A 65,232-nucleotide genomic window follows, 5' to 3' on the forward strand; every position below is an offset into this window, starting at 1 on the left:
TTTGAAAACTAACGCTCTTTTTTATTTCTTTGCTTTGTATATATGTTATACTATACAATGAAAAAAGTTTTATTTAAAAAAAAAAAGGGTGGTCTTTTCTTCATTCCACCTCTGAGATAAGATAAATTGAAGGGCCACAGAAAGTTGTTTGCTTCTGTGAAGGATTTCCAAACAGTATATATCTCATGAGTCAGGTCCTCCATGCAGATGATGCCATATTTACCAAGAGATCATGCAATTAGTTCAGGTTCAGGTACCCCCATGCAATAAATGGTTCCATAATTCTTAGCATGATAATTGAGGCCTTTAGCTTAACAAAGGTACCAATAAAGATTTGGCAAAGGCAAAGAAGCTGCAACACTTTCAGAACTTTGAGCTCACACCATTGATACCTCTGATTCTTATGACAAACACCAGTTTGGGTTCTGCAGGTATACAGAAGTTGCCAGCTATTCTAGCCATTCGAGCCATTCTAATCTCGGTTCTGTACATCTGCCTATATTCCTTGTGATAGTATTTAGCTTTTTCAAAAATAAGCTTCTTTCTTACCTGTTTTACTTTGTAAGCTGCTGGAATGAAATATAGCAGAACTGGAATGGCTTTTAAAAATGGAATTTATTAAGTTGAAAGTTTACAGTTCTAAGGCCCTGAAACTATTCAGTTTTGGCATCAACATAAGGATACCTTCACTTAAGAAAGGCTGATGGGTCCAAAACACCTCTGTCAGCTGGAAAGGAAAATGTCAACATCTGCCAGCTTTTTCTCTTGGTTTCTCATTTCATAAGGATTCCCTGGGGGTGTTCTTCTTCCCCATCTCCAAAGATCTCTGGTTGTGCGGCTCTCTCAGCTCTATTGATTCTAAAATTCATTTCGAAATAGTTTCCTCTTAAAGGGCTCCAGTAAGCAACCCCACCTTGAATGGGTGGAGACATCTTCATGATAACCATTTAATAAAAAATTGTCACCAACAATTGGATGGGTCACATCTCCATGGAAACAATAAAAAAGATCTCACCCAGAAATATTGAATGAGGATGAAAGAACTCAGCTTTCCTGGGGTACACAAGAGATTTAAACAGGCACACTGCCACGAATTTACATGTCATCCTTGCATAGGGGCCATGCTGATCTTATATGTGCTGCCAAAGAGGGTGCACCAGCACATTGCCTTTTGAAGCATCTTTTGGGCAAACTTCTTTCTCAAGCACTTGATCTTCAGTTCAGCAAAATTACTTCACTTTTTCTTAAGGGTTTCTAGTACAGCTGTAACCATGTTCTCTTCAACATCCTCCATGATTTCAGCCAGAAAAGAGCTGGATTTTGTTTTCTAACCCAATCTGAGAATTTTTTAAAATGAAATATTTTATCCATTTGAATATCTTGATAAGAAAACTGATTTGTTTGTTCTTGCTTTGCATTTAACAATCTCAGGCTTCAGTGCAGCTTTGTAATTTCTTCACTTTCGTATAGCAGTAATGGGTCTTTCTGAGAAATTTTCCAAGGAAAAAATATACATAATTTTATACAGAATTTCAAAGTGCCATAGTCTGTAAACTCCATCCATGGATTCCGAAGGTTGGAGGATTTCTCAGGCAGAGGCTCACTGTTCTAGATTTTACATTTGAAAAGAAATATTTATCTACTATTTCTGTAATTGCCACTTCAGAAATATAAGAATAGTATAATATAAGGAAACCTATCAATATAAATTTTAGTTTATTTGGGTAAAAGACCTAGCTTATGGCTTTATCTTTTCCTAAGAATTATTTGATATTTTTCATAATACTACAGCAGTTGTTTCATATTCTGTATGTAAAAGGTTTTAATGTTTAGTACAACCACTCTTAGAACAATACTTCACATTCTTACCATCTTCAATTTATTATTTCACTGGCTAGAGTAATATCTCATGGAATTACTTCAAGAAAGGCACTTTCATACCTTTACATACCAAAGAACATATCTGTTACCTTCACACATGAATGACAACTTATAAGTGTTCTGAAAATCTTGATCAGAAACCCTTCTTCAAATTTCTGTAGATATGCTTCACTTTTGCATTGTTTATGACAGTCAATCTTGAGGCTAGCTCAATTCATTAAATAAATTAAAAATGCACAAATTATATGTCATGCAATCTGTCAGATGCTAAGGACAGAACAAAGAAGAAAAAGAAAACAGTCCTTTCCTCAAGGAACTTATATTTTAGTTGAGGAAGATAAAAAATACTAAGGATTGTGATAAATGTTATGAAGGCTGGTACATAAGAACACAATGAAGAACAGAACAATTTTTTACTTTCGTTTGTGCAGCTGCTAACCGAATCCCCCTCTCACATCTTAATCATAAAGGCTAGTTAGTGAATGTAAATCTGCATTGCTAGTTCAGGTATGTGACAGTCTAAAGAAGCAGAAAAGGAGCCAGCAGAAAAATGTCAGCAGTAAATTGACTGCAGTAGAAGCTAGCTTTCTCTATTCATCTAATTTTCTGGATGCCAAATAAAAAATACTATCGGGTATATCCTACCTCATTTGCGGTGTACAAGGTGCCACATCATAGAGAAAGGGATTAAAACTGCTCCTAGAATGTCTATTCAAAGTAGGTGATACTGGCACTTCAACTTGCAGCCAGAGATAGGACATTTCTCAGAAGGGAGGAGTAGAGAGTTGACTCTCCTGTGTAATCTATTCATATCTTCCTCATATATAACAAAATCCTCTGTTCCATGGACATGCCCCATTTTCCTAGATTTCAGATTTGGTACAGATCTTCCCCTATTTTTTTTTTACATTTTTTTATTAATTAAAAAAAATTAACACAACATTTAGAAATCATTCCATTCTACATATGCAATCAGTAATTCTTAATATCATCACATAGATGTATGATCATCATTTCTTAGTACATATGCATCGATTTAGAAAAAGAAATAGCAAGAAACAGAAAAAGAAATGAAATAATATAGAGAAAAAATAAAAAATACAAAAATATATAAGAAAAAAACAACTATGGCTCAGATGCAGCTTCATTCAGTGTTTTAACATAATTACATTACAATTAGGTAGTATTGTGCTGTCCATTTTTTTTTTAAGAAATCATACCATTCTACATATGCAATCAGTAATTCTTAACATCATCACATAGATGCATGATCATCATTTCTTAGTACATTTGCATCGGTTTAGAAGGACTAGCAATGCAAACGAAAAAGATATAGAATGTTAATATAGAGAAAAAAAAATAAAAGTAATAATAGTAAGAACAAAACAAAACAAAACAAAACAAAACAAAAACCTATAGCTCGGATGCAGATTCATTCAGTGTTTTAACATGATTACTTTACAATTAGGTATTATTGTGCTGTTCATTTTTGAGTTTTTGTATCTAGTCCTGTTGCACAGTCTGTATCCCATCAGCTCCAATTACCCATTATCTTACCCTGTTTCTAATTCCTGCTGAACTCTGTTACCAATGACATATTCCAAGTTTATTCTCGAGTGTCGATTCACATCATTGGGACCATACAGTATTTGTCTTTTAGTTTTTGGCTAGACTCACTCAGCATAGTGTTCTCTAGGTCCATCCACGTTATTACATGCTTCATAAGTTTATCCTGTCTTAAAGCTGCATAATATTCCATCGTATGTATATACCACAGTTTGTTTAGCCACTCGTCTGTTGATGGACATTTTGGCTGTTTCCATCTCTTTGCAATTGTAAATAACGCTGCTATAAACATTGGTGTGCAAATGTCCGTTTAAGTTTTTGCCTTTAATTCCTTTGAGTAGATTCCCAGCAATGGTATTGCTGGGTCGTATAGCAATTCTATATTCAGCTTTTTGAGGAACCGCCAAACTGCCTTCCACAGTGGTTGCACCATTTGACATTCCCACCAACAGTGGATAAGTGTGCCTCTTTCTCCGCATCCTCTCCAGCACTTGTCATTTTCTGTTTTGTTGATAATGGCCATTCTGGTGGGTGTGAGATATCTCATTGTGGTTTTGATTTGCATTTCTCTAATGGCCAGGGACATTGAGCATCTCTTCATGTGCCTTTTGGCCATTTGTATTTCCTCCTCTGAGCGGTGTCTGTTCAAGTCTTTTTCCCATTTTGTAATTGGGTTGGTTGTCTTTTTGTTGTTGAGTTGAACAATCTCATTATAAATTCTGGATACTTGACCTTTATCTGACATGTCATTTCCAAATATTGATTCCCATTGTATAGGCTGTCTTTCTACTTTCTTGATGAAGTTCTTTGATGCACAAAAGTGTTTAATTTTGAGGAGTTCCCATTTATTTATTTCCTTCTTCAGTGCTCTTGCTTTAGGTTTAAGGTCCATAAAACTGCCTCCAATTGTAAGATTCATAAGATATCTCCCTACATTTTCCTCTAGCTATTTTATGGTCTTAGACCTAATGTTTACATCTTTGATCCATTTTCAGTTAACTTTTGTGTAGGGTGTGAGAGATGGGTCTTCTTTCATTCTTTTGCATATGGATATTCAGTTCTCTAGGCACCATTTATTGAAGAGACTGTTCTGTCCCAGGTGAGTTGGCTTGACTGCCTTATCAAAGATCAAATGTCCACAGATGAGAGGGTCTATATCTGAGCACTCTATTTGATTCCATTGGTCGATATATCTATCTTTATGCCAATACTATGCTGTTTTGACCACTGTGGCTTCATAATATGCCTTAAAGTCACGAGTGCAAGACCTCCAGCTTCCTTTTTTTTCCTCAAGATGTTTTTAGCAATTCGAGGCACCCTGCCCTTCCAGATAAATTTGCTTATTGGTTTTTCTATTTCTGAAAAATAAGTTGTTGGGATTTTGATTGGTATTGCATTGAATCTGTAAATCAATTTAGGTAGGATTGACATCTTAACTATATTTAGTCTTCCAATCCATGAACACGGTATACCCTTCCATCTATTTAGGTCTTCTGTGATTTCTTTTAGCAGTTTTTTGTAGTTTTCTTTGTATAGGTTTTTTTGTCTCTTTAGTTAAATTTATTCCTAGGTATTTTATTCTTTTAGTTGCAATTGTAAATGGGATTCCTTTCTTGATTTCCCCCTCCGCTTGTTCATTGCTAGTGTATAGAAATGCTACAGATTTTTGAATGTTGATCTTGTAACCTGCTACTTTGCTGTACTCATTTATTAGCTCTAGTAGTTTTGTTGTGGATTATTCCAGGTTTTCGACGTATAGTATCATATTGTCTGCAAACAGTGATAGTTTTACTTCTTCCTTTCCAATTTTGATGCCTTGTATTTCTTTTTCTTGTCTAATTGCTCTGGCTAGAACCTCCAACACAATGTTGAATAATAGTGGTGATAGTGGACATCCTTGTCTTGTTCCTGATCTTAGGGGGAAAGTTTTCAATTTTTCCCCATTGAGGATGATATTAGCTGTGAGTTTTTCATATATTCCCTCTATCATTTTAAGGAAGTTCCCTTGTATTCCTATCCTTTGAAGTGTTTTCAACAGGAAAGGATGTTGAATCTTGTCAAATGCCTTCTCTGCATCAATTGAGATGACCATGTGATTTTTCTGCTTTGATTTGTTGATATGGTGTATTACATTAATTGATTTTCTTATGTTGAACCATCCTTGCATACCTGGGATGAATCCTACTTGGTCGTGATGTATAATTCTTTTAATGTGTTGTTGGATACGATTTGCTAGAATTTTATTGAGGATTTTTGCATCTATATTCATTAGAGAAATTGGCCTGTAGTTTTCTTTTTTTGTAATATGTTTGCCTGGTTTTGGTATGAGGGTGATGTTGGCTTCATAGAATGAATTAGGTAGTTTTCCCTCCGCTTCGATTTTTTTGAAGAGTTTGAGGAGAGTTGGTACTAATTCTTTCTGGAATGTTTGACAGAATTCAGATGTGAAGCCGTCTGGTCCTGGAATTTTCATTTTAGGAAGCTTTTGAATGACTGATTCAATTTCTTTACTTGTGATTGGTTTGTTGAGGTCATCTATGTCTTCTTGAGTTAAAGTTGGTTGTTCATGTCTTTCCAGGAACCCGTCCATTTCCTCTAAATTGTTGTATTTATTAGCGTAAAGTTGTTCATAGTATCCTGTTATTACCTCCTTTACTTCTGTGAGGTCAGTAGTTATGTCTCCTCTTCCATTTCTGATCTTATTTATTTGCATCCTCTTCTTCTTTTTGTCAGTCTTGCTAAGGGCCCATCAATCTTATTGATTTTCTCATAGAACCAACTTCTGGTCTTATTGATTTTCTCTTTGTTTTCATGTTTTCAATTTCATTTATTCCCGCTCTAATCTTTGTTATTTCTTTCCTTTTGCTTGCTTTGGGATTAGTTTGCTGTTCTTTCTCCAGTTCTTCCAAGTGGACACTTAATTCCTGCATTTTTGCCTTTTCTTCTTTTCTGATATAGGCATTTAGGGCAATAAATTTCCCTCTTAGCACTGCCTTTGCTGCGTCCCATAAGTTTTGATATGTTGTGTTTTCATTTTCATTTGCCTCGAGGTATTTACTAATTTCTCTTGCAATTTCTTCCTTGACCCACTCGTTTAAAAGTGTGCTGTTGAGCCTCCACGTATTTGTGAATTTTCTGGCACTCTGCCTATTATTGATTTCCAACTTCATTCCTTTATGATTGGAGAAAGTGTTGTGTATGATTTCAATCCTTTTAAATTTGTTAAGACTTGCTTTGTGACCCAGCCTATGGTCTATCGTTGAGAATGATCCATGAGCACTTGAGAAAAAGGTGTATCCTGCTGTTGTGGGATGTAATGTCCTATAAATGTCTGTTAAGTCTAGCTCATTTATAGTAATATTCAGATTCTCTATTTCTTTATTGATCCTCTGTCTAGATGTTCTGTCCATTGATGAGAGTGGTGAATTGAAGTCTCCAACTATTATGCTATATGAGTCTATTTCCGTTTTCAGTGTTTGCAGTGTATTCCTCACATATTTTGGGGCATTCTGGTTTGGTGCGTAAATATTTATGATTGTTATGTCTTCTTGTTTAACTGTTCCTTTTATTAGTATATAGTGTCTTCTTTGTCTCTTTTAACTGTTTTACATTTGAAGTCTAATTTGTTGGATATTAGTATAGCCACTCCTGCTCTTTTCTGGTTGTTGTTTGCATGAAATATCTTTTCCCAACCTTTCACTTTCAACCTATGTTTATCTTTGGGTCTAAGATGTGTTTCCTGTAGACAGCATATAGAAGGATCCTGTTTTTTAATCCATTCTGCCAATCTATGTCTTTTGATTGGGGAATTCAGTCCATTAACATTTAGTGTTATTACTGTTTGGATAATATTTTCCTCTACCATTTTGCCTTTTGTATTATATATATCATATCTGATTTTACTTCTTTCTACACTCTTCTCCATACCTCTCTCTTCTGTCTTTTCATATCTGACTCTAGTGCTCCCTTTCGTATTTCTTGCAGAGCTGGTCTCTTGGTCACAAATTCTCTCAGTGACTTTTTGTCTGAGAATGTTTTAATTTCTCCCTCATTTTTGAAGGACAATTTTGATGGATATAGAAGTCTTGGTTGGCAGTTTTTCTCTTTTAGTAATTTAAATATATCATCCCACTGTCTTCTAGCTTCCATGGTTTCTGCTGAGAAATGTACACATAGTCTTATTGGGTTTCCCTTGTATGTGATGGATTGTTTTTCTCTTGCTGCTTTCAAGATCCTCTCTTTCTCTTTGACCTCTGACATTCTAACTAGTCAGTGTCTTGGAGAACGCCTATTTGGGTCTATTCTCTTTGGGGTGCGCTGCACTTCTTGGATCTGTAATTTTAGGTCTTTCATAAGAGTTGAGAAATTTTCAGTGATAATTTCTTCCATTAGTTTTTCTCCTCCTTTTCCCTTCTCTTCTCCTTCTGGGACACTCACAACATGTATATTTGTGCGGTTCATATTGTCCTTGAGTTCCCTGATACCCTGTTCAAATTTTTCCATTCTTTTCCCAATTATTTCTGTTTGTTTTTGGAATTCAGATGTTCCATCCTCCAAATCACTAATTCTATCTTCTGTCTCTTTAAATCTATCATTGTAGGTATCCATTGTTTTTTCCATCTTTTCTACTTTGTCCTTCACTTCCATAAGTTCTGTGATTTGTTTTTTCAGTTTTTCTATTTCTTCTTTATGTTCAGCCCATGTCCTCTTCATGTCCTCCCTCAATTTATCGATTTCATTTTTGAGGAGGTTTTCCATTTCTGTTCGTATATTCAGCATTAGTTGTCTTAGCTCTTGTATCTCATTTCAAGTAGTGGTTTGTTCCTTTGACTGGGCCATATTCTCAATCTTCTGAGCGTGGACCGTTACCTTCTGCTGCTGGCATCTGTGCATTTAGTCAGATTTCCCTGGGTCTCGAACACAACAAGGTTGTAAGATTTTTCTGTGAAATCTCTGGGTTCTGTTTTTCTTATCCTGCCCAGTAGGTGGCACTCGTGGCACACTTTTGTCTCACGTGTTTGGAATGGATCCCCCCGGTCACCGATCTCCGCAGCCTGGGGATTTCCGATCCAATTCTCTCCGTTGGTTCAGGGGGCCGCGCGTGGTGGGGGCGTAAGCCGCCGCGGCTTGAGGGGACCCTGTGGCTGGTCGCTGGCCACAGCAGGCCCGGGGAATTCGCCACCGGACCAGGAAGTCGCCCACGGGGGAGGGGCATCGGTCACCAGCTGCCGCGGCCTGGGGAATTCCCCACCGGACCAGGAAGCCGCCTGCGGGGGAGGGTCACCGCAGCTTGGATAGCTCTCTGATCCGAGACTCGTAGCCGTGGACTCGAAGCCGAGACTCGAAGCCGCCCTCAAAAGAGGGGCACCGGCTCCCTCGGCTTGGGAAACTTGCCTCTCCGAGACTCTCAGCCGGCCTGGGAAGGAGCTCTTCCCCTATTTTAAAAGTCTCTTGGGAAGATGGAATTACATCATTGTTTCTACTATCTTAAACATAAGTCTCAGACATAATCTTAGATTCTTAAACCTTCTAAAGCAGGTTTCTAAATAACCCATTTTGATACTTTGTTTTGACTAAACTTTTACTTTTAGAATTAAATATCTTAAAAATAAATCATGACAAGAAAAGAGGTCTTGGAGCCAGGCATACTTGGGTTAGACTTCAGCTTGATGCTTACAAAATATACACCATTGGTGGTTCATGCAAGATTTTATTTACAGGAGCTCCAGGACTCAGTCTTCCTACCAAAACAACTATTAAACTGGCAGCACCTGTCTGAAACAACTATTTTGTTAAACTCCAGAGGCCAGAAGAACAAGTACAGCATCAGGGGAATAAGAAGAGGCTGATGAAATACAGTAAAGAACTACAAATTGCTCTTTCTCTATGCGGTCATGATTGGCATCCCTCTCCCACTCTCACTGCAGGCCACAGCAGGGTCCAGCCCCTGGCTAGCTGATGCTAACAGAAAGGGACATAAAAATCTTCTCCAAGAACAGGGGTGTGTACAGTAGATCACTGATCACAGCTGCCGACTAGTGAATTTGTATCACTAAGTCCTGGTTCTAAGGGCAATGATTGTTTCAACCTGCAATGGGCAAATAACAGAGGCAGTCACTGTTTCAACCCTCCCTGGGCAGGGGTGAAGGTAGGGGAGAGTTAAAGACTCAGGGGCTCCCCTATTGCTGCAGGGAAAGTTAGCTGAAAGGATGAATTTGCTGGGCAGGCCAGGAAAGGTCAGCTTTAAGGAGCCAGCAGAGAAGTTTTGTTGCCCCTCTGGACCCTCTTCTCAGGGCACTTTGGAGCTAGCCTACAACCCCATTGTGGGCCCTTGACACGATTTTGGTTGGGAAAGATCGAATTGGGAAATTGCCCCCTTCCCACCCTCCCCCCCACACACTGGGGGATCCTCCTCCCAGAATTTGCCCTTCTGGCAAAAACATTATGAGACAATGAAATGAGGGTAAAAAACTATAGCAACAGATGGTCTGGGACAAAGGTCTGTGGGCTTCAAATACCTGGGAGAGGGAGGTTTGTTTCTTGGGAAACAGAGGAGACAACCAAACTCCTGTAAACAAGGAAACCCCAAAACAACTAACAAGCAAAACTCAGGATGAGACAGAGGCTGAGAAAGACAGGGAAAACCTCCACACCATTTGCCTTGGGCAGACCTTTCTGATAGGAGACTGATGCTCAAGAAAACTCTGTCTCATCACCAGATAGTTACAAAACCAGAAAATAGACATCCCAGGGAGTAAATCCCAAGTTAATTTTTTTTAAAGGAACCAAACAGAACTGCTGGAGTTGAAAAACACAATAATAGAAATGAAAAATGCCCAGGAGACTTTCAAGAGCATAATGGAGTTGGCAGAAGAAGGAATCTGTGAACTTAAAAGATACTTGAAATGAGTTAGGGTGAGGAGCAAAAAGAAAAATGAAATATTAAAAGTGAAAATATCCTGGACAGTTATGGGACACCATTAATCACATCAATAAGTACATCTGGAGTTCCAGAAGAAGAAAGATAAAAAGAGGCAGAAAGGCTAGTCAAAGGAATAATGACAGAACTTCCCAAGCTTAGCAAAAGATGTAAATATGCATATCTAATAAACTCAGAAAACACCAAACAGGAAAAATATGAAGAAAAATATACTATCATGTATTGGCTACACTATCAAATGCAAAAGACAAAGAGTTCTGAAAGCTGCAAGACAAGCGTAACATGTGAGGTAAGAAAGCAGTGGGTTGAAATATTTAAAGTGCTGAAGGAAAACAACCCTCAGATAAGAATTCTATACCTAGTAAGATGGTTTTTCAAAAATGAGGCAAGATTAAGACATTCTCAGATACATAATTCATCACCACTAGAATGGGGAAACTGCCCTACAAGCAATGCTAAAGGGAGTTCAGACTGAAATGAAAGGACACTGTTGAGTGGTTTATAGCAGCACAGAAAAATAAAGCAGTTTCTCCTCCTTTGGAGAATTCAGGTGCTCAAAAAAAATCATTAATAGTGCATCTTATGATATATATCATTGATAAATGTATTACAAGAATAATAAAACTAATTATAATTACTTGAAAAGTGTTTAAATAACATTTCAAATAATTTATTTTTACATATAAATAAAAGACTTGCAAAGACATGATCAACTGATAAGAAAATATTGCAGAAATTCCATTTATAGCCTAGACTACCTTCTCTTTTCCATTTTACTAGATCTTATCAAATAAATTCCTTTTCCCCACATTAAGTTTAACCTTTTATTTCCTTTTACAACACAATGACAGTATATACAAAAAATGCAAAAGTTAACCCACAATAATGTTATTTTCATTCAAATAACTCATATGCAATTTTTTGTAAGGTGTAAGCCATGTTTTCGATGATTAGGATTTTTTTTTTGTAATTTTTATCAATAAAACCAATCACCACACAACACAAACATTCTTTTTTTTTTAATTTTTTTATTAATCAAAAAAAAGAAATTAACACAACATTTAGAAATCATTCCATTCTACAAATGCACTCAGTAATTCTTAGTATCATCACATAGATGTATGATCATCATTTCTTAGTACATTTGCATCGATTTAGGAAAAGAACTAGCAAAACAGCAGAAAAAGATATAGAATGTTAATATAGGGAAGAGAATTAAAATAATAATACTAATAATATATATATATATATAAAGGAAAAAGAAAAAAAACAAAAACAAAAGATACAAACACACAAACAAACAAACAAAAAACCATATTTCAGGTGCAGCTTCATTCAGTGTTCCAACCTAGTTACATTACACTTAGGTATTATTGTGCTGTCCATTTTTGAGTTTTTGTATCTAGTCCTGTTGCACAGTCTGTATCCCTTCAGCTCCAATTACCCATTATCTTACCCTGTTTCTAACTCCTGCTGGTCTCTGTTACCAATAATATATTCCAAGCTTATTCTCGAATGTCGGTTCACATCAGTGGGACCATACAGTATTTGTCCTTTAGTTTTGGGCTAGACTCACTCAGCATAATGTTCTCTAGGTCCATCCATGTTATTACATGCTTCATAAGTTTAGTCTGTCTTAAAGCTGCATAATATTCCATCGTAGGTATACGCCACAGTTTGTTTAGCCACTCGTCTGTTGATGAACATTTTGGCTGTTTCCATCTCTTTGCAATTGTAGATAATGCTGCTATAAACACTGGTGTGCAAATGTCCGTCTGTGTCTTTGCCCTTAAGTCCCTTGAGTAGATACCTAGCAGTGGTATTGCTGGGTCATAATCCATTCTGCCATTCTATGTCTTTTGATTGGGAAATTCAGTCCATTAACTTTTAGTATTATTACTGTTTGGATAATATTTTCCTCTACCATTTTGGCTTTTGTATTATATATATCATATCTGATTTTCCTTCTTTCTACACTTTACTCCATACCTCTCTCTTCTGTCTTTTCGTATCTGACTCTAGTGCTCCCTTTAGTATTTCTTGCAGAGCTGGTCTCTTGGTCACAAATTCTCTCAGTGACTTTTTGTCTATAAATGTTTTAATTTCTCCTTCATTTTTGAAGGACAATTTTGCTGGATATAGGAGTCTTGGTTGGCAGTTTTTCTCTTTTAGTAATTTAAATATATCATCCCACTGTCTTCTAGCTTCCATGGTTTCTGCTGAGAAATCTACACATAGTCTTATTGGGTTTCCCTTGTATGTGACAGATTGTTTTTCTCTTGCTGCTTTCAAGATCCTCTCTTTCTCTTTGACCTCTGACATTCTAACTAGTAAGTGTCTTGGAGAACGCCTATTTGGGTCTATTCTCTTTGGGGTGCGCTGCACTTCTTGGATCTGCAAATTTAGGTCTTTCATAAGAGTTGGGAAATTTTCAGTGATAATTTCTTCCATTAGTTTTTCTCCTCCTTTTCCCTTCTCTTCTCCTTCTGGGACACCCACAACACGTATATTTGTGCGCTTCATATTGTCATTCAGTTCCCTGATCCCCTGCTCAAGTTTTTCCATTCTTTTCCCTATAGTTTCTGTTTCTTTTTGGAATTCAGATGTTCCATCCTCCAGTTCACTACTTGTAGCTTCTGTCTCTTTAGATCTACCATTGTAGGTATCCATTGTTTTTTCCATTTTTTCTTCTTTGTCCTTCACTCCCACAAGTTCTGTGATTTGTTTTTTCAGATTTTCTATTTGTTCTTTTTATTCAGCCCATGTCTTCTTCATGTCCTCCCTCAATTTATTGATTTGGTTTTTGAAGAGTTTTTCCATTTCTGTTCGTATATTCAGCATTAGTTGTCTCAGCTCCTGTATCTCATTTGAACTATTGGTTTGTTCCTTTGACTGGGCCATATCTTCAATTTTCCGAGCGTCATCCATTATTTTCTGCTGGTGTCTGGGCATTTGATCAGATTTCCCTGGGTGTGGGACCCAGCTGGTTGAAAGCTTTTTCTGTGAAATCTCTGGGCTCTGTTTTTCTTTTCCTGCCCAGTAGGTGGCGCTCGTGGCGCTCGTCTGTCTGCACAGCAGTCGGCCCAGGAAACCGTGTGTGGAGGCGGGGGTCGCTGGCTGCCGCGGCTTGGGAGAGTGCCGGTCCTAATTGCCCAGCTGGCCCGAAACGCCAGGCGTGATGGGAGGGCCCCGCTATCCAACGTTTCCAGTCAGACCGGGGAGCCACGTGCGTGGAGGGGACCCCAGTCGCCAGCCGCCCCGGCCAGGAAAACGTGCGCCCCTCAGGTATCTCACCGCAGCGGATTCTCCCTGCCCGTTCAGCCGTTCCAGAATGGGGTACGCTGTCTTTTTGGTCTCTGTCGTGACTCCGGGAGCTGTTTCGTATTGTTTCTGTTTCTTTAGTTGCTTTTCTGGAGGAGGAACTAAGACCTGCGCGTCTTACTAAGCCGCCGTCTTCTCCGGAAGTCAACACAAACATTCTTAACGTATGAACATTCCATCCTTGGTGTGCCATCAATGGCTCACAGTATCATCACACAGTTGTATATTCATCACCATGATCATTTTTCAGAACATTTACCTCACTCCAGAAAAAGAAATAAAAAGAAAAAAGAAAAAACTCATACATACTGAAAAAAAAACACAACGTTCACTAAAAAGGCACAAATTTAATTTTTAAAAATTACAAATTACAGATAAGCTTTGTAAAAAGCTACAAATATAATTGCCTAAACATTTAATGTAAATACTCTGGAAATTTATATAAACTATCAAAGAATGTTTCCATGGTATACATACATTTATCCACAACTCACATTCACATATATGCAACATATTCAACACTATTTCCCTTAATTATTATACCTCAATTTCTTATATCTAAAGACATATTTATTAATTAAAATATTTGTGAGAGTTTTACCGTGTTCATTAACGCCTTTTTTTTTCTCTAAGGAGTTTTACAAAAGTAAAAAAGTCAAGAGCGCTGCACAATTTCAGGCTAGCTGTTACCATCTGGTCCTATCTTCAGGGGGTAAACTGTAGAGTTGGGCCACAGGGCCAGTTACAGGAATGACTGGCAATTGGAAATGAAAAGAACTTTTAATCATTGGGAGTAGCAGGCGATTTTTAGGGAAACACTTCCTCATTATTAAACTGGAGGTGTTGAAAAGAGGATCAAGGGTCCGGGCTGCCAAGCATTCCTGTTTTTTAAGGAAAAAAGAAAGAAATATGCCTTTGGTGAATTAACTAATCCAATTTTACATTACTGCAGAAAGTAATATATTAATAATTTTCTAAAGACAAGTACTGCAAAAAACAATTTTTAACTGAGTATAACTACGAAAATAATTTTTAAGAAATATCATTTTTTAAATAGAAAACTCATGTGACAAACTTAGTAGTACTTTTCCTTAAATATTTTAACTAAGCAGAAATCAGTACAATCATTGGTACCAAAAGTCATCAAAGTACTATCTATGAGTGACTTAGAGGGACTAAGAAAGCCAAGAGCATAGAAATCTAAGGGTAAAGGAAAAAAAAATAGTCATATGAAATTTAAAAAGATGTAAGAAAAAGAAACAGAGATGCCATGCATTTGGCTGAGCCTTTCTTTAAACTGTATCAGTTAATATATAAAATATCTCTTAAATGAGTTGGCTAACTTATAAAATAATAACCTGAATATTGCCATTTAAAATTTTAAGAGATTGATTTGCTATCCTGATATCTTATCTTGAGAAGGGTTAAGATGAAGAAGGGATCTAAAACTATGTCATGTAACAATATTAAGTTATGAACAATTGATACTTTGATAGTATTTTGATACAATGTAAAGTTTTCAATATATACTTTTATATCTGAGTTTTCACAATAGATGAGAATTTAAGGTTCAGAAATGTCAAGTGGCAAGCTGCAGAAAACCTTAGACGGAGGAAATCTGTAAAAAAAAAAGAAATGTCAAGTGGCATAAACAAGGTCACCTATCAAGGATTTAAACCCAGAGTCTTTGGCTTCACATACCATGCTCTTCCCCATAGATCAACTATCCATCCCTGCCCATACTAAGAATGACAAAAAGAAATACAGGTGCTTAAACTAGACAAAGAAACCAGGGTAACCATGAAATATGTATTCAGACATCTTAACTACTGTCAAAAAGAAAGAGATTATGTATGTCATGTGTTAGACCAAGAGGACACGAAGAGGTTAAATGACCAAAATTCTCAAAAAGACAGATTTCTAATAACTACAGCCTTATAAAAGCAAAAAATGTTCCATCAGAACATCCCCCATTCTGCACAGCTGATAGTCTTCTAAAGACGCTAGAAAAAATCATGCTGAAGATATTGTCAAGAGTGTTCATGCTTAAGATGGCAGAACAAGAATTTTCAACTCCAGGTTTCATGTTTGTACCCTCTCTACTCAAAAACAGGCTCTATCCAGTAAGAAGACATAAAAACACTTACAGATAACAAACTGCCTTATCCATAATATCTTCTGAGGGTACCCCCAAAAACTGAGTACAGCCAACTGCACATCCTAGAAAACATGATGACATGGAACCCCTTCCTGACTGTGGATGGATTTATGCATCTTTCTTTTACTTTGGTGGTGGGAAAATCTCTCCTTGCAGAGTTTGCACTGACTAATTTCTCCAATTCAGCTGAGGTCACATGTGAGAAATCATTGTTTCTTTTAGTTTTAACATTTTAAAAACATATCTAACATACTTTCACTTTTCTGAGAATTATGTACACCAATTCCATTTTCTTAAGAACCAAATTTATATCATTAGTACATAATCACAATAGGAAAAAAATTAAAAAAATCACTTGAGAAGTGTTATATAGAATTTTCATCCCATTAACATCAATAAATGCTTTTCTTCCCAACTTAATGTTTGTAACACTTTTTAAACTCTGTAAAATTCCTTCCCAGATGAGCATGTTTCTATGGTGAGTATCATGGTGGTGCCAATCTACATAAATTGTTAAAAGCACTTGGACATATCCTCTGTCTACAGCTCTCCTGGCATTTGTCTCTTTAACAAAGAATATTGAGAAAGAACATTACAAAAATGACAAGAGAAAATGTTAGAATAGATCAAAGAATATTACCTCAATACTGTGGTAACTTTTTTTTCCTAAGAAAACCATGGCAACCACATATTTAAATAATGTTTATCTAATAAAATAAATATGGCACGTTCCATAGGGCAAATTATAACATTCTCCAGAAAGCTATCCATGCTTTGTTTAGTGGCTTTTAAATCTCATTTAAAAAATTAAGGTTACATCTTTTCAAATGTCTATAACAAAAGTTTCATATATCTTAAAACTTATGATTATACCCATTTTGGTAATAACAATGGAATGTGTATCTTTAACTTACAGATCTGAATATGATTTTAAGTCATTATCATCGTTACTTTTATTACAAACTTTGTTTTTGTTTAAATGAACTCGATTGGATTGTAGTTCTTATTACAAACTTTGTTTCCACTGAAATCAATTGCTCTAAATACCAGGAATTATATACAATTTATGCCATACAATGCTAAGTAAAAATACTTATACAACTTTTTAGTAAATAAAATGTAAGGAGTATTATATAATTAGAACACTGTGCTTTCTGGTCATTGATTTTTTAATGTAATGAAAACTAAAAGTTTTTTTGTAAATGATCAATTTTATTGGTGTGGAATAAAGGAAATGAATCCATAAATTTGAAAAAATTTGATTATTTTTTAAAGTTTTGACATTTCACATGCTTAATCAAAAGAGTGCCTTTTACTAAGATGGCAAGTAATATATATCAACAGCCACCCAACATCACATCAGTGGGCCAGCTATAAAGATGCAAGATAATGCAGAATGCCAATCTATCCTGAGGTTATTTAGCTATAAAGAAAAACTAATCTCTTCCTCTTCTCGAGCTTACCTATAAAACGACCCCTTGGTTCACTGCATGGACACTAAGATAGTGCAACAGCAGGCTCCACTGTTTTAGTTGCCTGAAAGAATTACTGAAGTTTCCAAATGGGTTAATACATACCTAAAACATAATGTAGAGACACTGGGATAATCAAACTTAATAATTCCCTCTCAGAAATTACATTTTGACATCAAAGACCTGGAAGAAACCTGTGAGGGGGAGAAAGCTTTCTTATATGAAAGCTTTAAAATCACTATTATGCCTAGAATAGCCAGTTTCCTAAGACTATACCTATGTACAAAATCAGTTCAACTGATTTTAGGTATTTTAAATGGCTATACATACCTTCTTTACATAATGTGGATAAAATATTGCTAAAAGCTATCATCCTTCTAACTCCTGTTACAAACTTTGTGTGTTTCCACTGGAATTCTCAATAGTTAAAATGGTACTTAATTTTTCTTTAGGAAAGATTAAATCAGGAGCTTGGTCATAATTCAAAACACATGCGCTGAGTAACCCTTAAGGGAAGTGAACACAGCTATCTGCAATTTGCAGCTGAGCACAATTAAAACAGATTGGTAAAGGGATTTTTATACACGTATTCAGGGCACCAAACTACTAACTAGCCTTTATCTCTTCTTTCCTCTCTGATTAAAAGACAACTTAAGTTTACGTTTAGACTGAGACTTCTAGACTATACTCCAACAATGCCAACTGAACTATCTTTCTGGACTGCATGTGTCTACATATTCTTTGCTCTATACTCTCCCATGTTTATTATAATTTATCCTTTTAAAGTAAATGCTCCTCCCACAGAAACAAATTTTTAAAATGAGTAAATGAGAATGCTCCAAACGCCATGCTGCATTTTAAATATGCAATGTACTACTAAATGCTATTTTGCATTGTTAAACTTTTGTCCTATTTAGTATCCATATGAAACCATTTTAAGTATAAACTAGTCATTCTACCTGTCAGTTATATTTTATCCTGACAGAGTAAACAGATATGTTTGCCTACCCCCCTCCTTAAAACAACAAAAGGAGTAAAAGGAAGACTGCTATTTAAAATTGAAGAGAATGGATTTCAATCCTCATAGGTTAATTGATTTCTATAAAATACTTGAAATTGATAAGGGTTTTAGTTTTCATTAATTTAGAATGAATATGTCATCCAGGATCCCTGAAAATTAGTAAACTTTAGTAAAAGTTGTTTTAATCAAAATTAAAAATAGATGTCTGTTAATTTAACAATTGGTCTTCACACAGTTTGAATGACAAAGCCATAGAATATCAAAGTAAGGTTACAGATTAATTCAAATACTCTGACCTTGGCCTAAATTTATTACATCATATATAAAAATAAAGTTAGAGGGCGGGCCACGGTGGCTCAGCAGGTAAGAATGCTTGCCTGCCATGCCCGAGGACCCGGGTTTGATTACCGGTGCCTGCCCATGTAAAAAAAAAAAAGCTAGATTGCTAATCTGAATAGCACGTTTTGTTTCAAGGATAAAACTGTTAACTAAGAAGTTTGTTATATATTACTAATAGCTAAGGTGATTTTTTAAAATATCATAAACCTTTACCAAATTAATCATTTCCTGCTACTTAAAAAAACAATTCTGGTAATTTAAATTTAAGGGTAAGCTGGTCTCAGCCTTGAGACAGTTTTTGATGAACTACTTTTTGGGGAAAAATTTTTAAGCTGTCAACACAAAGCTTTAAGATTAAAGTATTACTGTGGTTAAATAAAATATTAATTTTAATCAAACAATCATCCGTGGGGGTGGTGTCTTTAATTTTAAAGCTACTTACTGATACTGCTCATAAAAATTAATATTTAAAATAGAGATTCTGATTATCTTGGAGAGAAAAAAAGAACATGTAAATGTAAATGATTACTGTTCAAAGACATCATATTAAGGTAAGACATTTTAGTCCAACTTTTCAGCTTGAAAATAAAGAAAATAATGTTTTATTTTGTGAATGAGTTTATTAGACTGAAATTAACATTAATAGTAACTTTTTAAATAGGATAAATTTGAATTTATGGTAGAAACAAAATTTCTAATAAGAAGGATCTAAGTGAAAATCATATGTGGTATGTAACATTTAGCAAGAGGCAGTAGTTGCACAAGATAGTCTTCATAGTAAAAGTTCTCAATACCATATTAGCTTCACTTTGAAGAATTATATTCATATAATATTTACATATTATTTTCTTCTGCCAACAGGGCTTTAAGTTTATAAATATAATTTGAAAATGGGAAGTCAATGTACTTGAATAAATCATATAAGTATACTGAATAAATTATAGCTCAATTAATAACACGACCTTAGTTGTACAGAATATCAATATTCTAGAAGATAAAATCAATTTTTACATTAAAATATTATAAACCAGATTCATATTATTGGAAGTTTGGATGTAGACTAAATCTACATTTCCAGTTTCTTTAATGTATTAGGTATAATACTTGCAGACACAGAATCTAGTATTTCTAGTATTTAAAAACTTACTTGATTTTAGCAATGCAGCAAGAGTGTCTAAAGCAACCCTCTCAACACAACAAGAAAATACAAACAACAAAACTAGTAAAGTTAATCTACAATAGTAAATTCATACAATCTTTTCTGATAATTATCCTTTTATCTATTCCAAAATTTATCTTTGCCATTGTCAATTACTTCTGGTGTTTCTCAATATGCATCTTCCATTCAGCTTCATCAAATAGGAAGTTTGAAATATTAAAAAAGCATGAACTTTTCTTTTTTGAATGGTAAGGATTTGAACATTTATTCAAAAAAGTATGATCTGAGGGGTTTGTGGTGGCTACATCTCCCAATCAGAGGGTACATGGTAGAGTGTTCTAGAAGGTTCTAGGGACACAGTAGCCAAAGGCTCAAGTAGGGAAACTACTTCATTTATATTTAAGCTAGAGAGTTTAGCTTCTGAATGTATTTAAAACCATAGACTCAGTTTAGCTTTAACCTAGACAGAAAGTGAAAGGCATTTTACAAGTGAAGAGGCAGCAAGAAATAGGGCAACAGAGAATACGTCAAAGCTGGGACAAGGGCAGAGGACAGGACACATCTGGCTATTAGCTTTGTCCTTGACAGCTAAAAAAGTCAACCTTTTGTTACTCTGGATCGTCGGCATACCATATTCAGAAGTTATGCAAATAGATTTCCAAATAAGTCCCTATATACATCAGGAGCTGCAGATTGAGGAGCCACAGGGAGTTGTGGTGATGAACTGAAAGAACCTTTAGAGCAAGGGTTCTCAAATGCATTGTCAGCAGATTTGGTAACTGGCAGGGCACTTTGTCTGGGAACTGGCTTTGGTGGTTCATTGATTTTGCTCAACAGTTGATTAGCATCGAAGTCATCATGGTCTGCGTTTTCTTGAGGAATGCCAACTTTGTTGTGAAAATAACTAGAGAAGGCACTGGAAGTGCCAGAGGAAGTCTGCTCTCCCTTCCTCGCAGGTACAACAGGCGGCTGCCGCAGTTGTAAGTCCTTAAACATTTCTTTCACTTCCTTCACTTCTTTATCCCCCAGTGGGTCTAAAGCAGTGAAAGCATCATTGGAGATGTCCTGTGCAGCAGCAATTCTGGGAGGTGGCTGAGGAGGAGCAACCAGAAGAGAGGGGCCCATAGGAGAAGACTGTGCTGACACAGCAGAAGCTGGAAAAACATTGCTCTGAAAAGGATTCCCCAGGGAGGTTGTCGATGGCCATGCATTAGCTACACGGCCCCAAACAGCAGGGGCTGGACAGGAAGCTGAGGCTGCAAAGGATGAAGGCTGGTTCCAACCTGGAACGACCGGACTTGTGCCAAAAATGAGCGACTGGCCAAATCCTGAGGGCTGACCACCCACAATAGCTCCTGGGACCATTGAAGGGGACTGATTGAAGACTAAAGATGGTTGGGGGTTCCATGGTCCTGCCTGAGGGGGTGTAACTGGTACACCAGCTAGACCCGTAAGGGGCCCTACTGGGACAGAAACACTTGTTTTGAAGAGATCCAGAGGGTTGGTCTGTTGGATTGCAGGTTGTCCTGTAGGTGACATCTGGCCTGGAGATTCTGAGATGGGAGGAGCAAAGAGGTCTGATCGAAGCAAGTCACTGGCTGAAGATGTTGGATTATTTAGGTCAGGAGGTGTAGACATGTCCCCAAACAAATCCATCTGGTCAATACCCAATTTTAATTTGTTAGCTTGGTCATCAAGATTCAGGAGGCTTTCACTCCCATTCTCAACAGCTTTGTTGGCTTCTTCAGTCTTTTTCTTTTCTTCTTCCTTTTTCTTTACATTATAGATAACCTGAAAAAGATCTTTAAGATCAATGACCAATGGCTTGGCCTGTTGCCCGGTTTTTATGGCAAAAAGCTGGTGCTGGCCTTCTCCTCCACATACATAACCAAATGCCCAGTTGTCTGTCACATCATGGGCAATGAAAGAAATTTTATTCACAGTATGTTCATGTTCTATTACCCCGTTTTCTCATCGATTAATTTTATCCCAGAAAGCGAAATGTTGACCCAGAGCTTTTGCTTGTGTTGTCCTTGAGACCGAGCAGCTGCCGCCATTCCCTTTAGTTTCATCATGGAATCTTGGCTCATTTTATCCCCTCTTGCATCTGGCACATCATCAATGCCAATTAGCTTGGCCTTGTATTTCACACCGTCACCTTTAAACCTGGCCAAGAGATACTCATCTGTCTTTTCAGAGCCTTTCTTCTTTTTCTTCTTCGATGGTGCTTTTGGTGCAGCCTGTTGGTCAGGCTGGCTGTTGGTTGCACTTATCTCTACTTCATTTGACATGGCAAGAAATCAGGCAGCAACCCCTGGCTCTAGAGGACACTTAGTAATACCACGTGATTTCCAGCAGAGAAGTCTCAAATGAACATAACCTACAGACACATGCTAGCTAGCGCCTCAGTGAAAGGAGCATGACTTCCCCATCCCCGGAGCCTCCAGGCTGCAGAAGGGCGGGCCCGGCTTAAATACCCACCGGGCCGGGAGCCTCGCAGCAGCGTGGCCACTCCCGATGAGAGATATGGTTCTAATCCATGAACTTTTTTTAAAAGAAAATAATTAACAATGCTTATGTCCTTATATCAGTTAGGTGGGAATCAACTATTGTACCTGTATCTGATGCTGACAGAGTTTTAACACAAATTTAGTTCATAATTCCAAAATTCTGCAGATACTTTCTTAGATTTCTCACTTTAGATTAGGTCTATCAAGCAAAAATATTCCTATTTAAGGTTATAAAAAATGTAAAATATTTTAAAAGTTGGAAGTTTGGAGAGAAGTATGAGCTCTTAATACTTTTCAGCCATAAGGCACCAACGAGAATAGTGAGTCTAAACAATGTCTCAAAAATTTTACTGCCATTACAGAACAGAGGAATAGCTCTAAAACTTGAAGACATTATAAAAAAATACACAAAAGACAAAAAAAAAAGTTTAAAAAATAAAAAATAAAAATTGAAGGCACTTATATTTTCTTCAACATAAATATTAAGTTCCCCACAGTGAAACCAAGTTATTACTGAACTTTAATTGTATATAGCTATATTTATCATACCACTGTGAAAACTCATAATTCAAATAGCTGCTTTTAAAAAATGATTTCCTGAAGAAATGGTACTTAATTTCAATAACTTTAGAAATATATAACTATACATTACAGAATCTCTCATAAGATTTCAACTACTAAAATTAACTAATTAAACTGAATTAAAAATAAGTATGTTGTCAAGCTTAAGCATTTCATTCATTATTAAACATTTGCTGAATGCCTACAAGGTACCTATAGTAGCTGGTTCTTTGTGGATATAATATTAGGGGACAGAAAATTAACTTACCTACAAATAATTTCACAATCTAGATAATGTGATAAAATGTAAACACCTATGAAAAAGCTATTCAACAAATGAAAACCAGACATGAGGCAATAAAGTAAAAGTTGCATATATTAGTGGTAAAGAAGAAGTACCTTTTTTGGGAGAGATTATCAGATTACTAAAAATGACAAGAGATCAAGATACAGATGTTTGAACAATGAATGGCTTATTAGTTTTAAAATAAAAGTAAAGTAAAAAACCAGTTTTTCTTTTTAACACAAAAACAGAAAAGACAATGAAGGAATGAGTTAGATAACCAAATTTTTTTCCAGAAATTTCAGACCCACTGATTTCTATGTGGTTTTCAATATTCCAAAATGGTACAATATAAAGTTATTTCTTGAATACTTCTGAAATATTTCATTTCCCCTAGGATCATTTTATATTGGTTTTGGTAATTGGTTACAATAAAGTATTGTGAATATTAAGTATGAGATCATGACCATTAAATGAAAGATAAATTATGAAGAACTTTAGGACTCAAGGAGAGGAATGACATATAAATAGTAAATATACTTTTTGTATCTTCTAGGATTCATTCATTCACACCCACATTACTATACTGCTTGACTATACTAATACATTGCATTAATATAGGTATCGTGCAAGTAATAGGAATCATTTCATTAAATCCTCACAACAAATTCCTGATGTAGGTATTAATATTATTAACATTGTACATACAAGAAACTGGGACACAATAGGTTAAGCAACTTGCCTGGTGGCACAAAAACTGTTAAGTGACAGATCTAACATTCAAATCCAGGTCCGTGAGCCTGAAAAGCACACTTTTTAAACCACTATGCTGCATTGATTCTGTAAGTTTCTTGTGCCAATTGTGATACAATCATTTTCCTTGTCCTGCATTTCACTGGGTGTTAAAGGATTGAGTAAGATTTTTGCTTTAGTAAATATGTTGAGCTACCCCACCAAATAATACTTGATAAATTATAATATGTACAATAAACTCTCATTTTCAAGAAGGGTACAATCTAAAATATTTTGGCCTTTATTAAGAAAGAGTGAAAAAAAACAAATGCTCAGAATCCTATTTTTTTAGTGTAAAATTTAACCAAATAGTGGATGTGGAAGGGTTCTTCTATATAAAAGAATCACAGCTAGTAAGTGTAAAGCAAGATAATTAGAAAACTATTCTGTAACCCTAATTAAAATTATGGATCTAGCAAAGTCATGAATCACTACTAACTCACCAGGTGAAAAGTTGATGGAAAAATTTGTAACACACTGATCACCTTAACTCAATTATGTTAAGTAATCCAAACAAAGTACTAAGTACCCTTTATGAAATATTTTTGACCAAAAAAACAAGGATCTCAAATCTAATCAACCCTCTAGCTCTATGTATCATGACAGATATACCCACATGTTAAATGACCCAAGGATAAAGTCTTCCTAATCCAGGATGTGGGACATTCTACACACTACCCCAGACTTCTCAACAAATAAATAAAACCAAATAGAGAAGACTGTTACTGATTTTAAAAGAACATAAGACATATCAATCAAATGCAAGTGACAGGCCTCATGTGTATCCCAATTTGAATAAATCAACTGTTAAAAGATATTTCTTAGACAGTCAGAAACTATTATGTGACATTAAGGGATCATTAGTAATAATGTTGGGTATACAAATGATATTGTGCTAATATTAAAAAAAGGGGGGAGCTAAATCTTATAATGATCATATTGAAGAATTTACAGAGGGCTGACATTTGATTTTTAAAAACCATGTTATAAATACTCCAGAAAAAAAGGAGGCAGCAATAAATGAAATAAAAATGGCAGAATGTTGATAAAATGGTTGATGGGTACATCAGGAGTCATTATACTAATCTCTTTACATTTTACATATGTTTGGAAATTTCCTACATATAGTGAAGAATAAAGCATGTACTTTGGATTCTGATTCAAACAAGCCAATTGTAAAAGGGCAATTTTGAGACAAATGGGGAAAACTGAATGTAAACTGGATTTTAGATTGTTTTAAAGAATTAATAATTTGGGGGGATATATTATAGAATTATGGTTATTTTAAGTCCTTATTAATTAGAGCTAAATTCTAAATATTTAAGGCAGAATTGATAAAATATCTGGGAATTGCATACAGAAAAAAAATGAGGCAGAGGATTTGTTTTAAAATATCCAAGCAAAAACAAATAAACAGAAATGTGGAAAGAGAACTAATGAGGCAAAAAAATGGGAGAATGTTTGTAATTGTGAATATAACACAAAAACTACAATAATTCAATATAATTATTTCATTTAATAAAATTTTACTCTACTTAATTCTACTATGTTTGAAAAATTCCATTAAAAAATTACCTCCAATATGACAGAAAAAATATTAAAAATAAGCAAATGACCAGAAACTGCCTTATTTTCTAAGATTAACACTTATGAATATGTATCTATACTAAAAGAAAAAAAGAATGACATGGCTTTGAGAAAAGAAATGCATATATTTTAAGAGATATTCAGCTAATCATGAGAATGAAGGAAGGAGCCATTAAAGGATTGCAAAACTGGGTGGGGAGCATAGTAGGCATTCAATAAATGTTTCTAAATGAATGATACTCTATAAATGATCCTTTTCTCTTTTTATTCATAGTATGTAGCAATGTTCAAAATCTAAATTTCTCTGAACACTATATTCAATTTCAAAATTTTCTAATTTTGATATACCTTTGAGTTATAAAAAATTGTATACTAAAGAAAGTTGTTATCACAATAAAATCACAAAAACTAAGAGAGAACACCAGATACAATATAGTTCAACCTGCTTGTTGTACATATCAAGATGAGGTCTATAAGATGAGGCACAGAATAATATAGGCTAAGCCTCTATTTATATTCAAAACATTTACTCACTTCATAAGACCTGAATTCTTCTTACTAAATGATCCAATGATTTTAAACATCAGTTCCACAACTCCATTTTCCCCTAAGGATACTGAATTCACAGCTGGTAGGAAATTATGCAAATGATTAAAAACCTTAATAAGTAAAAATCTGTATACTTGATATGCAATAAATGTCAATCCTAAAGTTTATTTTAGCTAATCAATCAAAGGGAGAAACTGTTATGGGAATTGCAGGAAAATTCTGAAGTAAGTTATAAAAAACAAAAAAATTATAAAAAATAATTAAGTTGCCCCATTTGTTTATTTGATAAATTGAGTAAACTCCACTAACACCAGATCGAGGGAATACAGAGACAAAATAAAGACAGTGTAGAAAAGAATGACAGAAACAATAAAAAGATAATTACTAAATAACTTCCTATGTTTTAGGCTATTTCACCTAAACCATCGGAGTCCTTAATACAGAGTAGCACAGAAAGCATTTCTGGAGAAAATGATGCCTGGGCTCAGTTTGTAAAAGTGAGTAGGAATTGGCTAGAACAGGGGCCGAAGGAGTTAAGGAGTGGATGCGGCTCTGGAATATCCCTGGAGACAGAGATAACTTGGACAACAAAACAGACAGCGGACACCACGAGTATGAGCAGATAAACATTGTTACAGCATGCAGTGTCAGATAAAGGCATGCTGAAGGGGAAGCTGAGGTGGGAAAAGGAGATACAAAACATTTATGAAAGGCCCCAAAACTTTTAATTATTTCAGTTAGAGGGAATCACCCAAAAGGAACAAATCATACGTGCATTTTTAAATAACCAGATCAGAATTCACACCACTCTGGGGAAGATGGATTTGAGAGACACATTAAGAAGTTGAAAAAGAGATAAGGAGGACCTTAACTAAAGCAATTGTCATAGGGAAAAAAAAGAAACAATTTAGCTCATTTTCATAGAATATGTAAAAAGTTACCTAACCAGAAAGTTCTGCCCAACATTTCAAACTCTTAACAAACATTATCAAGAAAATTATAAACCATTTGCTAGACTTCTAGAGGCTAATTAAAAAACCATTACTAAAATGTAGCACCTAAAATTCTAAACATAATTCTAATTTTTACCACTCTGTTATTCCTTTTAATTTTATGCTGTGCTATCTTCCTTAATCCTTAATTGGGGAGGGTAGGAATCAGTGATTTATCTGTTTTATTTTAATCCAACTTGGTTTTATATCTACATACATTTTGGTGGGGAGAGGGGGTAGGGTACATGGTCTGTGAATCGAACCCAGGTCTCCCACATGGAAGGTGATTATTCTACCACTGAAACACTCATATACCCCCCAGTTCTATATTTTTAAATGAACATTTTCTGTTTTCTATCACATGTATTGTCATTTATTCCTTTACTGTATCATTCTTTCTGCTTTGTTTACTGCTGTTTCTGACTTTTTTATTAGATGCCTAATTCATTCATTTCCTTGTGTTCTTTTTAATTATATGTGTTAATTTCTTGTGTTCAAAATGATTTTCTTCTAGATGGGGGCAGAGGGGGGTATGGGTTTTTCTTTTTGGAGTAAAGAGTATGTTATAAAATTGATTCTGGTGAAGAATGCACAACTACAGTGATTACACAGAAAGCCACTGATAGTACACACTTTGAATGGATTATGTAGTGTGAATATATCTCAACAACACTGCTTTAAAAATAAAAAAGAAGCAAAGAAGAAATCACAAAGGATCAATGTAATGGCAAAGGAATTTACAATTTATGTAACTTATGTAGGAATTAGAACATAGGCACTGTGCTGGTTTGAAATGATGTATGTACCCTAGAAAAGCCATGTTTTAATCCTAATCACATTTTGTAAAGGCAGCCATTTCTTCTAATCCCTAATCAATGCTGCATGTTTGAAACTGTAATTAGATGATCTCCCTGGAGATGTGATTTAATCAAGAGTGGTTGTTAAATTGGATTAGGTGACGACATGACCTCCACCACTTGGGTGGGTCTTGATTAGTTTCTGAAGTTTTATAACAGAGGAAACATTTTGGAGAATGAGAGCGATTCAGAGAGAGCAGAGCAGAATAACATGGCCACGAGAAGCAGAGTCCACCAGCCAGTGACCTTTGGAGATGAAGAAGGAAAATGCCTCCTGGAGAGCTTCATGAAACAGGAAGCCAAGAGAAGAAGCTAGCAGATGATGCCATGTTTGCCATGTGCCCTTCCAGATGAGAAAGGAACCCTGACTGTGTTCACCATGTGCCTTTCCAGATGAGAGAGAAACTCTGACTGTTTGCCAAGTGCCCTCCCACTTGAGAAAGAAACCCTGAACTTCATGGGCCGCCTTCAGTCATCTGAAGAAAGTCATCTTTCTTTCCCTAGATGCCCTATATTGGACATTTCTATAGACTTGCTTTAACTGGGACATTTTCTCAGCCTTAGAACAGTGAACTAGCAACCCATTAAATTTCCTTTTTTAAAAGCCATTCCGTTTCTGGTGTATTGTGACTGGCAGCTAGCAAACTAGAACAGGCACTTAACAATAGTTCCTTAAAAAAAAAACTACTCTGTACTTTACAACTTCCTTTTTATATTACCAAAATTGTAAGGCTGATCCAATCATGGAAAACATTTATATTAATATTCTACAAAAGTCAGTAAGAAAAACACTAAGGGCTTATAATAAATGGGCAAGGGGTTAAAAAAAAGGCCTTTCTCAAATGAGAAAACACAAGTGTGGGAGATATATTCAACCTAGAAATAAAAATATCGACAACATAAAAAAAGATTTTCTTTTGAGTATACTTTTAGCCTATTATTAAGGGGGATTTATGTGTCTGTGCACATATACACATACATACGTACACACATTTATACATACACATAGACATCTAGCACTTTCATTATTATTTTATAATAATATTCTGCACTATGATATTTGGCAACTCAATTCTGGATTAATTTCTTATTTCATCATCCAATTCTGCAACCACAGAATAGAAATGAAAATCCATATGGGTCTGAGACCTAATACCGTGAAATGAGAGTCTGCACATGCTCTGGGGGACACGTCATCTGCAGTTGAGTCTCTGTGATCCAGCTTACTCAGTGGTGCCCTTATTACCCATGCTCTGCTCTACCACTTCCCTACTGACTGCTGAAAACAATTAGCTCCAAGGGACTCTGCTGACTGATGCCTTCCTTCTCAGCTTCCCTCTCATCCTGGAAAATCTAAAGAGGCACTGGCAATCTTTCAAGCTGCCAATACCCTCAGATACTTCCACAAATTTTCCACAGGCTGCCAATTCATCCACCTTCACAACAGTCCTTTATAAATTAGCAAAATTAGTAAGAACAAATTAGGAGAATTTATAACAACTCTAAAGATATTATCAATTCACCTTCATACCTGACATCAGTTTTGTTATAGTTGAGATTAGGAGCTACAATAAGCCATATTAAATCTTTCACTGTCCACAAATTTTGGAGATTTATGGACCTAAGCTATTTTAAAACTTTTATTTTGTGTAACTTCACAACATTAAGGTAACTAAAAGCTGCTCTGAAATACTCACAGTTGGCAGAATACACACATAAAAGCTGAAGACAAGGCAGAACTAAGTGATGATTCTGCAAATTCTGTTTGACCAAATTCAGGGTTATATTCAAAGCTCCATTAATTCTAGCTTTCACTCCAAATTTCTTATCTGCTCAAAGAAAAAAAAGATAAATCACAATTTATTCATGTGTAAGTATTAAATGAAATAAAGATGTCACAAAGCAATGATATTTTAAATTTACATTAGGAATTCAAATGATCATATAGAAAGTTGTACGGAAACAATTAAAATCATAACCATTTCTGTATGATTTTAAAAAATAGTTCTTCTATTTTTGAAACATAGTTGACTGGCTTGAAAGATGGTCCTAAGAGGAAGATGGGAGTGAGGGCAAGGGGGTTGCAGTAGCCTGGCACTGAGGTTGTCACGAAAGGAAAACCTTAGCTGGCCCACCACAGGTATAAGACTATCCAGTTCAATATTTTTTCTCAGGAACACCATCCCACAGTTCAGGGTAATAATAAAGAATCTAAATCCCCATTATCAATCATATTTATTTAACATGAACTCTATATTTTCAGACTTATAAAAGAATAAATAATTTTTTAACAGCTTCTATAGAAAATAATTTGAAAAATATTATCAAATAAATCCCTACAAGGATAAATTTCTTAACAAAGAAAGATGAGAAAAACAAGCAGCTCTTGATTTTTCTTTTCAGAAAGAGATTAAAAGAGCAAAAGAAAACCTAGATAACAATTTAGACTGCTAAGATTTTAAGCAAGGAAAGTAAGCAGAACCAGCAGAGATATTTCATAAACAGGAATTTTAAGGAAAAAGCACCGAACATTCCTGAAGGAAAATTATTCTCACTTTACAAGAAAAAAAAAGGATAGAAAAATCACTCAAGAAATTACTGCATAATGTCCTCGAATGACATAAATATGGAAAAGCTGGGCAAACAGCAAAATAAAAGCATGAATTTAAAAGACTGTGTGGGAGAAAATAAAATTAACTACAACTTAAAAGGGGCTTTAAGGATATATAAAAGGGAAATTAACAATATCAATATGCTAATTTAATTCAATGAAAATTAGATTAAAAAGATAAACTGGCTCTAAGTAGAGTAGAAGGCAAGAAATGACAATATACTTAGTTTCTCTTATTTTATTTTTCATTTGCAAGAACAATACTTTTTCAGCAAAACTCTTAAGAGGGAGCCCTTACATCTCAAACACAAGAGTTAAAGGAAAATATGAGACCACTAACCTATTACTTAAATAACCTGCATGTCCTTAAGAAGCCACTAACTTACTACTTAAATAAGCTGCATATGTTTAAATCTAAAGGTCCCTAAGACACCTGGACAATTAGTTATCTCAGGGATATTGACTTTAAACACATCTTAAAAATTTTATTTAAATATTTATAAAATGCATAAAGATAGCCATAAAATGCATATACACACATAAAAACAATATGCACAAACAACCTCACTTTCCTGAATAAGCATTTGAACTCAATATTTCAAAGTTCAAATTGCAAATGGAAGCCATGAGGCAATGGCAGAAAACTCTTAAAAATAACTCTTCTAATAATTTGAAGATCATTTTAATCTCTTTGCCTTTCTCTGACAACCTAAATCAACTTCCTCCTTTATCCAGTGTTCCAAGTTTTCTGAATCTACATTTTTTAATATTTTACATATGTTACTGTTATAAAAATCAGTCTCATGATTTTTCATGTGTATTTTGGCCTGACTAGATTTCGAGTTTCCTGAACACTGAGACCATGCAGCACAAATATAACTATTAATGAAAAGTAATGGCATATGTTATCTCTATGTTCCTTAAAACATTTCCAACCAAACCCCCTGCTTCTAGCCTCAATAATATCCATGTAATCTGCATTGTTTATACACATGCACGAGCATGCACACACAACACACACTTGTGATTTTGAAACATTTATCTTCCTTTCTCTATCACATGCAAAAGAATTCCTCATAAATTTTGGATCCCTAATCCTTGTAGGTCACTAGTTGACCATAAAAAAAAATTACATTACTAAGACCAAGAAAAAGCAGTAGCATTTTAATTTTAAAAATTTAGCATTTCAAAGGTAAATAAACTTAATGTTACAAAGATAGTTTCAGAAATAATTAACCATTTAAATACAACCCTTACCTTTTTATCCAATCTTTGCAAGAACAGAAGGAATTTGCACCATTAACTCCTCATTTGGGGGAGATTTGTTGCTGGCATTCATAAGTAACTGCAACAGTATTTGTGAACCTCCTTTGGCAACAAAGAAACTTGATCTTCGGCCACCACCTGTATTTTTAAGAAAAAATTAAAAAGAAAAAATCTTTCCATAACACATTATGTATCACAATTTATTAGCAGCCAAGAAATCTTTAAAGTAATCACTCCCAAAATCAGATTTTGTTTTAGGAAATCAGATTTTGTTTTCAGAAACAGCACAGAAACAGTTGACAGGTTCAAGGTTCTCAAACACATGGGCTGCAGAGTAGTATGAGGGATACTCAATACCAAAGAACAGACCCAATATGAGGTATGACAGTTTAATTGCCAATTTCCAATATACAGAAAAATGTCTATATCAAAAGGACCAGAAATTTTTTTAAAAAGTACATATGATACACTGTTGATCACTGTTTATACACAGAAATTAGACTAAAGGAAACAAAAACTTAACAGCTGACATCAGCTCAACAAGAACATTTAAGATATTAAGTGCAGTTTGAAGATATTTCATGTTCTGAAATAAATATTTGCTTCATTAAAACATTGTAAATTTGTGATTCCCAAACTTTTACAACCAACTGGGAACTACCCATATATTATTGTTTTTATTTTTCTTATTGCATAATATAAAACATATACAAAGCAAAGAAAGAAGCAACAGTTTTCAAAGCACTCATCAACAAGTACTTGAAGACTTTTTTGTGTGTGTGGAAAATGACATACGTACAAAAAAGCAATTAATTCCAAAGCATAGCACAACAATTAGTTTTAGAACAGATTTCAGAGTTTGACATGGGTTACAATTCCACAATTTTAAGTTTTTATTTCTAGCTGCTCTAAGATACTAGAGACTAAAAGAGATATCAATTTAATGATTCAGCATTTGTTAAACCCTACCTTCTCTGTATAATTCTATCTTTCTATCTCACTCTTTAGGGATATGTGGGCTATGGCCATTCTAATTTTTTCATGTTGGAAGAGACTGTCAATAACATAGGGTAGGGAGATGGAACTAGCTGCTGTTCTGGAGAGGCTAGGCCTGGTCCAGGGATCCATCTGGAGGTCATAGGTTTCTGGAAAGTTACCCTAATACATGGAACTTTTGTAGAATCTTATATATTGCCCTAGGTTTTCTTTAGGATTGGCTGAAATGGTTTTGGTTGGTAAGTTATGATAGGTAGAAATGTGTAACTGAAGCTTGCTTCCGAGTGACCTCCAGAGTAGGCTCTTGACTTTATTTGAACTCTCACTGACACTGATATTTCATTAGTTACATTTCTTTTCCCCTTTTGGCCAAGATGGAATTGTTCATCCCACAATGCCAGGGTCAGACTCATCCCCAGGAGTCATTTCCCATGTCACCAGGGAGACTTTCACCCCTGGATGTCATTTCCCATGTAGTGGGGAGGGCAATGATTTCATTTACAGGGTTGGATTTAGAGAGAGTGAGGTCACATCTGAGCAACAAAAGAGTTCATCCAGAAGTATCTCTTAGGCATAACTGCAGGGAAGCTAAGCCTCTTCGCTACCTACATAAGCTTCACAAGACTAAGCCTCAAGATCAAGGGCCTGGCCTATTGATTTGGGTATCCTTAATGCTTGACACAGTATCAGGCAATTCCCTGATGGTAAAGTTTAACAGGAACTATCTATATTTTACAGATGAGCTTTCCAATTTCTCTTAGATCAAAAGTATTCAATTTTCCGCTATTCTCCTTTTTCACTCGTCTCTTATTCTTGATATGAACAATTTGAATTATTATTATTATTTTCTTAGTGTCAATATCATTACAAGAATGAATTTGTCATTTTAATTCATCATCTTCCTATAAATAAATAAATGAAGCACAGTTTAAAAAGCCCCAGAAAGTAGATGGTGACTCCCCAGCACCCTCTGTTGTCAGTTTCCTGCGTGTTCTTCCAAAGGGATTGTGCACACACACATGCATGTGAACCCTCTAGTGCACAGAACCCTTAAACCTTATAAAATACAGGTTTATTTCTTCAAATGGTGTCACCCTATAGACACTGTTTTGCACTTTGATACTTTTACATATCAATAAATAAAGAGCCTCTCCCTTCTCATCAAGGTCTACATAATATAGACCATTATATGGCTAGGCCATTGCTTATATAACCAATTACTGACTGAATGATGTCTAGTTGTTTTTAGCCTTTGGCTATTAAAAACAAATTGCAATAAATAACTAAGAATGTATCTTTACATATGATCAAGTATACCTATATATGGATAAATTTCTAGAATTTCTGGGTGAAAGAATATGAGCATTTATTTTGTTAGATATTACCACAAAATTGTCCTCCAAGGAGCTGTTTACATTCCCATCAGCAATGGTGAAGGGTAACTGCATCTCAAAACCTGTACAATCTAAAGAAGTACAAATGATGTACATTCATTACATTTCTTTTATTAAAAGAAGTGTAACTAATAAAGTGTCAGTGGCTGAGAGAGGTCCAATAGAGTTGAGAGGCTACCCTGGAAGTGGCCCTTACACAAACTTCTGTTAGACATTGCTACCTATCACAACCTGCCAAACCACAACCACAACCATTCCAGCCACTCCTAAAGAATACCTACGGCAAATATATAAGATTTCACAAGGGATCCATGCACCAGAGTAACTTTCCCAAAACCTACAACCTCCAGATGGATCCATGGACCACGTAAGTCCTGAAACCCAGAGGACCCAACCTCTCCAGAACAGCAGCTAGTTCCATCTCCCTACCCCATATTACTGACAGCCCCTTTAAACATGAAAAAGTGAGAATGGCAATAGCCCAAATACCCTAAAGAGAAGGATAGAAAAATCAAAGATGGTGGTGGAGTTACACAGGGAAGGTAGGGTTATAAGTAAACACCTAAAATTGTGGACTTGCAATTCATGTCAAACTCTGAAATATGTTCTACAAATAAATAATTGTGCTGCTGTGCTTTGAAATTTACTGCTTTTTTGGTATATGTTATTTTTCACAAAAATGAAAGAGAAAAAGTTGATTATGGTGATAAAAAAAGATTAAAGCCTAGCTTTCTGTATTCTGGAGCAGCTAGAAAAAAAAATCTGACAGGTCCGTCCATTGCCTATGAGGAGGCCAGGCTAGAAGAGAAGCAAGTGGCACCCCAAGACGCAGGTGCACTGCCACCCCCTGGCCACAAGGAAGAGGCAACGGTCAGACAAGGCCACATACACCTGCCAGTGGCTGTGACTCTGACCAGTCATGCAGCCCAGGTCAAGAGTAATATGCACTACAAAAAGTTGCTTTTAACCCTAATGTTAGATGCCACAGGCATCCAAGTTGTTCTACTCATTCTTGGGGAAGGTACAATAACTCCACAGAGCATTTAAATATAAGTAGTGAACAGCCTAGGGTAACCAGGCTATCTTGTTCTAATTGCAAAGTTCTTATTTCTTTAATGTACATACAGTAAAGGTATTTTCCCTTCAGTTTAACAGTTCTGTGAGTTGAGACAAATGAAGTCAGGTAATTCAGGCCATAACCAGGATACAGAAGAGCTCTCTCGCCTGTCCCCATCCCAACCCCTGGGAGTCACTGACCTGGATATTCTCTCTGGTTCTGTCTTTGCCAGAATGCCATATAAATGGAACTATAGATAAGCAAATTTAGTCTGGTTGCCTTCACTTAGAATAATGCATTTGGGATTCACCATGTACTGCTTGTACCAACAGTATTTTTTACCTATGAGTGGCATTCCGCTGCATGAATGTTCCACATTTGTTTATCCATTCAAGCACTGGAACACATTTGGGTTGCTTGCAGTTTTTTGGAGATTATAAATAATGTTTCTATAAATATTCAGGTCAGGTTTGTGGGTAGAAACAGGCTTTTATTAATTCAGGGTGGATTCTCAGGGGTAGGATTTCTGGATCATATGATGTGTTCATGATTAACCAGCACTTAAATTAAGTATAACTTACCTAAGTAAAATTTACCTGTTTCTATGAGTTTGGACAAACATGTACAACCACATAAACACAACTCCAATCATGATTCACAACTGTGAAAACACTGAAGTAACCCAAGTGTCCATCAACTGATGAATGGATAAACAAAATACACATAATGGAATATTATTCGGCTGTAAAAAGGAATGATGTTCTGATACATACAGCAATATCTTGAGCTGAATGAAAACATAACATATCAAAACTTGTGATATGCAATGGACAACAGAATGAAAGAGGACACTTACCTTACACCCAATACAAAAATTAACTCAAAGTGGATCAAAGAACTAACTATAAGAACTAGCATCATAAGGCTTCTAGAAGAAAACACAGGGAAACATCTTCAAGACCTAGTAATAGGAGGTAGCTTCCTAAACTTTACACCCAAAACACAAGCAACAGAATCAAAAACAGATAAATGGGAAATCTTAAAAATAAAGTGCGAAGACTTCCGGAGAAGATGGCGGCTTAGTAAGACGCGCGGGTCTTAGTTCCTCCTCCAGAAAAGCAACTAAAGAAACAGAAACAATACGAAACAGCTCCCGGAGTCATGACAGAGACCAAAAAGACAGTGTACCCCATTCTGGAACGGCTGAATGGGCAGGGAGAATCCGCTGCGGTGAGATACCCAAGGGGTGCACGTTTTCCTGGCCGGGGCAGCTGGCAACTGGGGTCCCCTCCACGCACATGGCTCCCCGGTCTGACTGGGAACATTGGTTAGCGGGGCCCTCCCGTCACACTTGGCATCTCGGGCCAGCTGGGCAATTTGGACCAGCACTCCCCCAAGCCGCGGCCAGTGACCCCCGCCTCCATGTAGGGTTTCCCGGGCCGACTGCCCCGCAGACAAACGACCGCCACGAGCGCCACCTACTGGGCAGGAAAAGAAAAACAGAGCCCAGAGATTCCACAGAAAAACCTTTCAACCAGCTGGGTCCCACACCCAGGGAAATCTGATCAAATGCCCAGACACCAGCAGAAAATAATGGATGACGCTCGGAAAATTGAAGATATGGCCCAGTCAAAGGAACAAACCAATAGTTCAAATGAGATACAGGAGCTGAGACAACTAATGCTGAATATACGAACAGAAATGGAAAAACTCTTCAAAAACCAAATCAATAAATTGAGGGAGGACATGAAGAAGACATGGGCTGAACAAAAAGAAGAAATAGAAAATCTGAAAAAACAAATCACAGAACTTGTGGGAGTGAAGGACAAAGAAGAAAAAATGGAAAAAACAATGGATACCTACAATGGTAGATCTAAAGAGACAGAAGCTACAATTAGTGAACTGGAGGATGGAACATCTGAATTCCAAAAAGAAACAGAAACTATAGGGAAAAGAATGGAAAAACTTGAGCAGGGAATCAGGGAACTGAATGACATTATGAAGCGCACATATATACGTGTTGTGGGTGTCCCAGAAGGAGAAGAGAAGGGAAAAGGAGGAGAAAAACTAATGGAAGAAATGATCACTGAAAATTTCCCAACTCTTATGAAAGACCTAAATATACAGATCCAAGAAGTGCAGCGCACCCCAAAGAGAATAGACCCAAATAGGCGTTCTCCAAGACATTTACTAGTTAGAATGTCAGAGGTCAAAGAGAAAGAGAGGATCTTGAAAGCAGCAAGAGAAAAACAATCTGTCACATACAAGGGAAACCCAATAAGACTATGTGTAGATTTCTCAGCAGAAACCATGGAAGCTAGAAGACAGTGGGATGATATATTTAAATTACTAAAAGAGAAAAACTGCCAACCAAGACTCCTATATCCAGCAAAATTGTCCTTCAAAAATGAAGGAGAAATTAAAACATTTATAGACAAAAAGTCACTGAGAGAATTTGTGACCAAGAGACCAGCTCTGCAAGAAATACTAAAGGGAGCACTAGAGTCAGATACGAAAAGACAGAAGAGAGAGGTATGGAGTAAAGTGTAGAAAGAAGGAAAATCAGATATGATATATATAATACAAAAGCCAAAATGGTAGAGGAAAATATTATCCAAACAGTAATAACACTAAAAGTTAATGGACTGAATTTCCCAATCAAAAGACAGGATTACGACCTAGCAATACCACTGCTAGGTATCTACTCAAGGGACTTAAGGGCAAAGACACAGACGGACATTTGCACACCAGTGTTTATAGCAGCATTATCTACAATTGCAAAGAGATGGAAACAGCCAAAATGTCCATCAACAGACGAGTGGCTAAACAAACTGTGGCGTATACCTACGATGGAATATTATGCAGCTTTAAGACAGACTAAACTTATGAAGCATGTAATAACATGGATGAACCTAGAGAACATTATGCTGAGTGAGTCTAGCCCAAAACTAAAGGACAAATACTGTATGGTCCCACTGATGTGAACCGACATTCGAGAATCAGCTTGGAATATATCATTGGTAACAGAGACCAGCAGGAGTTAGAAACAGGGTAAGATAATGGGTAATTGGAGCTGAAGGGATACAGACTGTGCAACAGGACTAGATACAAAAACTCAAAAACGGACAGCACAATAATACCTAAGTGTAATGTAACTAGGTTGGAACACTGAATGAAGCTGCACCTGAAATATGGTTTTTTGTTTGTTTGTTTGTGTGTTTGTATCTTTTGTTTTTGTTTTTTTCTTTTCCTTTTTATATATATATATTTTTTTATTAGTATTATTATTTTAATTCTCTTCTCTATATTAACATTCTATATCTTTTTCTGCTGTTTTGCTAGTTCTTTTCCTAAATCGATGCAAATGTACTAAGAAATGATCATACATCTATGTGATGATACTAAGAATTACTGAGTGCATGTGTAGAATGGAATGATTTCTAAATGTTGTGTTAATTTCTTTTCTTTTTTTTGATTAATAAAAAAAATTAAAAAAAAAATAAAATAAAGTGCTTCTATGCCTAAAAAGGCTTTATCAAAAAGGTAAAGAAGCAGCCACCTCAATGGGAAAAAAAATTTAGAAATCACGTATCAGACAGACAAAGGTTTGTTAACCTACATACATGAAGAAATCATACAACTAAATAACAACACCAAGAACAAACAACCCAATTATAAAATGGGTAAAGATATGAACAGACATTATTCTGAAGAACAAATACTCATGAATAGATGCTCATTTTCATTAGCTATAATGGAAATGCAGATCAAGACAACCTCATACCTATAAGACTGGCTGCTTAATATTTTTAACAAACAGGGAACTACAAATGTTAGAGAGGATGTGGAGAAATTGGAACATTTATTCACTACTGGTAGGAATGTATAATGGTACAATTGCTGTGGAAGACAGTTTGGTGAGTCCTCAGAAAAATAAATCTAGTTGCCCTACAACTTGGCAATACCACTACTCGGTATATACCCAGAAAAGCAGAAAGCAGTGACACAAACAGACATCTGCACACTGATGTTCATAGCGGTATTATTCACAATTGCCAAAAGATGGAAACAATCCAAGTTCCTATCAAAGATGAGTGGATCAACAAAATGTGGTTTATACATATGATGGAATATTATGCAGCAGTAAGATGAAATAAGGTCCAAAAGCATATGACAAGATGAATGAACCTTAAGGACATAATGCTGAGTGAAGTAATCCAGACACAAAAGGATAGATACTTTATGATTTCACTATTATGATCTTGGTAAAGGTAAACTCAGAGGCTTATGATACAGAACATAGGGCACCTAGAGATACATGGAAGCTAGAGGTAGGTGAAGGGTTAGCTAATGAGGTTGAACTTAAATGTAAGGGAATGGATAGAAGTGTAGGCAAGTTTGTTAGTGGGTCCATAAATAATATGGCCATATTGAGGGTGAACATGACTGAAGGGGTTGTATAGACCCATGTGTCCCACCAATTAATACTACAAATGTAAATAAGTTCTTGCATGAATTTCTTCTAAGATATGAATTTTGTATAAAGAGACAATAATAGAGAGGTATGGGGGAAAACTACTATTGGATGCTAAGGCCTATATTTAACAGGAAGACATCAACAGTATCACAGAAATACCAGGGATAAATAATTGTGAGGAAGGACAAGAATTAAGGGGAGGTTTGGACTTTCTATTTGGTGAGGTTGTGTTCATCAGTTACTTTTCTCTTTGGAGCAGTGAAAATTGTCTAAAATTGAGTGTTGATTGTACAACTAAGTGAGGATAATGTGAGAAATGGATTGTTGACTTTGCTCATTATCCTTGATGCCCAGTGATGGAGGTAGCTGAAGGATACACTGACTGAGATGTAAAATGGTAAACTGTGGTGTACACATATGATGGAATACTGTGCAGTTACAGAAAGGAACAAAGTTGTGAGGCATCCAATGAGGTGAATGTACCTTATGGACATTATGTGGTACACAATAAGCCAGAAGCAAAACAACAAATATTGTATGGTCTCTTTTAGAAGATACCTATAAGAAAACTGTGGGCCTGGCAACATGGGAAATGACTCCTAGGGATGTGTCTGGCCTTGGTACTGTGGGATTAACATGCCTTCCTGACCAAATGGGGGAAAATAATTGTAACAAATAAGGTATCAGAAGCTGAGAGAGTTCAAATAGAATCAAGAGTCTACTCTGGAGGCTACTCTCATGCAAGCTTCAGTCAGATATTGCTACTTACCATGGTTTGCCAAGCCCTAACCAACACCATTCCTATTAACCCTGAAGAATACCTAGGGCTCTATTTGAGAGTATACAAAAGTTTCACGTACTAAAATGACTTCCCAGAAACCTACCACTCCCAGATGGGTTCCTAGGCCAGATGAGTCCTGAAATGAAGAGGGGTCAGCCTCCCCAGAACATCAACTAGTTCCATTCCCCTACCCCATATCATTGACCACCCTTTCCAACAAGAAGTTAGAATAGGCATAGTCCAAATACTCCTACAGATTGGGAGAAGGATCAGAGGAGAAGGAGGAGTTACACAGAGAAGGTAGGGTTTAACAAATAAGTATGATTACTGTATCATTATACTGATATTTCTTTTAGTACCAGTTTCTATGAGCAGCTAGAAGGAAAACCTAAAATTGTTGAATTGTAACCTATAACAAACTGAAATCTGTTCTATAACTAATTGTTATAATGTATTTGGAATTTATTGCTTTTCAGTATACATATTATATTTAACAATAAAAATATTTTTAAAAACTTATGATATGCAGTAAAGTTTGTTACCTGCCAACTTAACCCTAAGTTTGGAAGTGGGTAAATGTGTAGCCCTAAACGCTTACATTAAAAAAGAAGAAAGCTACATTCAAAGACCTAAATGCATACCTGAAGGAACTAGAAAAAGAATGGCAAACTAAACCCAAAGTAAGCAGAAAAAAAGAAATAACAAATATTAGAGCAGAAAAAAATGAGAGAATATAAACAATAGAGAACATCAATAAAATCAAAAGTTGACTCTTTGAAAAGATCAGTAAAATCAATGAACCCTTAGCTAGACTGGCAAAGAAAAAAAGAGAACACATAAATAAAATAAGAAATGAGAGGAAGACAGCACTATTGACCCCATGGAAATGAAAAGGACCGTTAAGAGGATACTATGAACAACCATATGCCAACAAATTAGATAACCTAGATGAAATGGAAAAAATCCTAAAAACACACAAGCAATCTACACTGACTCTAGAAAAAAACAGAAACTCTGGACAGAGCAATCACAAGTAAAGAGATTAAATCAATCATCAAAAACCCTTCCAACATAGAAAAGCCCAGGACCAGATGGTTTCACAGGTGAATTCCACCAACATTCCAAAGAGAAGTAATATCAATCCCCCTCAGTCTCTTCCAAAAACTTGAAGATGAAGGAACACCACCTAATTCATTCTATGAGGTCAACATCACCCTAATATTAAAGTTAGAGAAAGATCTTACATGAAAATGAAATTACTGATCAATTTCTCTGATGAATATAAATGAAAAAAACATCAACAAAAACATTAGCAAATCAAATCTAACAGCACATTAAAATAACTATACACCATGATCAAGTGGGATTTATCCCAGGTATGCAGGGTATGCAACATAAGAAAATCAATTAATGTAATACACAACATTAACAAAACGAAAGGAAAAAAAACACATGATCATCTTGATTCATGCAGAAAAGGCATGTGACAATATCCAGTATCTTTTCTTAATAAAAACAGTTTCAAAGATAGGAACAGAAGAAAACTTTCTCATCATGATAAAGGGCATTTATGAAAAAACCACTGCTAACATCATACTTAATGGTGAAAGACTGAATGCTTTTCCCTCTAAGATCTGGAAGAAGACAAAAATGCCATGCTCACCACTGTAATTCAGAATTATACTGGAAGTTCTAACCAGAGCAATCAGGCAAGAAAAAGAAATGAAAGCATCCAAATTGGAAAGGAGGAAGTAAAACTTTAACTATTTGCAGATGACATGATCCTATATATAAAGAAAGTCCAAAAAAATCTTGGACAAAGCTCCTCGATCCTGTAAAATGGGGGAAAAGAAGTGTAACAAATAAAGTATCAGTGAATGAGAGATTTCAAATAGAATCAAGAGGCTACACTAGAGGTTACTTGCATGTACGCTGGAATTGGACATTGCTACCTATCATAACTTGCCAACAACATAGTTAAACAACATATTTAAAGAGAAGGAGGAGTATAACAGAGAAGATAGGATTTAACAAATGAAAAAAGTGCTGAATTATTATATTGATATTTCTGCTGGTCTTTAGTGTCTTAGAGCAGCTAGAAGAAAAAATGAAAGATCATGGAACCATAACTTATACCAAACCTTTTTAAAAAAGTTTTTAAAAAGTCCTCCCCAAAAAAGCTCCTAGAGCTAATAAAGAAATTCAGCAAATTGTCAGGGTACAAGATGAACATGCGAGAATCATTAGTGTTTCTACACACTAGTAATGAGCAAACTGAGGAGGAAATGAAGAAAAAATTTCGTTTGTAATAGCAACCAAAAGAATCAAATATCTACAAATAAATTTAGCCAACAATGTAAAGGGTCTTATATATGGAAAATTACAAAACTTTGCTAAAAGAAATAAAAAAAGAGTTAAGTAAATGGAAGGACATTCTAGGCTCATGGATTGGAAGACTAAATATTATTAAGATATCAATTCTACCCAAAATGATTTACAGATTTAATGCAATCACAATCAAAATGACAACAGTCTACTTTGCAGAAATGAAAGCCAATTATCAAAATTATTTGGAATGGTAAAGGGCCCCAAATAGCCAAAAACATCTTGAAAAAGTACAAAAGTGGAAGACTCAGACTTCCTGACTTTGAAGGTTATTACAAAGCTACAGTGGTCGAAAGGATAGACATATAGACCAATGGAATCAAACTGAGAGTTTGGAGACAGACCCTCAAGTCTATAGCCAATTGATTTTGACAAGGGTGCCAGGTCCAATCAATTGGGAAAGAACAGTCTCTTCAACAATTGGTGCTGGGAGAACAGGTAATCCATATGTAAAAGAATGAAGGAGGATCCCTATCTCACACCATATACAAAAATTAACTCAAAATGAATTAAAGACCTAAATATACAAATCAGAACTGTAAAATCCAAGAAGAAAACATAGGGAAGCATCATAAGCACCTTAAGGATCTCGTGTTAGGCAATGGTTTCTTAAACTTTAATACCCAAAGCACATGCAACAAAAGAAAAAGATCAATGGTACCTCATCAAAACTTAAAACTTTTGTACATCAAAGGACTTTATCACAAAAGTGAAAAGATAACCTATACAATGGGAGAAAATACTTGGAAACTATGTATCCAATAAGGGTTTAATTTCTGAATACATAAAAAAAACTTTCAAATCAACTATAAAAAGAAAACAATCCAATTTAAAAATAGGCAAGAGACTTGAATAGACATTTTTCCAAATGGCTTAAAAGCAAGTGGAAATGTACTCATCAGCATTAGCTATTAGGGAAATGCAAATCAAAACCATGAGATACCATTTTATACCCACTAGAATGGCTACTATTAAAAAAACAGAAAATTACAAGTGTTAGGATATAAAGAAATAGAACACTCATTTATTCCTGGTGGGAGTGTAAAATGTTATAACCACTGTGGAATAGTTTCGAACTCTTCAAAAAGTTAAGTACAGAATTACCATATGACCCAGCAACCCCACTACTAGGCATATATAACCAAAAGATTAAAAGCAGGGACTTGAACAGGTATTCGCATGCCAATATTCACAGTGGAATTATTCACAATTGCCAAAAGATGGAAGAGACCCACATGTCCATCAAGTCATGAATAAACCCAATGTGGTATAGGCATACAATAAAATATTACTCAGGATTAAAAAGGAATGAAGTGGGCGGGCCATGGTGGCTCTGCAGGTAAGAGTGCTTGCCTGCCATGCCCGAGGACCTGGGTTCGATTCCTGGTGCCTGCCCATGTAAAAAAAAAAAAAAATAAAGTTCTGATTCATGCAACAACACAGATGAACCTTGAAGAACATTATGTTAAGCGAAATAAGCCAGATACAAAAGGACAAATATTGTATGAGCTCATTGATATGAAATAATTAGAATAAGCATAACTAGTCAGAATCTAGAATATAGGTTACCAGGGGCTGGACTGGGGGTAGGGAATGGGTAGCTAATGTTTAAATTTTACAGAATTTCTATTTGGTTTGATTACAAAGTTTTGGGAACAGATGATGGTGATGGTAGCACAGCATTGCCAATATAATTAACAGCACTGAATTATAAATGTGAATGTGGCTAAAAAGAGAAATTTTAAGTCATATATATGTTACTAGAATGAAAATTAAAAGGAAAAACAGGACCGTACAACACAATGAATCCTGTTGTGGATGATGAACTATAGCTAATAGTACAAGTATAAAACATTCTTTCATGAATTATAACAAATATACTTCACTAAGGCAAGCTGTTAGTTATAGGGCAGTGTATGAAGATGTCATTTTTGACGTATTTTGTGCATGATATTTTTGTAAATCTACAACCTAATAAAAAGAAATCAATAAAAATACATAATTTTTTTAATGTATAGCATTTAGACCTTCACCTACTTTATGAGACCAAAAGCAGAAAGCTTTATTATGTGTAGAACCTAAATTTTCTGTTAACATACAATCTAAATCAAGCTGTTTGGATAGCTCATTTAAACAACCCAAACTCCTGGAGTCCAGAACAGGAATGAGACCTTGTAATTCTGGACAGCTTAATATAATACCAGGATACATCTCAGATTGTGGTGGACTGAGAATTAAAAAGTATTGGTAGAGTCTCTTGAGGGTCTGAAGGAAAAAAAATTGAAACCATTAAACTCTCCCAACTGGGAAAACCCGGGTACCCTCTCAACCACTGAGGACTCCCTAGAAAATAGGCCAAGCCCTGGATTTTAAGGCTTGCCCTTAGCAAACTTATTTCTGTAGGGAAGAAGCTAAGACCACCTATAATGAGACCTAAGGGTTACTTCTGAAGGACCTCTTTTGTTGCTCAGATATGGCCTCTCTCAAAGCCCAACTCTGCAAGGAGAATCGTTGCTCTCCCCTCTCCATGGGACATGACATTCAGGGATGAAAGTCTCCTGACAATGTGGGGTGTGACTCCCAGGGATGAGTCTGGTCCTGGCACTGTAGGACTGACAATGCCTTCCTGACCAAAAGGGAGAAAGAAAGTGTAATGAAATCAGGCATCAGTGGCTAAGAGATCAAATAGAGTTGAGAGGCTATTCCAGAGGCTACTCTTCTGCAAGCTTCAGTTAGACAGTGCTAACTGCCATGGCTTGCCAACCAACATGACTTCTGTTAACTCTTAAGAACACCTAGAGTGCAAACTGAGACTGTATAAAGGTTTCATGCACAAAATTTGCTTTCCTGGAACATATAATTTCCAGAGGGTTCCTAGGCCATAAATCCTGAAACCCAGAGGGACCAGGCTCTCCAAGATTATCAGTTAATTACATTCCCCTATCCTTTAGTGTTGATACCCCTTCTCAATGTGAAAAAGTCAGAACGGGCATTCCCTGAAGATCCCTATAGGTTAGAAGAAGGATCAAAGGAGAAGGAGTTATAACAGACAAAATAGGATTTAACAAACGCGTACCACTGATGAATCACTACATTAACACTCCTTTTAGCTTCCAGTGTTTTGGAGTAACTGGAAGGAAAAATCTGAAATAATGGAATGGTAGCCCATGACAAAGCCTGAAATCTGTTATGTAAATAACTGTTAAAGAGTACTTTGAAAATTATTGCTTTTTCGTTCACTTGTATAAATCTTTTATTTCATAACAAAAAACTTCTTTAAATGTACAATTTTTATTTGGGATGATGGAAAGTTTTGATTATAGATGGTGGTGATGGTAGCACAACGATGTGAACATAGTTAACAGCACTGAGTTACGTATCTGAACGCGATTAAAGAAGAAATTTTATGTCATATGTACGCAACTAGAATAAAATTTTTTTAAAATCCATTAAACTGACAATGCAAACAGTGAACTATGTTAAACTATGAACTATATTTGATAGTGTGATTATGATAATATTTTCTCATCAATTGTAACAAAGGTACTACAATAATGCAAAGTGTTAAAAATGGCAGTGAGGAAAAATAAAGAGAAAAAATAAATAAATAATAGGGGATAAAGGGTAAAATAAATTGGGTAAATGGAAACATTGGTGGTCAATGAGAGGGAGGAATAAGGTGTATGGTATGTATGAGTTTTTTCATTTTTCTTTTTCTTTCTTTCTCTGGAGTGATGCAAATGCTCTAAAAAATGATCATGGTGATGATGTGATGACATTGTGAGCCACTGACTATACACTATGTATGGAATGTCTGTGTGTAAAGATTAACCAATAATTTTTTTTTAAATATGGGTGAGTATATGGGAACTCAGTATTTTCTCCATAATCTTTCTGAATACTGCCAAGTTCTCTAATAAAAAAAATATTTGGGAAGGAAAAAAGGTTTTTTTTTACAACTTTAGACAACCTTGTAACTCTAGAGCACAACTCTACAGACCTATGATTGTGGTGCATCTTCAGCTAGACTAGACACCCACCTGGCACGCACTGTTCCCTCCTGCTGGTCCCCCAGCACCTCACCATGCACCTGGCACTTAGCCAGTAACCTACAAATCTTTTGGGAAGAGAAAAACAGAACCTGAGTTACTTTTGGGCACCTGGAAGCAAGGGACAGAGGGACAGGCGTTGACAGCAAAGGCCTTTCTCTCCAGATGGGAGTGACCACATAGGTTCACTGGGTGCCCAGGCAGCTGCTGATGCAGGAGGATGGGGGCCCTGCTGGAGCAGGGAGACACTCACTGGGGACAACCGTGCTCTCTCCAGGAGGGCCTGTCAGCATCACTGTGGTGTGCGCGGTAGTACTCGGGTCCGAGGGCTGGCTGCTCATCCGAGAGACATTTTGTTGATTGTCAGCATCCTACAGCTGCTCCATCACCTTCTGGAGAGAGGTGCTGGGCAGTGCATGCACAGGGCCCACACCCGTCTTCCCACTGGCCTCCATGTCGCAGTGCGGCTCCCTGCAACCAAGAATGACATCCCAGGGTCTGACACTGCCCCAGACTCCTGTTCAGTCTGCAAACCCAGCTCCTTAGTCCCCTACCCAGACTGAGAAAACACTGACCACCTCCTCTGCTCCTCTAGCATTTCGTAAAATTCTTATCATCTGTGCACTTCTGTGCCTTTGCGTGTGGAAGGTGGCAAGAGCGGCATCATCACACATGTGAGCAGCAAAGCCGTCTGCAGGATGAAGAGGCCTAGAGTTTGATGCTTCCTAAAGCACAGGTTAGGCCTTGCACTGACCTCCTAGCTGTGTACGGGGCTTATAAGGATGGCTGGCTTAGCCAGGCCTCCTTGATCCAAAGTGCTCATAGACAGGACCAGTCCACCGGGGCTGCCTCCCTCAGACTACTTCTTTCCCACCGCTCCCTTCTCCAGTGTTCCCTTGATTTCTCTTCTCCCTGGACACTTTATTCTCTTCTCCTACCATTCCCAAGTCAGGGCCTCCCAAGCCAGTCCCAACAATCTCTCCACAAGCCCTCTTTTCCTCCCAGGTTCCTTGCAATGATCAGACCCTTCTGCCAAGCTCCATACCTTAGCCCTGAAAGGTACCCGCAGACCACCGCAAGGGACAGGGCGGGCTGCCTGTAGAGCTCCACCCCACACCCGAGCTGCCCCACTGTCTCTCTGACTCGCCCCTGTGGGCCCAGGGGCTCACCTGGGCTGATGGTTCCAGCTGGCGTCCTGCTCCTTGCCCAGAGCCTCACCTTCCTTCTCCGTGACCTCCTTCTCCAAGGAGTCATGTGCAGACAACGCCTTGTGCCGCGGCCGGTGCCGCCACGCAGGCTCCTCGGCGCTCCCTGGTGCCCGCCCGCGAGCCGCCGCGGTGCCGCGCCCATTGCTCAGCCTTGGCCCCGACACCGGGGACATCCTCGCCCCGCTCGGGCGCATGCCGGTGGGTGCGGTGGCGCCGCGGCTGCTTTTCGGGTGCTTGCTCCCGAGAGCCCCTACAGTGATGGCGCCGGCCTCCCTCCAGGCCCGGTCCCGAGCCACGCGCGCGCTCACCCCTGCTGTCGCGGGAGCCCTCGGCCTCCTTGCTGTGGCTGCAGCGCGGCCGAGGCCGCTCCTCCCGGACACCGGGCTCCCCGCCCTCCGCCCTGGGCCCTTCGCTCCGCTCCTGCTCCCCCGCCGCGGGGGTCGGGGCCTTGTCCTTGTCGTGGTGGCGGTGGTGCCTGCGGGGCGGGTCTGCCGGGGTGCACGGCGGCCGGGCGGGCTCAGCAGTGTCGGAGCCATCGGCACCAGGCCGGGCCATGCCCCCCGTGGGAGCGCGCGGGCCGTCGCGGACCGGCTCCACCAGCAGGGGCCGGTCTAGGTGCGTCTTCATGTCGGGCCGCAGGTGGAGCGTGGTGGCCAAGAGCAGCCGCTCCTCAGGGTCCAGCTCGCTGTAGAGGCCTCGCAGCTGGCGCGCATGTTCTGCAGCCGTAGCTGGCTGGCGCACTGTTTCCACACAGAGCGCGCCTTGGCCGAGTTCTGCTGCCAGCTGTGGGGAGGATGACCGGTGAGCAACGGGCACCTGTGCCTGCCGGCTGCCCCGCCGCTCTGCCTAGCGTAGAGAAAGCCACAGATGGACACACAGCAATGGATGGAGGGTGGTGCCAGGGAAGGAGGGAGAAGGGGCAGCAGGAGCGCTCAAGACCCCTCCTCAGAGTCGAGGCAGAAGAAGATCTAGAGAGGCCCACCCAGAGCTCTGGGGAACCAGCTTTCGAATGCCCTTCGTGGAGTCCCTCACACCCCCCAGACTGACTGCCTGCCTCGGTGGGTGCAGGCTGTGGGGATAGCAGGCACCAGCAAGATGGCACAGACTGGCTTCCAGGACTCGCACCCTCAGCCCAGAAAAGACAAAAGGGGGGAAGGAGGGAAAGCACCATTCAAATGGGGCAGAATGATGGAGAGGCAGGAGGCAGCAGCACTTTCCCAGCCTGCCAGGGGGACGTGAGTGGAAGGGCCCAAAGACGCAGCCATTTCTCCAAAAGGCACTCCCCCATATCCACCCCCCCCAGGAAAAAAGCCACAAGCCAGAAGCAGGAAGGCATTTGTGAGGGGATCAGAGGAGAGATACGTCCTGATGTGAAGGAAGCCGGGACAGCCAGTCCCAGCGGAGCCGACGCAAGGTACGTGGTGTACCAGGGCACTCAGCACTGCCTGGCAGCCACCACTTTCAGGAGCCCAGAGTTCAGACTGGGGGGGGGATAGGGACATGGATGTGCCCCTCTTGGCCACTGACGTCCCCCTTCTGTGACCCACATAGAGCCAGCAACACCGGGTCAGCCCCACTTCCAGGCTAGTAAAGGCCCTTACCCCCTTCCCCACCCCATGTGGCCTCCACAGCCCCAGTAGCCAAGGGAAGCCTTTGGCATCTGGCTCCTATTGAATAAGTCACCCAGGTAGGCGACCCCAGCCCATGCCCCCCTTTTGGCCAGCATCACAGCCTTCAGCCTAGTGAGGAACTCTCCCAACTGGCACAAGGCCTCAGCTCCCTGCACCTCCCTTCACCCAACCCTCGCAGCAACCCTGAGCCTCAGGCACTGCTGCTGTCCCCATTTTACAGAGCAGGGGACTGAGCCTACAGAGGGGATATGTGCTCAGGGCCCCTCAGTGAGGCAGTCATAGAGCCAGGTTCAGGTGAAAGGGAAGACAAGTACCTGACGGAGATGTGTGGTCTAGCCCGGCCTGGCCACACCGGTCAACAAGGCAGAGCCACAGCCCAAGGAGGCCACAGGTGACCTGCAGAGGGCTGGGATGAGCTGGGCCTCCAGCTGGCCCCTCCGAGGCTAATGAGCACCGACCCTGGCCCTTTCTTAGAGAAGTCTGGGCCTCAGGGGTGTGGGAGACTATGTCGAAAGGGCAGTGCCTCGCAAGTCTGTACAGAACAGAGAAGCCCAGTCTGGGGGCCAGGCAGGATAGTGTGTGGGTTCTTACCTGAGGGGTTTTGCTAGCCTGGCTGCCTGGCCCACCTGCCTCCTGGTAGAGTGCCCTCTCCCCACCTCCCTGCTCCCCAGAGTGTAGACTCAGCTGCTTCTAGCTCCCTCTGACACTTCCCAGGGGAAAAGAGGCTCTTGCAGACCCACTTTCCCTTTGGGTGTGACTCCAGCCATTTCCACATGACTTTCTGGAAGCTTTTCCAAACCAAGAAAAGCTGAGGGTCCCTCTACAGTCATTTTACTACAATTCTGCACCCCTGAGAAAGGACCAGTTCCATTTCAAGTCGCTCCTTCTCAAGGTTGAAGTCCACGTGTATCTGTAAGGAGCTAGAAGCAGCTCCCCTGTCCATAGGCCCTGAGCGCAAACAGGCATGTGTGTGAGTGTTTGTGTGGATGTGAGTGTGAGTGTATGAGAGGGTATATGTGAGTGCAAGTGTGCTATGTATGTGCAGGTGTGCTGTGTATGTGCAAGTGTGTATGTGAAGCAAAGTGTATAAGAGTTATGTGTGAGGGCATACTGAGTGTGAGAAGGCATGTGAGTGTGTATGAGTATCATGCATGTGAATGACCATGTAGCTTGTGTGGGTTTAAGAAGGTATGTATGGGTATGAGTGTGTTGTGGGTACATGTGTGCATGTTTGTGTGTGAAGTGGGCTGTGGATGTGAGGATATAAGAAAGTACATGTGAGGATGTGAGTGTGTGCATGTGTGAGTGTATGTGAGCACTGTGAAGCATATGTGCATGCAAGTGTGTGAAAATACATGTGTTTGTGTACAAGTTGTCAGCGTGTGTGAATGTGCACAGAGGTTGGGGTGTTGACACAGTGAGAGCCGGGAAGACACGTCGAGCCTATGCTCTTCCCATGTGCCTTGGTGGCTGCAAGCCAAGGGCAGGTTTAGGCAAAGCAGGGGCCGCGACCTCGGCCAACACAAGCGGGATTCCCACACGGACCCCGTCTCCCGCACACTCACAGAGCTCGGCTGGGTCCTCTCATAACGACAAGGAGCCAGAGGTCCTCGCAACGCTGAAAGTGCTCATCTCACACAGCTCATGGTGCATCTAGGGGCATGGGCTCAGGGTGAGGACAGAGGGCAGCTCACCCTCATGGGCAGGGGACAGGCCTGGGCATGGCAGGCCCCAGACAGCATGAGTCACCAGGAGAGCAGGCAAGGAAGGGAATAGGGAGAAGGGTGGGGGGAGGGCAGGCAGCATGGGCTGCACCCTGGGAGGTCTCCCATCACACTCCTGGGGGCTGGAGATCAGAGCAGTCCACACTGGGCAGTGGCCTGCTGCAACTGGCTACAGAGAAGGGCACCTTAAAGTCACGTTCCAGGCAGAGCCTCAGCGACCCACAGCTGGCCCTGGGTGGGGGGCACAGCAGGGGCACTTTCCTGTGCGGAGAGCAGTGTCTCTGATGAGCCCCTGGGATTCTGACACTGGCTGCAGAGCATCTACAGTTCCCAGGAGCCCACTCCAGGAGAGGAGAAGTGCATCTCCATGATAGACCCGAGCAGGTCACAAAGCCCATGGCTGATGCCTCTTGAGGAGGGTGGGGAGAAGGCCAGACCCCCTTCCACAGGACAGCAAAATGTCCAGCCAGCTCAGGACTGGGGCCACAGCTTCTCTTCTCAGGACAACAGGCCACAGGGAAGTGGACACACCCCAGGACAAGGCCAGCAGCAGGGCCCCCATGGCTCACATGGGGCTGAACAAATCACACTCATGGGCCTGCCCTCTCCTGTCACAGGCCACCACCCTGGCTTTCAGTGCTTAAGGGACTGGGGTTAACGTGGGGCATCCTGAGATCAGTGCAACCCCAGGGGCAGTTGGCCAAATTGAAGTGACGAAATAACCAACCAACCATAGACTCAAACTGACCAACTAAGCACCTGGACAACACCACAAAGCCATGAGCCCACCCGCAGGCCCACCAGGTCAACTCTCCTGTAGCCCCTCCCATGCCTGGCCTACCCTAGGAACCACTTGTTTGGCCTGGAGACAGGGCTATGGGCCCTGCAAACACCCCCCTGAAAATAGGCAAGAACTGGCCACCACACAGACACACGTTCTCAGCACATGCCAAGGACATACAAGTCCTAGACCCCCACAGACCCCCACATGCCATCACACACACTCAGTGCACACATACTGCACACACGCTCCTGGCACAAAAGTCACTCATGGTCTAGGCACTCTATATAGAGAGGGTGGCCGGCTACAGGGTGGGGCCGATGAGCACAGAGTGCTCATGATGCTGGCAGGGGCCTTAGCGCCTGCCCAGGTGTAGCACCTCTGTGAGCAGACCAGGCTCTGTGCCCTGGAGGTGCACCACAGCCAGGCCACGCCAGAGTCCCCTGCCTCCTTCCACACGTTGTCTTCCCTGGGATCATCTGCCCCAGCCCTCTGTGGCACTCGGCCCAGGGAAACCCTGAACACCTAAAGGAAAGTGACTACAGTGTGGCTGGGCTCTGCTGAGCACCGAAACCTGGGTTCTGTCCCATGGAAGCCCCTGCCTGCCCCCACCTTTCCTGGTCAGGGGGCTGCCCGTCACCTGTCTTCCTGTGGCCTCTGACCCAACACTGGAACCGTGCAGAGACATCTTTGGAAGCTGTAGCAAGACTGTCAGGCTGCCAAGACACCACCTACAGTCCCCTGAGAGCTTGTCTAAAGCAGACTCCCTGCCTCAGCTTCATGCCACCAGGGGCAGCTGCAGGGGCCTTGACTACCCTGAGGCTGCCCAGCCAAAAGACTGACACAGCAGGCCCTGGCCTACCCTTTGCTCAATGGCTCCCCTCTTCCCACAGCCACCTCAGGGTTCACAGCTCCTGGGGAAGGGCCATGTCCTCACAAGCTACAGCTAAGGCTGGGGACCTCTATGGAAACCTCCAGAAGCGGTGCCCTGGTGAGGACCCAGGCCTGGGATGCTGTGGCAGCCCCTCTCCCACCCCCACCTCAGAGTCTTACGTGGCAATGGAGAGATTGGCGGCAGACATGGGGCTGACTTCAGCCACTTCTTTGGCCTTCTGCAGAGCAAGCTTCTAATTGGCTACCTCTTCCATCTCCTCTTCATCCTGTTTGAAGGTACAGACGCTTCTAGTGGCCACCAAGCCCTGTGATCACTCTGATGCCATTGCATCTCCTTCCTGGAGCCCCCCACACCCTGCAGCAGGCAGCCCTCTGGGTCTCCCCTTTCCTCATCCACTGCATGAGGGGAGGGCCCCCAAGAGGCTCCCTTGGCACCCTCCTGCTCTTTCTGGGCACAGGCACTCCCAGGTTGACCCCCAGTGCAGACATGTGCCCTGATCCTCCTGAGCTCCAGACCCAGTTGCCCAACTCAGACTGGACATTTCTGCTTGTTTGTCCCTCAGCACTTCAGACTCAACCTGCCGAAATCCAAATTCTTCTCTCCTTCCATCCCACTTGCTCCTCACAACTGAAAAAATTCTGATCACTTAGACTGTACCTATGCTACAGGTCTAGAAAAAGTTGCACTGAATGTCAGAGAACAGAGAAAGAACAAAGCCATCCAGCAAGAAAACCCTTCATAAAAGAATGAAAACGACCTCCAGAATAAACTAATTAAAGAAATCAAATGACTAGACGTCAACAAAAAATAATATTAGGAAAATCGAAGATACAGCCCAGTCAAAGGAAGAAATCAACACTTCAAATGAGAAACAACTAATTCAGGATGTTCGAACAGACATGAAAAAAATCTCATCAAAAATAAAATCAATGAGTTGAGGGAGGATATAAAGAAGACAAGGGGCAAAGTAAAAGAACTCGAAAATCTGAAAAAACAAATCAGAACTTATGGAAATGAAAGGTACAACAGAAGAGATTTAAAAAAACCAATGGAAACTACAACAAAAGATCTGAAGAGGCAGAAGAAAGGATTAGTAAGCTAGAGGACGGGACATCTGATATCCAACACACAAAAGAAAATATCAGGAAAACAAGGGAAAAATATGAGTAGGGTCTCAGGGAAGTAAATGAAAAACTGAAGCACACAAATGTAAATATTGTGGGTGTCCCAGAAGGAGAAGAGAAGGGTAAAGGAGGAGAAAGACTAATGGAGCAAATAATCATTGAAAATTTTCCATCTTTAAGGAAAGACATAAAATTACAGATCCAATAAGAGCAGCATACCCCAACACAGAATAGACCCAAATGGACATACTCCATGACATTTACTAATCAGACTGTCAAATGTCAAAGACAAAGGGAGTATTTTGAAAGCAACAAGAGAAAAGCAATCCATGACATACAAGGGAAGCTCAATAAGACTACATGTGGGATTCTCAGCAGAAACCAGAGGCAAGAAGGGAGCAGTATAATATATTTAAGATTATAAAAGAGAAAAACTGCCAAACAAGAATTCTATACCAAGCAAAACTGTCCTTCAAAAATGAGGGGAAAATTAAAAATGTTTTCAGATAATCACTGAGAGAATTTGTGACTAAGAGACTGGTTCTGTAAGAAATAGCAAAGGGAGAGCTACAGGTAGAGAAAAAAGGCAGGAGAGAGATGTCTGGAGAAGAGTGTAGAAATGGAGACTACCAATAAAAGTAAAAAGAGAAAAAAAAGATTAGGTATGACATATAAAATTCAAAAGATAAAATGGTAGAAGTACTGCCTTTACAGTAATAAAACTGAATGTTAATGGATTAAATCCCCCAATCAAAAGACACAAACTAGCAGAATGGATTAAAAGATAGGACCCTTCTATAAGCTGTGTACAGGAAACTCCTGTTAGACCTAAGGCTAAAAATAGGTTGAAAAAAAATTGGTTGAATGTGCAAGGGTGGGAAAAGATATTTCATGCAAACAACAATCAAAAAAGAACAGAGTAGCCATACTAATATCTGACAAATTAGACTTCAAAACAATAAAATTAAAAGAGACAAAGGACATTATGTATCAATAAAAGCAACAATTCAACAAGAAGACATAACAATCATAAATATTTATGTGCTGAGCCAGAGTGCTCCAAAATACATGATGCAACCACTAACAGAACTGAAAGGAGAAACAGACACCTCTACCAAAATAGTTGGAGACTTAAATACCCTGCTTTCATCAATGGATAAGACATCTGGACAGAGGATCAATAAAGAAACAGAGACTTTGAATAATACAATAAATGAACTAGACTTAACAGACGGGTACAGAACATTATACCCTACAACAGCAGGACATAAATTTTCTCAAGTGCTCATGGATCATTCTCAAGGATAGACCATATGCTGGGTCACAAAGCAAGTCTCAATAAATTTTAAAAGATTGAAATCATACAAAATACTTTCAAGGATGATAATGGAATAAAGTTGGCAATCAATAACAAGCAGAGGATCAGAAAATTCACAAATATCTGATGGCTAAACAACACACTCTCATACAACCTGTAGGTTAAGGAAGAAATTATAAGAGATATCAGTAAATATCTCGAGGCAAATGAAAATGGAAACACAAGATACCAAAATTTAGGGGATGCATCGATAAATCCCAGAGTTATTTGAACAGTGAATAAAAAAGTATTTGCAAAGACCTCTTGGGGGAAGGTAAGAAAGGGGGAAAACTCAACCTCCCCAAGTGGAGAATTCCTGGTATTCTCACAAGCAGTGTGGACAACCAAAGCAATAGGGGGAGCCCCCAGTCTTGGGGTTTGTTCATATGAAACTTAACCCCACAGGGGATAGGTCAAGCCAACTTAAAATTAAGCCCAAGAATCACCCCCAAGAGAACCTCTTTTGTTGCTCAGATATGGCCTCTCTCTCCAGCCAACACAGCAAGCAGACTCACCACCCTCCCCCTGTCTATGTGGGACATGACCACCAGTGGTGTAGATCTTCCTAGCAACATGGGACAGAAATCCCAGAATGAGCTGAGATTCAGCATCAAGGGATTGAGAAAAACTCTATAATGAGCTGAGACCCAGCATCAAGGAATTGAGAAAACCTTCTCGACCAAAAGGGGGAAGAGTGAAATGAGACAAAGTGTCAATGGCTGAGAGATTTCAAACAGAGTCGAGAGGTTATCCTGGAAGTTATTCTTATGTATTAAGTAGATATCACCTTGTTATCCAAGATGTAATGGAGAGGCTGGAGGGAACTGCCTGAAAATGTAGACCTGTGTTCCAGTAGCCATGTTTCTTGATGATGACTGTATAATGATATAGCTTTCACAATGTGACTGTGTGATTGTGAAAACCTTGTGTCTGATACTGCTTTTATCTACCTTGTCAACAGATGAGAGGAACATATGGAATAAAAATAAATAATAGGGGGAACAAATGTTAAAATAGATTTAGTTTGAAATGCTAGTGATCAATGAAAGGGATCAGTAAGGGGTATGGCATGTAAAATTTTTTTTTCTTTTCTCTGTTATATTTTTCTGTTGTCTTTTTATTTCTTTTTCTGAATTGATGCTAATGTTCCGGGAAATGATCATGACGATGAATATGCAACTATGTGATGATATTGTGAATTGCTGAGTGTATGTGTTGGGAATGTTTGTGTTTCTTGTAATTTTTTTTAATTAATAAAAAATTAAAAAAAAAAAAAACAGGGGCCTCGACTGTAAGTTTTAAGGCAGATGCACTTAGTCCAAAGCGGTAATTATTATTTCTGGATTTCGAGAGGCTGTTTTATATATATATATAAAACCTGATACTTAGAGATAAGATTGAAGCTGACAGGTTGTGGTTAAAGTAATTCAGAATACAGGAAAGTGAGAAAGACACATCTATATTTTAGAAGCATACATACTTTTTGAGATCAAAGAAAAGTTCATTTAGTTTGGAATCGAAATTTTCTGTAACACATAATCTAACTCAAACTATCTGTATAACTCATTTGAACAACTGAAACACAGGGAGCGTAGAATAAGAGATCCTTTAATGCTGTATAGCCTAATGTAATGCCTGGATACATCCTAGAGTGTATTAAGCAAATAATCAAAAAGTATTGGCCATCTCTCTCCAGCCAACACAACAAGCAAACTCATCACCCTCCCCCTGTCCAAGTGGGACATGACTCCTAGGGGTGTGGATCTTCCTGGCAATGTGGGACAAAATCCTAGAATGAGCTGGGACTCAGCATCAAGGGATTGAGAAAATCTTATCTTGACCAAAAGGGGGAAGAGCAAAATGAGACAAAATAAAATGTTAATGACTGAGAGATTCCAGAGTCAGGAGGTAATCCTGGAGGTTATTCTTACACATTAAACAGATATAACCTTGTTAGTTAAGATGTAATGAAGAGGCTGGAGGGAACTGCCTGAAAATGTAGAGCTGTGTTCCAGTAGCCATGTTTCTTGAAATTGATTGGATGATGATATGCGGTGTCCGGGCTTGCCTAGCCCGACCGCACTGGGGTCTCGTCCTCGGATGTGGTTTGGCTGGAGAGCGGCGTCAGCCAAGACCACGGGGCTCGAAGGTCTGGAGGGCGCGCGAGCACAATAAACCGAGACTAAAGAATAATAGCAGTAGTTTATTGCATAGGTGGCTCGCGGGACCTAGCTGGCTGGCAAGGCTTACAGGCTAGGCTCCCGACAGGAGGAAACACATGGAATATAAAGGGTTGGTGAGGGGGAGTTAACGGGGGTGGAGAAACTTTGATGGGCAGCTGGTATGGTGTCGTGTAGTATGTGGATTGGTTAGGGGGTGTGTTAAACAAAAGTGAAGTAATGTAAGTATTATAATGAGCGGTGAGGTGAGGAGTGCACATGGTCCAATGAGGAAGGGGTGAAAGGTTAGTATGATATATGCTCAGGAGTTTCTAGGCAGAGGACTAGATTGGCAGGGCCTGCAAGATTAAGAGATGTTGGGACATGTCAGGGCATGTTAAGGCAGATAAGAGGAGACAGTTACGAATATACGCAGCAATGATATAGCTTTCACAATGTGAGTCTGTGATTGTGAAAACCTTAGGTCTGATGCCCGTTTTATCTACCTTATCAACAGATGAATAAAACACACAGAATAAAAATAAATAATAGGGAGAACAAATGTTAAATTTAGAAATTGAAATGCTAGTGGATCAATGAAAGGGAGGGGTAAGGAGTATGGTATATGGGAATTTTTTTCTGTTTTCTTTTTATTTCTTTTTCTGAATTGATGCAAATGTTCTAAGATGATCATGATGATGAACATGCAATTATGTGATGATATTGTGAATTACTGATTATATATGTAGAATGGAATGATATGCTACGAATGTTTGTGTTTGTTCGCTGTTATATTTTTTTAATTAAAAAATTACTAATAAAAAAAGTATTGGCCAAAGAGATGGAAACAGTCCAATGTCCATCAACAGACGAGTAACTGAACAAGTTATGGTATATACAGATGGTGGAATATTACACAGTTGTAAGAGAGAATAAAGTCATGAAGCATGTAATAACATGGATGGACCCTGAGGACATCATCATCTCTGAGTGAGATGAGCCAGAAACAAAAGGACAAGTAGTAGATGGTCTCACTGATATGAACTAACATTGAATGAACTTGGAGAATTTCAGATAGGATCAGGGGTCATCAGGAGATAGAAACAGGGTAGATATTGGGTAATTCGAGCTGAAGTGATACAAATTGTGCAAAAGGACTGACTGTAAAACTTCAGAAATGGATGGTACAATACTACCTGATTACAGCACAATAATGTAAGTACACTGAATGAAGCTGAATGTGAGAATGATGGGAGGAGGGCTGGGGGCATATATGACCCAGACAAAGATAGACAATAAAGACTGAGATGGTATAATCTAGGAACGCCTAGAGTGTACAATGATAGTGACTAAATGCAGAAATTAAAAAATGTTTTTGCATGAGGAAGAACAAAGGAATGTCAATATAGCAGGGTGGTGAAAATCGATGGCCATTCATGTTTTAAAACTTCAACTTCCGTGTGAGAATAAAGCAAAATATGTTTATTTGGTACAAAATTTATATTTTGAATAGTTTATTTCCTAATATAACTTATATGGACAGGTCAATTGAACACCATTAAGTATATGGAACCTTGAATAGGGCCTGAGGTTTTGTAGGTTTGTCCAGTGTGATGCCCCGATGAATCCCAGAGTGATTTCAACAGTAAATAAAGAAGTATTTGCAAAGTCCCTTTGGGAGAATGGTGAGAAAGGGGGAAAACTCAACTTCCCCATTTGGAGAATTCCTGATATTCTCAAAAGCAGTGGGGGCAACCAAATCAATAGGCTGAGCCCTCAATCTTGGGGTTTATTCATATGAAACTTATCCCCACAAAGGATAGGTTAAGCCTACTTAAAATGAGGCATTAAGAGTCACCCCCAGAGAACCTCTTTTTGTTACTCAGATGTGGCCTATTTCTCTCTCAGCCAACATGGCAAGCAAACTCACTGACCTTCCCCTCTCTACCTAGGACATGACTCCCAGGGGTGTAAACCTCCCTGGCAATGTGGGACAGAAATCCTAGAATGAGCTGGATCTCAGTATCAACAAATTAAGAAAACCTCTCATTCAAAAGGGGGAAGAGAGAAATGAGACAAAATAAAGTGTCAGTGACTGAGAGATTTCAACAGCATCAAGAGGTTGTCCTGGAGGTTATTCTTATACATTATATAAATATCCCCTTCTTTAGTTTAAGGTGTATTAGAGAGGCTAGAGGGAAGTGACTGAAACTGTAGAGCTGTGTTCCAATAGCCATGTTTCTTGAAGATGAATGTATAATGATACAGCTTTTGCAATGTGACTGTGTGATCGTGAAAACCTCGTGTCCGATGCTCCTTTTATCTACAGTATGGACAGATGAGTAAAATATATGGATTAAAAATAAATAAATAATACGGGAACAAATGTTAAGATAAATTGAGTAGATTGAAATACTAGTGATCAATGAAAAGGAGTAGTAAGGGGTATAGAAAAAGAGGGGGAACAAAGGTTAAAATACATTGGGTAGATGGAAATACTAATGGTCAATGAGAGGGAGGGGTAAGGGGTACGTATGTTTGAGTTTTTTCTTTTTCTTTCTTTTTCGACTGATGCAAATGTTCTAAAAAATGATCACAGTGATGAATAGTATTGTGTGATGATACTGTGAGCCACTGATTGTACACCATATATGGAATGTTTGTATGTCAAAAATATTCGTGTTTGTATGTTGTTCTGGTTCATCAATTAAAAAAAAAAGTAGTGGCCAAGTCCCTTGAGGGATGGGAGAAAAAATAGGGAACTATCAAACGTTACCATCAGGAAATCCCCTGATACTATGTCAAACTTACGGACACCCAAATCAATAGGCCAGGTCCCTCATTTTGAGGCTTACTCTTGTGAAGCTTAAGTAGGCAGTGGAGAAGCTTAGCCTACCTATAGGTATGCCCAAGAGTGACCTCTGGAGGACCTCTTTTGTCGCTCACATGCGGCCTCACTGTCTCTAAGCCCAACTCTGCAAGTCAAATCATAGCCCTCCTTGCTATGTAGGACATGACATCAGGGTGAAAATCTCCCTGGTGATGTGTGGATGACTCCAAGGGATGAATCTCGTCCTGGTACCGTGGGATCAACAACTCCATCCTGAACAAAAGGGGTAAAAGAAGTATAACTAATAGAGTAGCAGTGAGAGAAAGTTCAAACAGAGTCGAGAGGCTTCTCTGGAGGATGCTCTTTTGCAAGCTTCGGTTAGACACTGCTACCTATTACAACCTGCCAAACCCCAACCAGGGTCGCTCCAGACAATCCTAAAGAACACTAGTGTTCCATGAACTAATGTAACTTTCCAGAAACCTACAACCTCCAGATGGGTCCCTGGACCAGATAAGTCCTGAAACCTAGAGGGCCCAGCCTCTCCAGAACATCATATCATTTCATTTCCCTACCCCATATTAGTGACAGACCCTTCCAACATGAAAAAGTTAGAATGGCCATAGCCCAAACACCCTCTAAAGAGAGGGCTAGAAAGATTAAAGGTAATCGTGGAGTCATATAGAGAAGATAGGATTTAACAAATGAATATGATTGCTGAATCATTAAAGTGATATCTCTTTTAGTATCCAAAATCTTGGAGCAGCTAGAAGTAAAAAGCCTAAAATTGTGGAATTGTAATCCATGTCAAACTCTGAAATCTGTTCTACAACTAACTGTTGTGCTGTGCTTTGAAATTTATTGCTTTTTTGTACAGACGTCATTTTTCACCAAAAAGAAAAAAAGTCTATCGTGATGACCAGCAAATATTTATTCCTTCTAGTCTCCTATATTCTGGAGCAGCTAGAAGGAAAAATCTGAGATGATGGTATAGTAGCCCAGGCCAAACTCTGGGATCTGTCCTATAACTACTTGTTGAAAACTGCTTTGAAAACCATTGTTTTTGTCTTTGTTTTGTATATATGTTATACTATACAATAAAAAAAGTTAAAAAAAAAAACAAGAAGAAAAATAACACAGCAGCCGTAAGTAGCCTAAAACAAAAGAGAACCTTTTCCATGTTTATAAACTGATAGAAAAAGGCAAACAGAATAAAATGAGACTGTAGAAATAGAAAAGGGAAATGGAATAATCAAAGTGTCTGTCGAGGCAGGAGCAACAGCACTGGCAGAGCAATTCTTCTTAGCTTGGTAGGCAAAGTATCATTTCCTTTGATACATAGGACTAATGCAGACAGGCTTGTGAAAGAGATTATAATCAGAGGATACTCCAACTCAATTTCTTCAGTCCTCCACATGAAGAAAAAAGTAAAGTTAGTTGCTAAGAAAGTGAAAGGAGGTGACAATGGAGGATTAGAAGGGAAAGAGGATAAAAGCTTCTAATCTCTTGGAGTAGGGCTTGTTTCTTTTATTGCTTTGTTTTGTCTTTTGGAACCTCAGAGCATCAAACAGGATACAATATAAGTATTCAGCAAATAAGTAAAAAATGATTAATTTTGCAAACCTAAATGCTATTTCTAAAGGAAGGAACATAAGGGATTTTCAGTAGAAAAATGGGGATTTTAAAAGATAAGGTCCTAAAGCTATATCAAGAGCCATTTTTGTTCATTTGGAATTTCTTTGCTTATTCAACAGAGACTTTTATAAGACTCTCCAACTACCTGAAACTAGAACTTGTAAGGTTCTATCATAATGATATAAGGTTTAATAGAAGGAAACAGTGTCAAAGTTCCCTGTCCTAAATTTATAAACATTCACAGCTAAATAGCTACTATATACATTATCAGTGAGCACTTTTACAAAGAAAATGCAATTTGCACGAGCAAGACATGAAACAGAACAAGATGGGAAAAAGGAAACTTCTGCTACTTGATCTTAGGAGTACAGGAATGAACAAGCATTAATACCTAATTTGTGCTGGATACTTTACCCAATTTTTCATATAATCTTTAAAACCAACTTATTAAGTAGATCCCATTATCCCAAATTAAAATGCACTGTTCAAAGAAGTGAAAGAAATTATCCAGGACTGTAGTTAATAAAAGTGGTGGGCGAGGATGTGATCTCAGGTGTGATTATAAAGACCTAGCAACTTTACCAGACTATGTGCATGCAACTGAAACTGTTTAATATTTTAGAGATCCTCAAGGCTAAATTTTTGGTTGACTGTTACACTAAACACTTCAAAGAAAAATCTTTGTATTTTTGTATTTTAATATATTAAAAATCTTTGTATTTTTAATATACTTATAATATACTAAACTTAATATTAAATAATATTAAATATTTATAATACCAACTAGTGTATGCTGTTTGTGTTTACCTCATGTGTATACCCTTCGACAGTTTCAACTGCTTGTACCTTGACTCTAGGCATCAGGTCTGCCAAACTTAAAAAGAAAAAAATTTTAAGTTATACAAAAATAAATTATTTTTCTATAATTAGGTAAGTCTCCCAAATGCATTGTTAAGAAAAATGACACTGCTTGATTATAATTACTCCAAACTGGAAGAACTTTTACTGTTAAGAATATTTGAAAAAATTTCACATTATATATTTTACGTGTTAAGAATTCAAAATAGCTAATATCCTTGATAACAAATACAGATGAAATAGACTGCTAGTTGGATTATTAAAACAATTATATCAGGTTAGAGCCAATAACTATCCCGAATAAAAAACAACTCTACAAAGCACCGTCACTGCATCAAAACACAAAGGTGATTATAAAAACTAATACATGACAGAAAGTATAAAATAAACAAGCCTACTTTTGTAGCAGTGTGTCTGATTCTTACGATTTTCAAAATTATATTCAGCTAAATTCTCTGCTTAGACCACGAAAGGACATAGATTATAGATAAACTGAAGAAAAATAGATGTAATTCTGGACTATATTATTCTCTTATTTTATGTACTTCTAATTTTTACAAATATCATATTTTGGATAAAACCTGAGAATCACGACAATAAACAGCACTGACTTTAAATATCAATATTATTTGTAACCTATTCTACTGGTTTGGGCACACAGTGCATCTTAAATATTCCAATGGCACATCTACCACCATTTAAGTAGCCAATTTTGCTAGCTACAATAGCTAATCAGTTAAAAAAAATTTCTAAGAACAGTAAATTTCTTCATGGTAGTGCCAAGATAACATAGGAGACGCAAGAAAGGAGAAACAAAGCCACCATCAGAAAATAGGTCGACATAAGAAATGAAACTAAGTTATAGAAAGTTCCATCTTTCAAAATCAGAGAAATACCAGCTAATTTGTCCACATATATCCATGGGCCACTCTACTGCTTCAGGGGTCTTGAGGCTCACAGCCATTCCATTTGCTGCTACATGGGACACGGATAATTTAATTCCTCCCCATGTTCCTTTTCACTGATTCCTTCAAATAGATCAATTTTATTCCTTCCTTTTATTTCACTTTTCTCCAGGGATTGTCTTCTTATGGTATTTCACAAATAAAAGAAACATGTCTTTTCTCCTTTAAATAAAAAAATTAGGTTTCAAGATCCTTTCTCTAAATATACTCCAAAGTACTTAAAGACGAGTCTGATGACTCCCAGGGATACAAACCTCCCTGTCAACGTGTGACAGAAATCCTAGTAAGAGCTGTGACTCAGCATCAAGGGACTGAGAAAACCTTCTCATCCAAAAGGGGAAAGAGAGAAATGAGACAGAATAAAGTGTCAGCAGCTGAGAGATTTCAGAGTTAAGAGGCTATCCTAGAGGTTATTCTTATGTATTATACAGATATCCCCTTTTTAGTTTATGGTATATTAGAGTGGCTAGCAGGAAGTACTTGAAAATGTAGAGGTGTATTCCAGTAGCCATGTTTCTTGAAGATGATTGTATGATATAGCTTTTGCAATGTGACTGTGTGACTGTGAAAACCTTGTGTCTGATGCTCTTTTGTATCTATGGAATGGACAGATGGGTAAAAAATATGGCTAAGAAATATACAAAATAGGGGGAACAAAGGTTAAAATAAATTGAATTGACTGAAGTACTAGTGGGCAGTGAGAGGGAGGGGTATGGGGCGTGTGATGTATGAGATTTTTCTTTTCTCTTCTTTATTTCTTCTGCTGGAGAGATGCAAACATTAAAAAAATGATCATGGTGATGAATACACAACTTACGTGATGATATTATGAGCCACTGATTGTAAACATGTGAAGAATGTTTGTATGTTTGTTGTTCACAATAAAAAATATATATATATATGAGTCTGTTCTAGTCTCCCAATGCCCCCAAATCTATATAAATGTCCTATATCTATGTTTGTAAGAGTACATAAAGAATATTTATCTTCATTTCACTAAGCAAAAACTTTCATAAAACATAAACATAAGCAATTTTCAAAACCTCCCAAATTAAGAGCTC

General features: G+C 38.4%; 1 protein-coding gene and 2 pseudogenes across 5 annotated transcripts; all 3 read right to left on the reverse strand.

Moving 5' to 3' along the window:
• Positions 1-615, reverse strand: part of LOC143673161 (large ribosomal subunit protein uL30 pseudogene) — a 5,853-nt pseudogene extending 5,238 nt beyond the window's left edge.
• A 13,012-nt stretch (positions 616-13,627) lies between these two features.
• LOC143673159 (disabled homolog 2 pseudogene) lies at positions 13,628-25,319 on the reverse strand (annotated as a pseudogene). The gene is made up of 2 exons (XR_013170220.1): positions 15,239-25,319; positions 13,628-14,589 (listed from the first exon to the last, which is right to left on the reverse strand). The product of XR_013170220.1 is annotated as a disabled homolog 2 pseudogene (transcript).
• A 149-nt stretch (positions 25,320-25,468) lies between these two features.
• On the reverse strand, positions 25,469-48,404 carry LOC143673160 (voltage-dependent N-type calcium channel subunit alpha-1B-like). 4 transcript variants are annotated; one of them, XR_013170222.1, is made up of 6 exons: positions 48,174-48,404; positions 47,258-47,475; positions 46,996-47,072; positions 31,857-32,003; positions 29,686-29,817; positions 25,478-26,218 (listed from the first exon to the last, which is right to left on the reverse strand). XR_013170222.1 is itself a non-coding variant. In XM_077147499.1 (2 exons), the coding sequence occupies exons 1-2, from the start codon at positions 48,383-48,385 to the stop codon at positions 47,376-47,378; spliced, it is 312 nt and encodes a 103-aa protein (XP_077003614.1). In that variant the 5' UTR covers positions 48,386-48,404; the 3' UTR covers positions 47,081-47,375. The 4 variants fall into 4 exon arrangements, 1 of the variants encoding a protein (XP_077003614.1); XR_013170221.1 differs by having other exon boundaries at positions 25,469-29,817; XR_013170223.1 differs by lacking the exon at positions 46,996-47,072 and having other exon boundaries at positions 25,469-29,817.
• Positions 48,405-65,232: the final 16,828 nt, after the last annotated feature.

This window comes from Tamandua tetradactyla, unplaced genomic scaffold, assembly GCF_023851605.1.
Source record: "Tamandua tetradactyla isolate mTamTet1 unplaced genomic scaffold, mTamTet1.pri scaffold_156_ctg1, whole genome shotgun sequence".
NCBI lineage: Eukaryota > Metazoa > Chordata > Mammalia > Pilosa > Myrmecophagidae > Tamandua > Tamandua tetradactyla.

Excerpts from the sequence above, each read along its gene's own strand:
- LOC143673160 (XM_077147499.1), bottom strand. The coding sequence starts at position 48,385 with ATGTCCCCGGTGTCGGGGCCAAGGCTGAGCAATGGGCGCGGCACCGCG. Across the intron at positions 47,476-48,173 it reads AGCTGGAACCATCAGCCCAG|GGAGCCGCACTGCGACATGG; the intron begins GTGAGCCCCTGG and ends TCTTGGTTGCAG.